Source organism: Pelophylax lessonae (genome assembly GCF_965119305.1).
Source record: "Pelophylax lessonae genome assembly, chromosome: 1".
Taxonomy (NCBI): domain Eukaryota; kingdom Metazoa; phylum Chordata; class Amphibia; order Anura; family Ranidae; genus Pelophylax; species Pelophylax lessonae.
Window position 1 is genome coordinate 269,752,271 of NC_138768.1, and position 72,089 is coordinate 269,824,359.

General features: G+C 41.2%; 1 protein-coding gene across 1 annotated transcript; it reads left to right on the forward strand.

Moving 5' to 3' along the window:
• Window positions 1-4,348: 4,348 nt before the first annotated feature.
• Window positions 4,349-50,199, forward strand: LOC309551790 (solute carrier family 2, facilitated glucose transporter member 9-like). The gene is made up of 12 exons (XM_082252481.1): window positions 4,349-4,487; window positions 8,199-8,297; window positions 8,463-8,623; window positions 19,267-19,391; window positions 27,409-27,538; window positions 32,173-32,321; window positions 33,789-33,976; window positions 36,212-36,322; window positions 42,099-42,200; window positions 46,470-46,545; window positions 48,170-48,297; window positions 49,521-50,199. The coding sequence occupies exons 1-12, from the start codon at window positions 4,464-4,466 to the stop codon at window positions 49,722-49,724; spliced, it is 1,497 nt and encodes a 498-aa protein (XP_082108607.1). The 5' UTR covers window positions 4,349-4,463; the 3' UTR covers window positions 49,725-50,199.
• Window positions 50,200-72,089: the final 21,890 nt, after the last annotated feature.

Genomic DNA, 72,089 nt, shown 5'->3' on the forward strand with positions numbered 1-72,089 from the left:
CATGTGTGGATGATCTCAATTCAGCAAGTAAATACACACACTCAATAAGATGTTCCTAGAGTGACTTATGTATATAGTAACACAGTGATGATAGGCTGAAGAGACAGGTTGGGTAGAGATGGTAGATGACAGACACTTGAAAGGAAATGTTCTTGAAAGTAAGATAGTAGCAGATGGAATGCAGATAGGTTAGCAATCATGTATGGTAGCAGATGATAGAGTAGCAGGTGAACATACAGGAGAGACCAACCCAGTGCAAGAGCAGATGGTAGTAGGCTCAAGAGCTAGCAATCTTAGATAATGCAGATGTAATAATAGTCCTTAGTATGCAGAGCTAGATAGTGTAAGCTTTAGTATGAAGGTTATAGAGGTTTCCCCTGTGGGGTACTTATCACTAGTAGCACTGTAGCAGAGGAGAGGTTCGGCAAGAGCGGATGATCCGGTAGCGGGATACAGGGATCAGCGCAGCGTGGTTCCGACAGCGAGGTATGCTTGCAAGCATGAGAGCTTCAAGACAGGTTAGCATCAAGGCACAAAGCAGGTTGAACGAACACATGTGAGTGAGAGCTGGTGATTTAAATAGCTGTTCAGTCCGGCGCTCAGTGATGACAGCATCAGTCTTAAAGGTGTATGCGCACCTTACCAAAAGAGAATGGTGGGGCGCATACACTTAGGAAAAGAGTAATTAGGGTACCCAAAGGTACCAGAACATTACACTACTCTATTAGCTTTTAAACTATCCCTGAAAACCCTCCTCTTCAGAGAAGCCTATCCTAGCCACTTCTAACAACTGTATTTTTCATTTTCTCTATCAGCTCATCCCCCAAAGTTATATATAAATATATAAGATAATCAATGTTATTTCCCTAACCTGATAGTGCTCATAAAATTATGGCCGATCGGTGTGTATATTGGTCCTTCTTCTTCTTCTTTCTCAAGTTCAACGTCACTCTTCCCTCAATACCATCAGAAGCAGATCTGACCACTGAAAGCTATATAATCTCACCACCAAATTTTTACAGGGGGTGGATCCAGACCAGAGCCATTGGTAGTGGGTGAACAAGATGGGAACCACTTTTTGGACTGTCCCATGATCCCTGAAGATAAAAAGAATGAACTGATCATTGGGTGTGCCATGTCTCAAAGTAGCCAGTTTTGCAATACAGGTGCTCTATCTTTAGTGTGTTCTCTTAGGGTGATGGAAACATCACTAACAAACACACCAGACTATCAGCATTCATAAAATGAATATGGTCTTGGTAACAACATAGTTTTAACCATCTGTCTCTAATGCAACAAAATAGGTTTACCAATAATTTAATTTATGTCATCATACAATGGGGTTAAATATATCAGCGATTCAAAAATATATTTTTTGATATTTTATCATCCATTGCTTCTGCTTCTCTAATGCTAACGGTTTTGGTCACTTCCTCTGACATTACCAGTCATGCAGTGCTCTGCAGCAGATCACAGAAATTTAGACTAACAAATTAAAACTGTGAATTTGTAAAGCCCCGGATCCTGTGAAATGTGATTTTGAATAATAAGTCTTGTTTTAGAGGCTCACTCCAAGAACAAATAGAAAGCACAGCGAATAGGAATTGCAAAGTCTTTGTCCTTTTCTACCTCCTTGTCATCCCTTCCTAGTTACTGCTCTTTGGGAAAAGTATATTAGGAGCACTGTTATTAGACCAATCTGGTCCATGCATTGTGTGCTTCCCTGCTATTTTATGAATACAACTACCTTATGCAGTTGCCAGCCATTGTGGCAATTAATTCCTTTGTGAATTATTATTGAAAAACACTACATGGGTCATGGGGAGTATCAAAAATAATCCACCTTGGTTGTCAAATTTGGTATAAAAAAGGGGTGGAAGTCTGTATGCTCTTCACACCGGTGAGAGTCTCTGGGATCACTTGGGTGCTGAAACACTGGAAGCTCTAGTGGAGTATATGGGACATGCTAGAAGATTGGAAGCTCACACTGGAGCTCACAGATGAACACAGCTGCATGCTATGTGGAAAGGCAGAAATCACAGGGGTATGTGAGGACCTTTAGGAAGCGAGATGCAAACTCTGGAGATACAGGGGAGTTAGCAGCTAGCATATGGATGCATTGCTTAAACTGATTCACTTGAGATCTGTTTTTCTGTGGCGCCAGCAGTCTCTAATTTACTGAATGCTAATGGCCTTGCACAAAGGGGAAGACCTGGTGCTGGAACAGAACAAAGGTGAGTGTGACATATCCCCCCCCCACCAGTTTTACTGGGCATCCCCACTCACTGAGGTCAAGGTTTCAACAGGAAGCAAAGATGTTGCCAGAAGAGAGACTACATCTGAAGGAGGAACACAGGCAGGGCCAGCACTAGACTATTTTGCACTCTAGGCAAGACAAGCTGCTTGCACCCCCCTGAGGTATCGTGCAAGCCGTGCTGTGTGCAATATCACTTCCTCCCAGCTCCCCAATCAGTCTCCACACAAAGCTAATGTTGGCAAGGAGATGAGAAAGCATCACTGCACGGGTTGCATTTTCAGCCTTTACTTTTTGTGGAGGGGTGGCTGGATACCTCTTATTCACAGATTAGCTGAAGTGTGCAGAAGACGGCTTTGATTCCAGCTAATATCATCCAATCCTAAAGCAGTATGTGGAATGCCGGTGCAGTGTGTGGGGAAAACGGCAGCCATTAGAAATTTTGGGGCCCCCTACACCACTTTAGGCCTGGGTCCCCAGGCTTGACCCCCTTACATCAGAGCTTACCCCATACATCAGGGACCGCAGCGCCCCCCCCTCCTTTCATCAGTGTCCCCAGAGTCATCTTCTCTTTACATCAGGGTCCCATGGGCCCCTCTTCTTAAATCAGGGTCCACAGAGTTCCCCCCTTACATCAGGGTCCCCAGAGTTCTTCCTCCTTAAACCAGGGTCCCAAGAGTTCACCCTTATATCAGACCCCACTTTCATCAGGGTCTCCAAAGTTTCCCCTTACATTAGGATCCCAAAGTCACCCCCCTTACATCAGGGTCCCCAGATCCCTTTTTACTGTAGTAATGGTGTTATTTGGATGAGCTGTATTGGATTTCTGCCAGACATATCGTTTGGTGTTGATGAGGCAAAAAAATTTATTTTAGTTTCATCTGACCATAACGCCTTTTCCATGTGGCCTCAGAATCTTCAAGTGCATTTAAGGTGGTCTGATGAGACAAAAATTGTATTATTTGGTCTCAAAACCAAACGATAGGACTGTCGGAAATAAATACAGCTCACCATCCAAATAACACCATTCCTACAGTAAAGCATGGAGGTGGTGAAATCCTGTTATGGGGTTGTTTCTCTGCAGCAGGGACTGGAGCACTTGTCAGGATAGAAAGAAAATGGATGGGGGAAAATACAATCCAATTCTTGACGAAAATCTGCTGCCCTCTGCCAGAAAGTTGTCAATGGGAAGAAGGTTTACCTTTCAACATGACAATAACCCAAAGCACACAGCAAAACTTACCACATAGTGGTTGAAGGATAGGAAGGTTGAATGTCCTTGAAAATCTGTGGAATGACTTGAAGAGTGCAGTCCACAAACAGTCACCAACAAATTTAACTGAACTTGAACAGTTCTGCAAAGAAGAGTGGGCAAATATTGCAAAGTCTAGAAGTCTAGAAGGCTGTAATTAAAGCAAAATGTGGTCCAACATAATACTGATATAAGGGGGTGGTCTTTTTTTATAACTCAGTGATTCTTTTTTTTAATTTTTTGATTTTTTTCTGACAGGTTGGTGTTATATCTTTCACTTGGATTTTATAAGTTGCACTAGTAAATACAGCTGTCTTCATTTCGGGCTGCAAAACAACACAATGTGATTGTTTTATAGCGGGGTGATTCTTTTCTATACCCACTGTATATGACCGCTCCAAGGAAAAACCTGGAGCTGGAACTAGGCACAGGTTAGTGTGACAGTATTTTTATTCTATAACATACTGATCTTATGAATATATCATGAACTGTAGACATATTTTTTCTTGAAAGTCTACCCAAGACCTAGGAGTTATTTCAACGGTACTTCCAGATTAAAAAGGTTGGGAAAAGGCTGTCTTAGCACAAATAGACAGCGCTTTACCCCTTCTAGTAAAAAATAAAGTTGCCTCCCATTTAAGCATAGTGGATTTGCGTTTCTTCATCACTGTACTTACTCTGCAGACTTTCAGGTTCACTGATCTTGTGACGTTGTCTATGTAAGCGCCGTTAATATTTTGTCATACACCAAGCCTCTCTCTGTATCTCCACCCTCAGTGTGGTCATTAGCTGCATAAATATTTGTCTTTAGAGTGTCTTCAACACTGTGATTTATAGTTTTCAGGTAGCAGGATCTTCCATCCCTTTCCCATTGGTTGATAATACATTTAGGCTGTACCTAGAGGGAATAAACTGCTGGCTTTCTCATAAGAGAAACATTCCTAGAGCATAGATTCAATGATGACCACATCTTCAGAGCTGGTGAGTTCTTTCTTTTAATACCAATATTAAATCTATATTCTCATCATTATAGAAACATGCACCACAACAATTTACAACGTAGATATAATATGGGTGAAGAATCATTATCATTTTCTGCACGAAATTAGCAACTGAAAGCTTTTATTTCTCTGTATTTACATTTGTGGTTTATTTCTTTATCATCGCATGAAACAAGCTAATTTTCCGGCTCTATTGAATAAACCCCTCATAGAAACTACCTATTATACCAGCTAGAAGGTATTTGTACAAAATAAAAAAACCTTCTGAAAATGATTTTTACATACAAAATATATTAAGGTCCACAAAGATACTTTTGATAAAGTTTGCAGATAAAAAAAACTTTTTTTAAATACCACAAAATTGACAGTTAGTAATGAAAATCCCACAATTGTTATGCTCTTTTAAACAACACTGTAAAAAAAACTCTGTGAAAGGCCACCAGGTTAAGGTGAAAACAAGACATGCATGAAAAAAGGTTTTCAGACAGAAACATTAACATTACCTGACAATCACTAGAAAACAAGGTGCATGGGATTCTATGGTTTCATCATCAATACCCTCATGTGACAACTAAAAAATAAATTTTTGGAGGCCTGGGTATAAGTAGAAATACAATTTAAAGTTTCTGCACATTATTGCAGCAGACTCCAAAACCCAAACGCTGTAAGGGGAGGTAGGTGGGTAGGTGGGTTGGTCATCACGTCCTCCATGTTTCCCTCTTAGTTGGGCACCAAGCATGGGTCACATGAGAGGCCTACCTTGGCGTGGGTTCTTCTGGGCTATGCTAGGCACTTGTACATGGTCACTACCCTACACATGGTGCACTTTTACTTAAGCAACGACCCTGACAGATGACTAAACATGAACAAACTTTGGTAAACTCTCTTGATGTATTTTTTTATTACTATGGTCACTTGTGCATTTGGGAGGCGCACAACGAGCCCTTGCCCTATCCACCTGTCCACCGTATCACCACTACCTCACTCCCAATAATGGTATAGGGTCCCGCTGTGCACCTAGCGTGGACTCAGTGTGTGCACTTCACCTAACTCTTTGTCTCCTGTACCTGTGTGCAGAATGAGGGCCTCGGCAGGGCAGATCTGCTCCCGATGCTTTGGGAGATGTATCACTGCCAAAGGAGTGCTGACAACATCTCCCTTGCTGCAAAAGGATATTTCACCTGCCACATGTATATGCTTACAACAGGCTGCTAGAGAAACCTTAGATAAACTTGGTAACCACTTTATCTTCACAATGTATGAACTCTTGTACCACTGTTTTCATATTCAGTGTTTCTAGTGACCAGAGCTGTAGACTATATGTGCTGGTTACTTGCATTATAACCCTTTTAGTAAATTCAGACCAGGTAAAGGCAATGTTTCAAAATCTTTACTTGAATACATTTACATGATGACATTCACAGATGACAGTTCAACATAAAGTGCAATATTTTCCCTTATGTTCCTAATCCCTAACTCAAACTTGTGGCTGCCCCAGCAAACCTGTGTAAAAAAGAGTCCATTCTTGGCAAAGTCCATAGTTGCTGTGTTCAGGGGGGACTACGAGCCCTAGCAATCTTCCGGGGCAGTGGAAACTCTGACTTCAGCACATCACTGGATTTCCAGACTCCGTCAGAACAGCAGCAAGAACCCCATATGCCCTCCAGACCGCTCCCCAGTATCTGGGCCTCCCTTTTATAGCATACAGGACCAGGGGGTTGGTCCCAGGAAAAACCCGGCAAAAAGACCCGGGAAACACAATTATCTCTCAGGTTCCCAGCTGGGGCAGTGTTACCTATTACCTGCCTACAACCATGATAGTGATAACAGCTTGCTGTCCTTTTCTGTAACCCACAAATGACTTTTAGCCAGTTCGAAGCTCATAATAGTGACTGACCACTAGGAATACGTGTGGGTTGGGAGGTAGCAGCAAACATTTACGCTACTTGTATGTTGGAGTTTTTTCTGTGTGAACAACCCAGGTCAGCCACAACATTTATCTAGGCTTGTGTGGCTGCCCAGGCGAGGGGGAAAAGGTAATTCTACTTTGCGTTCCCTGCTCATGTTCACAGGGGTTTTGGGGTCCAGCCTCCTATCCTGTGACATATAAAAGGCAGAGGTTCGGGTCCCAAGAGAGCGCAGGGTAGCAGGCTAAAGAAAAGGAACCTTGCAGGACTTGCTGAGACTTGTAGTTATTCTATGGAGCCCTGGCCTCTCAGAATCCACCCAAACCATAGACTTCAGTAGACTCATACCAGTCATGGACTTCACCTATAAGAACATTACTTATGCAGGTATGCTGGGGCAGCCGCTGCTGTTAGTTAGAGAAAGGATTTTTTGCCATGCTAAACTCTCAGTAAAAGTTGTTTAACCACGCAAAGCCTGGTCTGAATAAAAGGTTAACCTGAAACTCTAGGGAGAGAAAGGAGTTATCATGAGTAACAGAAAGAAAAACTGCAACCAGTCACTGGCATGGTATCTGGTTAGGTGACAGGTCCTCCAGTAGCAAGAGGGTCCAGCTCCCTCCCTAACTGTCTGTCTCTATCGGTCACTGGAAGTGGATTATCATTACGGTGATCTGATACCTGGTCACTTGGTACGGAACAAGAAGGATTAAGTGGAGCATGCATGAGGTCCGCACTATGTGTTCGCCCAAACCCCATTCTTTTACTGTGAGTGAGGTAATGGAGGTACGTTGACTGGTGGAGTGGGCAAAGGCTCTGAATGTCCCTCCTAATGCAAATCATACACAACTTTTCTTTGGTAGAATTCTACATACTCAACTAAACATCTCTGAGTTGGAAGACTACTTTAATGTTTGACTTTCCCATGACAGTGGCCCTTGCCTGGTCCCGGACATTTTTGAGCATGCCTTCGGGCAAGGTGTAACCCCTGTGCTAAAATGAGTGACCTAGTCATCACCTAGTGTAGCCCAGAAGAACTACCCCTAGGTAGGCCTCCTGTGTGACCAACACTTAGCTCCCAACAGCACATTAGCTCCCAACAGCACATGGAGGAGGCGTCATCCACCTACTGCAACATGTACTTTACCCGAACAAACTTGCGGACTGCTGCAGGTATTTGCAAATAATGTTTTTAAACATGACAGATTCTTCAAACTTCCAACTTTTTAAATGTTATTAACTAAACATCATTTTTGTTAAACTAAATTCCAGGTCTCTGAAAATTAAATTTCTAATGATCATTAAATCAATTTATCAAAATTGGAGCAGAAAGCAATCTGGAGCAGCTGTGCATGACAACTAGTTTCTATCTGCAGCTTATCTAGTTAGGCTTTGATGCTGGTTGGTTGCAATGTACAGCTGCTCCAGATTAGGAGTGATCCAGTTTTCATGAATTCTCCAAGTTGTTTTCTCGTGGCTTTTATCCCACTAGATACTGATGAGGTTTCAATGTGAAGACCTTAAATCATATTATGAATATCCTACATTTACCTGGACCTGGTAAAAACCACACAGAAAAGGCTTCTTCACATGCTGGTGATGCAATAACTATAGACCTGCTGGTTAACTTAACGCAATGGAATCTATTAAACACTAAAATATTAGTTTGGGGCTAATTGACCATTCATTTTATTATCAGTCTATAAAATATTTATATGGAATAATTAAACTGTGCTAATGTGTACCAGTTTAGATTCATGATTCCAGTCTTTTTTTTACTATGCCAGGTGCACTATAGGGGCCTGTTCCTGATGGTCTTTGTTCTAGGAATTGGAAGTACATTTCAGTATGGCTACCATATGTCTGTGCTGAATTCTCCATCGCCAGTAAGTATGACGCAAACCACTACAGATTAAAACTAATTTTAGATACTTTATGCTCGTATTTATCTGAATTTAAAAATACATTTTAAGAGCACTTTCATTATTTACATCTAGTCGTACTAAGAGCAATGTACTTCTACTAACATTATATATTTTCAATGTCTCCAGTTCATCAAGCAGTACATAAATGAAACATGGGTGAGACGTTTCAAGACTGAGATTAGTGATGGGACGCTTACATTGATTTGGTCTTTTGTGGTATCCATATTCAGTATTGGGGGTCTCATAGGTTCCACTGCATCTTCATACCCGATTGGGAGGTTCGGAAAGTAAGTATTAGAAGAAAAATTTGTCAAAAAATAGCCTTTGGGGTCGACATGACATGAATTTTCATAATTAAATAGAAAATGTATGAAAATTATGAAAATTTATGTCATTTATTGATTTGTATATGGTCATTGTTTTTTATAGTTATTAATTAACAACTCTATTGTACTATATTTGCTCATTTGCACATTTATATTTATTTATTGATTTTAGTTAATATAAATTATCTACACAGTTATTTAACTCCACCAATTGCACATAGCACATTAATTACTAGCAAGCGCTGTAGGTAGCCCTGACCCCAAAGGCTATTTTTTGACACATTAACATTTTCTATACTGCTGCTATTTCCAATTTTGATATAAAATTCACTACTGCATACTATTAGGTGCAGGGGATACACTATAAGTGTTATCTTTTTCCATATTAGAAGAAAAATGCACTAATTTAGTTAGAAGGGACTGTGTCCACTTCAAACAGGTTTTATATCACCCACACAAGCCTAAATAAATTCAAAAGCAAGTCAAATGGAGATATATAAAGGGCCAACTGTAGGTCAAATGTGTCTGTCAAAGAATTCTGAATGATCTCAGAAGTGTCCCAAACTGATGTCAAACGGATGCAATCAACACAAGTCTAAAGCACACTGAAAAAGACACTGTACTAAAAAGCCCAAATTCTTTAAACCTCTTAAAGTGGAGTTCCACCCAAAAGTGGAACTTCCCCTTATCTGTCTCCTCCCCCTCTCCAGTGCCACACTTGGCACCTTTCGGGGGGAGCAGGTAGCTGTTTTTGATAGGTACCCTGTCCCCACTTCTGTCAGGCCTCGCCGCGGCGAGGTACATCAGAAGTTCGGCCCCCTCTTTTCCCTGCTGAAAGGCCAGTAAGATAACGCAGCGCGCTTTGCAGCTGGCCGGGTTCCCTTACTGGCAATGGCAGCAGAAGCACCCGACAGCCGATGGAATCATTGGCTGCGGTGCCAACATCGCTGGATTCCAGGACAGGTAAGTGTCCTAAAATTAAAAGTCAGCAGCTACAGTATTCAGTATATGTAGCTGCTGACTTCTTTTTGGAGGGGGAGGCTGGAACACTGCTTTAACCTCCCTGGCGGTATGATTATGTCTGGAATTACATACCAAAAGCGGTACAATTCTTTTCATGGAAATTTGGCGTTATGTATTATAGGCCTATAATTCTTAGTAATTACTGACTTAAACCTGACCAAAACAAGACTCTAGTAGACATCCCAGATGTGATAAATTTGAAACACAAACGCATGAATTATAATCGAATCAATAATATTATTTTATTATTTAATATATAATATATATAATAAAATTATATTATTGATTAGATTATAATTCATGCATTATATATTATATATAGATATATGTGTGTATATATATATATATATATATATATATATATATACATATATATATATATATATACACACACATATATATATATATATATAATATATAACGCATGAATTATAATTGAATCAATAATATAATTTTATATATATATATATATATATATATATATATATATATATATATATATATATATATATATATATATGTGTGTGTGTGCATATTATATATATATATATATATATATATATATATATATATATATATATATATATGCATATATATATATATATATATATATATATATATGCATATATATATATATATATATATATATATACCGGTGTATATATATATATATATATATATATATATATATATGTATATATATATATGCATATATATATATATATATATATATATAATATAATATAAAGTGTGTTTTGTGTAACGTTTTTTTTTTTTTTTTTTTTTGAATTTCCCTCCCTAGTTCCGCTCCCATGCAGCATTGCTGCTGCAGGGAACGGAACTAGGAAGTGATCGTACCGACAGAGGGACGGAGGAGCGGCGGGACTCTCGGCTGGCGGTCGCAGCAATGAGAGATCATCGCTGGATCGCCAGGATAAGGTAAGAGAAGCTCCGCTGCGCTCTCTGCAATCCACCCCGAGCGTGACTCGGGGTTACCGCTCCTGCAATGAAAAATCAACCCCGAGTCACGCTCGGGATTACCGCTAAGGTGGTTAATGCGGCATAAAACCCAAAACCAAAGATGTTATATATTTTAGTTTACCAATCATTAGATGTGGTGTCTGTGTCTGTATTGGTTTTCTTTTTTTAGGCTTTGATCCCTCTGCTTTCCTTGGCGATCTGGCCAGTAACCCACCTCTTGTATTATACTCTGAATGAGAACAGGGGGTAGATTTGGACAGCAGCATTGTCTGGGGAGGGGAGTATTAGTTTTACAAGCAGATTTAAATACACTAACAAATTGAACCTGAACTCCAGCTAATACTTTATAATCAGTTACAGAATACATTTTTTTTTCTTTTGGGATAAAGGTTTTACATAAATAAATAAAAGCAGATCATTGTAAGAACTCCTGCCAGTGTTATATGCCCTGTCTCATCCCTGTAACTGCGCAAGAGAGCTTTTCTGTTAAATAGCAATGTAGTGCCCCCCCCTCAACCTCCAGAGGCCTGATGGTGACCCCCAGAGACAAGGAGAGCCGGCATTCCTTCTCAGGGTGCAGGGTACTAGGAATGGTGTGTGGTGTACAAGATAGAAAGATGGGCACCAGTAACTTTTATGCTTGAGCAAAGAGAAAATCACAACAGGAACAAAATGGGAGAGAGGGGTAGGGCACAGGACACCCTTAGTCAAAAACAGCAGATTGGCAGACTCCAACTGCTGTCTGCCTATTCTACAAAATGTAGAATAGGCAGACAGCAATACAGAAAAAGAGTCTTTAAGATGTGGACTGACCTGGGAGGCAATTCCTCTCCCCTGGGTCCAGTTTCCTGTAGCAATCTGTACTTTCTAGCATAAGCTATTGACTGACCTGGGAGGCAACACCTCTCCCCTGCATCCAGTCTCCTATAACAACAGTATGTAACTCACGGAAGGTGCAGGAACTCTGTGGATGGTTCCATCTTGACGCTTTCCCAGGCTCTCCATGGTTCCCCAGTTCATGGCAGAGTCACCTCTGATACTTCATCTCAGGTCTCTATCTTTCCTTCATGCTTCCAAGCAGTGTGCAGGCTCTCCCTTCCAGAGCCATGAGCACATAGTTAGGCCTCAGGCTTAAGGCCAACCCAGCAGCACCTGTTCCTCACACACCCAACCGGACCCCTGGGTGGAAAGGACAAAGATCATCTGATTTCCTCCAAATACATAGCTTCTCCCAGCATGCTCAGTGACCAGTGTGATTGGCTGAGAGAAACATACATATTCGTAACCTGACTCACTGTAAATTCATCACACTAAAGCCAAAAGGTAACAGTGCCACCTATTGACAGAAGGGAGAAATACAGCCAAACCAGGATTAGGAGAAAATCCAATGACCACAAAGACTACAAATCAGCCAGGCTAGCTACCACCTTGCAGAACTAAATTTACTAGCAATCCTGCTTAGGACAAGGGTGCTACAGCAACAGACCTACTGGCTGGATAACCAGATGAAAATAGATGAAAGAAAGCCTAAAAAAGGAAACAAATACAGTTGCCACATCTAAAAATTGGTAAGCTGCAATATAATTAATGTTTTCTTTTAGATTTAATACTGCTTAAATACCAATTTGAAAACACCCCTTTTTTATTATGCATTTTTTTAATATTGGACAAAATGAGGATGGTTAGATTCTCTATCTGGCTTATATTGGTGTTTCTGTAGTCATTGGGGACATTTTTCACCACTTCCAGTATAGTCACCAAGATACCAAGGAAGTGAGCAAAATCTGTCCAACAGGTTTACAAACAGAGGATAGGATCCCCACTAATTCTGACCAGCCCAAGTAAATAAAGGATAAGAAGCAGCCTCAGCCTATATGGCTCCACCACACACTGATTCATTTCGCCCCACCCACCAGAGCTTAAAGTTCGTATACACGATAAGAAAATTGGAACTCGTGAAAGGCACGGGAACAGTGCCAGATGCAAGCAGAGGCTGAGGACTGACTGATAGGAGAGGAGACAGCAGAAACCACGAGTGTGCTGGGCTGATCGGCTGTTCGGCTGATTGGGGGGGGGGGCGGTTGGGGATCACACAGACAGGCACAGATGGAGTAAAGAGAGACTGACAGGGGGAGGCTGCAGGCTGCAGGGTTTGACATCAGACAAGGGCGGCCAGGCAGTTGGACTGAGAGTACTTTAGTACCTGCAAGTACCTTGGTACTGGGAGTACCGGGAGTAATATCTTAGCAACTGGGAGTAGTACCTGAACGACTGTGAGTAATATCTTAGCAACTGGGAGTAATACCTTAGCGACTGGGAGTAATACCTTAGCGTCTGGGAGTAGTACCTTAGCGACTGGGAGTAATACCTTAACGACTGGGAGTAGTACCTTAGCGACTGGGAGTAATACCTTAGCGAATGGGAGTGGTACCTTAGCGACTGGGAGTAGTACCTTAGCAGCTGGGAGTAATACCTTAGCAACTGGGAGTAGTACTTTAGTGACTGGGAGTAGTGCCTTAACGACTGGGAGTAGTACCTTAGCGACTGGGAGTAGTACCTTAGCGACTGGAAGTAACACTTTAGCGACTGGGAGTAGTACCTTAGCGACTGGAAGTAGTACCTTAGGGACTGGGACTAGTACCTGAGCGACTGGGAGTAGTACCTTAGCGACTGGGAGTAGTAACTTAGTGACTGGGTGTGCCGTAGCGACTGGGAGTACCTTAGCGACTGGGAATACCTTAGCAACTGGGAGTAGTACCTTAGCGACTGGGAGTAGTACCTTAGCAACTGGGAGTGCCATAGCAACTGGAGGTGCCATAGCAGGCGGGAGTGCCGTAGCGGGCGGGAGTGCCGTAGCAGGTGGGAGTGCCCTAGTGGGCGGGAGTGCCCTAGCGACTGGTAGTACCATAGCGAACTGGGAGTACCGTAGCGGGCGGGAAGTACCATAGGGGGCGGAATTACCGCAGCACCCGGTGACTTGGAGTAACCGGAGAGTGGGAGAGTCCGGGGACTTAAAGTCAGGTGAGAGGAGTGACTGGGAGGTAACTGAAGTAGGTTTAGTATCAGGGGAGCTAGATTAGGGTAGGTAACAAATTAGCAGGATATTACTATTCCCATAGAATAGAGGGTAATAATGTCCAACAGGATTGGGGATGCCACTCATGAACCAATCGAGGGCGAATACTGCTGTGCGAGATGTGAGCGACTTGTTTCTCTGGAAGTGCTGATCCTAGATCTAGAAAACAAGGTCGCAACACTGCGCCGCATTAACAACCTGGAAAGGAGCTTGGACATTACCCAGCAGGTGCTGGCGGGGGCCAACATAGAGGAGGGTGGAGAGGTGGAGACACAGGCAACAGAGGTAGGCAGTTGGGTGACAGTTAGAAGGAGGGGTAGAGGGAAGAGCGCTAGGGAGGCCAGTCCTGAGCTGGTACACCCCAATAAATATGTCAGGTTGCATGATGTTGGGGATATCGGCTCAGGGGTCGCAGTACTGGAGCAGTCGCCCTCCCCTAGCTGCCAGGGGAGAGACAGCACCGGCAAGGAGGGGAGCAGTGACTTAGGGAAGGTTAGACAGGTAGTGGTAGTAGAGGACTTAATTATTAAGAGGTCACAGTTGTTTACCGGGCGCTCGGGTTTGGCACATTGCGGATTGGGTAGACTGTTGGGGTGGGCTGGGGAGGACCCAGCGGTCATGGTGCATGTAGGCACTAATGACCTAGTAAGAGGAAGGTGGAGGATCCTAAAAAATGATTTCAGGGACTTAGAAAATAGATTGAGGAAAAGGACCTCCAGGGTGGTTTTCTCTGAAATACTGCCTGTACCTCGAGCAACACCAGAGAGGCAGAAGGAGCTTAGGGAGCTGAACAAGTGGCTGAGGAACTGGTGTAGGAAGGAGGGGTTCGGGTTCCTGGAGAACTGGGCTGACTTTCTCAGTTGGTTATCTACTCTTTAGTAAGGACGGGCTGCACCTTAATGGGAACGGTACTGCGCTTTTGGGAAGAAAGATGGCCACAAAGTTGGAGGGGCTGTTAAACAAGGTGTTGGGGGGGGGGGGGGGGCTCAAAAGTAGTGCCAGTTATTAGAGAACAAAGTGCAGCACTAAAAAGTGAGGCACTTTTATTTTCATTCCATTTGCATCAACCTATTTGTCAGTTGTTTGTGTCAGCAGCTTATACACTTGGTTGGTTAGCGCAGTTTATGCACCCTTATTAGAGAACAAAGGACAAAAGCTACTATGGGGGGCAGCAGTGACTATAAAACCGCAACAACAACTACTGGGGGGAATGAGCGGACAAACCACAAACCAAGTAGGAATAAATGTAATAATAAATCAAGATCAACTCCAACATCACTAACAGGGGTATACACAAATGCCAGGAGCCTAGCAAATAAAATGGAGGAATTGGAACTGTTATTACACGAGGAGGACATAGACCTGGTAGGAATAACAGAAACTTGGTTTGACCCGTCACACGACTGGCTGGCAAATATTGAAGGGTATTCTGTGTATAAGAAGGACAGGGAAGGCAAAAGAGGGGGAGGGGTATGTCTCTATATCAAAAATAATGTAAGGGTGGTAGAGAGGAGTGTCATTATGGGAGGGATGAGGGCGGAGGTGGAATCCGTGTGGGTAGAACTCCATAACGAAGAAGGAAGGGGGAAAGTAATAGTGGGGGTATGTTATAGGCCCCCCAACCAAAGCGAGGAGGTAGAGCTGGAATTTCTTTCACAATTGGGAATAGCAACTAATCAGGGACAAGTCATTGTAACGGGGGACTTCAATTATCTCGACATTAACTGGGAAGAGGGGACAACTCACTCTGTAAAGGCCGTCATTGACTACATGTCACAGATGGTAGATTCTCCTACTAGAAAGAATGCATTGCTAGATCTATTAATTAAGAACGGTTCAGGCCTAATCTCAGATGTAGAAGTACAGGACAACTTGGGCTCTAGTGATCACAGGATGAATACTTTTAAAGTCATAGAACAATAAGACACGGGGGGGGGGGATATAAGGACTCTAAGCTTCAAAAAGGCAAACTTTCCTAAATTGTGCATAGACTGAGACCAAACCCTAGGAACACTAAACACAGAAGAAAAATGGGAATGCTTTAGGGACATAGTAAACAAAAGTATCGCACAGTCCATTTCCAATGGGAAATACATTTAGAAGAGCCAAGGCCAAACCAGGGTGGCTAAACTGTAATGTAAAAATGCTTATTAGAGCGAAAAAAAAAAAAAAAAATACAAATCGAAGGGGACATTATCAGCTTTTCACCAATACAAGGAATCTAACAAGAAATGTAAAAACGGAATCAGGATGGCTAAAAATGATTTTGAAAGACACATAGCAGAGGAGAGTAAAAAAAAAACCCTAAGAAATTCTTTAAATACATTATTAGTAAGAAAGCAAGGTCAAAACACGTTGCACACATAATTAACAATGATGGGAGGATGGTTACAGAGGACACAGAGAAGGCAACTGTGCTAAATACTTTCTTCTCCTCGGTTTTTACACACAAAAAGGAGGGGTATACAGACCAGGACTTTCTGGTTAGCATAACACCGCAAGACTTGCCGCAGTGGCTATCAGAGGGCGAAATCAAGGAAAGACCTGATAGTATTAATACTAATAAATCGCCTGGACCGGATGGCTTGCACCCGAGAGTACTCTAGGAACTTAGTAGGGTTATATCTAGACCGTTCCTAATTTTCACAGACAGTATATTGACAGGAACTGTACCGCGTGACTGGAGGAAAGCTAATGTGATACCAATATTCAAAAAAGGGAGGAGGGATATTCCGGGAAACTATAGACCGGTCAGCCTGACATCAATTGTATGTCAATTATTGGAAGGGCTGATAAGGGACTACATCCAAGAATTTGCTAAGGACAACAGTATCATCAGCAATAATCAGCACAGGTTCACAAAAGGACATTCTTGCCAAACCAATCTGCTAACATTTTACGAGGAGGTGAGCTGTGAGCTAAATAAGGGGAGACCTGTGGATGTGGTGTATCTGGATTTCGCTAGGGCATTCGACACTGTTCCCCACAAACGCTTAATCTACAAACCAAGGTCTGCAGCCATTGACCTCAAGGTTTGTTCTTGGATAGAAAACTGGTTACATGGGCGTGTCCAAAGGTTGGTGATAAATAACACGTACTCAGACTGGTCTGGAATGGTAAGTGGGGTCCCCCAGGGCTCAGTCCTGGGACCAATTTTGTGTAATTTTTCTCATCAATAACATAAAGGACAGAATCAGTAGCTCAATCTCCATTTTCGCGGATGACACAAAGATATGTAGGGCAATAACTTCTCATCACGGTATAGAAATTTTACAGAATGACCTGAACAAATTAACAGAGTGGGCAACTATGTGGCAAATTAGATTTAATGTAGAGAAGTGTAAGGTATTACACTTGGGGGCAAAAAACATAAACGTGAATTATTCTCTAGGGGGGGGAACCTCTGGGGGGAATCCAGAATGGAGAAGGATTTGGGGGTTCAAGTGGAAGATAGAGTAATAGCATGCAATGTCAAGCTACAGCTGTCAAAGCTGGCAGAAAATTAGCATGCATAAGGAAGGGGATATATTCCAGAGATAAAGCTATAATACTACCACTTTATAAAACCCTGGTCCGGTCACACCTGGAGTATTCTGTCCAGTTCTGGTCGCCAATCCTCAGAAAGGATGTGCTGGAACTGGAAGAGTCCAAAGAAGGGCAACTAAACTAATTAGGGGATTGGAGGACCTAATTATGAGGAGCGATTACAAGCACTTAATTTATTCTCCTTGGAGAGGAGACGCCTGAGAGGGGACATGATAGCGATTTGCTAATACATCAATGGTGATCCTATCATAGGCAGAAAACTATTTAGTCCCAAGGAGTGCAAGAAGACAAGTGGCCACACAATTAGATTAGAGGAGAGGTGGTTTAACCTTAAGCTGCGTAATGGGTTCTTCACTGTAAGGGCCGTGAGAATGTGGAACTCTCTTGCACAATTGGTGGTAGCTGCGGGGAGTATGGCTACTTTTAAAAGACTCTTGGACGTGCATCTCACAGATCACAACATTCAGGGTTATGGGAAACGAGCAGGCCACTGACACACACAGAAACACACCTGTACAGCTTGAACTGGATGGACTGATGTCTTTATTCAACCTCAACTACTATGTAAATAAAATTTCCGACTAACAATCTGCCGATTTTCAGATCATTAGTATGGTGCTTTCGACAGCCGAGTAGGAATTTTTGGACGACAAAAACCGAAGGTGCATCCTATAAAATTTTTATCATAAGTGAACATAACGTCTGATTTTCCTTTATAGAGTACAGTTTTCGTCCCAAAAAAATTGTGAGAGCAAGACTATGCAGGCTTGAAAATGAAAGAATACATACAAACAATTCAACACATTACATCCCTTCTGAAGTTGAATTCTGTCATAGGCGAATTTTCGTATGAAAGTAACCTCTTCACTTTCCATATGAGACTAGCATGCAACAAAAAACAGACAAAAATTTGTCTGATAATATGATCATGTGTTCGAGGCTTGAGGCAGCCTATAGACAGTGCAAATTTCTTTCCTGCACGATTCCCCCAGCAACACAGTCAGTGCTGACAGGGGAATCCCTCTCGCCAATTAATTGTCTGCTCCCAGGTGGGGGGTAAAGAAAGCCACCCCTGCCAGGAGAAGACAGTGATTATTTTTGCCTGCTAAAGCAGCTGTTAGCGATAATCGCACCTGAATCCGGCAGGCTGGTTGTACCCAAGTTGATTCATCAATCAATTTGGTACATTCAGCCTGCCTACACATGGTTTGAATCTTGACTGGTTCAGCAGGATGCCTTTTGCCCTGCCCACCGGAGCTTAGGCCAGCCATAGACCAATGGTTGCAGGAAAGAAATTCACATGAAACCCCCATCAACACAGTCAGTGCTGGCAGGGGAATACCTCCTGCTGAGCAATTTTCTGCTCCCAGCAGGGGAAACCGTCCCCACAGGGAGAAGACAGTATTATTGCTTGTAGCTGTAGCAGCCACTAGGGATAATCAAAACTGAATCTTACAGGTTGCTTGTACCCAAATTTATTGATTGATCAAATTGGTACATTCAGCCTGCCCACACCCAATTTGAATCTTGGGCAGTTTGTGGGCCTTAGTCTAAGCAGGGTGTGTAGGTGGTGGACACATGTAGACTGAGGCTGCTCCTTATCGTTTGTTTACCTGGGCCGGTCATGGATAGTGGCGATCCTTTCCTCTTTACATTTACTACATTTACTAACCTTCTGGATTGGTATTAGGATAAACATGCACCCATGCACTGGGGCACAGGGACATGCTTTCACCTTTCACAAGGGTACTTAAACAAGTATAGTGGTAGAGAGTTAGAATTTAAGTAGTAGTAGTAGTAATAAAATGTTACTGCTGTTACTGCCACTGGAATAGGAAATCTACCCAACACAGACAATGAAAACCTGATATTTTAACCGATTTCACCTCTGACATTTGGTAGCTAATGTTTGAAACATGTTTTAGCCATTCATGTGAGTGTATCTGTGGTTGTTTTATATTGCCTATGTGTTTTACAGGAAGAGGTGTCAGCTGGTCAATTCAATTCTGCCAATTGTCAGTGCTCTGCTTGTAGGCCTCAGCAAAGTAACAGGTTACTTTGAAATGCTTTTGGTTGGTCGTTTCCTTTGTGGCTTTTGTTCAGGTCTGTATAAAACATGTCACATGCTGTAACAGAGTAAAGTTATAATAAACAAATATCCTGACTCAATAGAGTTCTTAATTGCTAAAGGGTATATTGGATAGCACAAGTCCTCCAGTACTAGGCCCAGAACTGTAAATTCAGCAGGGGGCCGGGAGGGAGAGGGGGGACTCTGAACTTCTGGGCACCCTGCTGTGCAGCAATTATATTAAAGTCTCTGCCTCTTCTATGTCAATCTGTTCCAACAGGCCAGGACTGGAACTGTGGTAGATTGCTGCACCTGCATTCAAAAGTCATTAAATGGTCCACTTTCTGCTCCTTGCCCCCAGCTAAATAAAAGCGGCCTGGGGTCTTTTTTTTTAAATTGCTGTAGACTTGGCTCTTTTGGTTCCCTCTGCAGAGTGTATGTATTCTGCCCTGTCTGGCTGTATTGTGACAGTTCTGGTGGGCCACTGGGGGACACTGCGTCTCGGCCAACCTTTTTACCACCCCTGGCTGCCCATCTAAATAAGCCCAAAGTGCCCAGAACCTTTGAAATTGCTACACATTTGTTTCACCCTCTGATGAGCGATCCACGGCGAAGTGCCTTTCAGAAGGTGTTTGACAGACAGTGAAGAAGTGTTATATTGCTTCCTCACCGCTTGATTTAACCCATAAAATCCTGCACTACCGTGCTGTAACTGCGTGCACTGTATGAAGTTTTGGGAGGCTCTATTAAGTGGAATGGGTGGCATTTGGCCACCAAGGTTTAATGACCCCTGCACTCTATGTTTTACCCACTTCTGAACTATGTATATTAACAACTCTGTTCCCATGCACTCTGTACATTACATACTCCTGACACATGTTTTTTTGTACTTTATATACACCCAATACATTACCTGTATGTTACATACTCTGGATTCCTGCACTGTGTATGTTACAGAATTTTGACTCCTGTTCTGTGATTTTTTTTAACTATTTTGTAAGTTTTATTATAAACCCCTCCCACTGTTAATTTTGCCACACCCAAATTTCTCCACTATGCACACTGCCTGCAGGCTAGGTGGAGGCATGGTCAGGCACTGGCCCTGTCAGATGGTGGAACTAGTAAGGTAGGCAGTTTGGGGCCCCATGATTTCTAATGGTAGAACAGTAGAAGGTGATTTCTGAGGTTACCTCTATAGGTCACCTAAAAATAACTTTAGAACATAGGATAAGGTCAAAGGTATAGGTCTTTCTCCAGACAGTGATAACATTTATAAAATTGTCCACCCCCAATCAGTTTTTCTAGAGGATGATCTAACAAAGTCCCATGACAAACAGTGGCCCAATAGGATGCAGCCGCTGGTCCTGAAATGTACGTGTTGATACCTGTGAGAGGGGTGGTAACAAGACCAGTTGGAGACCAACAAGAAGAGGGGTCTCATCAGAACTGAAAGAAGGGCGGACTGCGAGACCATGAAGGGAGGTAGATCCTCTAGATCACATGTGTAAAACACAAGGCCCTCAGGCCGAATCAGGCTCTCCAGGCCATTTCATGTGACCTTTACAAATCTCTTGCAGATGTGGCACTCCCTCATCTCCACCCCCACATTGACTCAGCAGTTGACAGCAGAGGGGAGAACAGAACTCCTCCTACAGATCCTGTGCCTCTCTGTGCAGCCACAGCACCCCCTCATCTCTGCCTCCCCTGGTCTCAGCATTCAGCAGACTCCAACAGCTGACTCCAGCCCTCCTCTGGTTCTCCTCCACATCCTGCATTGTGATGTAGGGGAGGGTTGGGGGACTTTATACTTCTGATGCTGGGGGAGCTCTTGACATCTGAGGTAAGGGGGGGTGCTCAGGACAGCTGCTTATAATTATTATGTGAATAATACAATTATTTGCTAGTTTAAAAGGAAGGTCACACACTGCTGGTGTCATCAACAAGAAACCTTACTGGAGACTGCTCAGACGGAATACCATTGCAGAACCATGTTCTGTCTGAGCAGTCTTCCAAAAAGTTTGTTGTGGATGATACCAATGGTGTGAGACCATCCTTTTCCACACTTGCATCATCTGCAACAGGAGTGTGAGTGGGCTCTGTGCCAGTCTGCACTTGCCGTTCACAGCTTAAGTCTTAAGTTATTGCTAAAACCAGTCATAATCGAATGCAGAGGAAATTATTTAATATGATAAAGAGTAGATACATTTATATAGTCTTACAGATACAATTGGCCCTTTGGGGGCAACCATAATTTTGAGGCGGCCCACAATGAAATTGAGTTTGACACCCCTGCTCTAGATTATCCCCTAGAAAAACAAGCTATACATTTTTTATTACTTTGGTTGGGAAAGATTTTGTTATTTTTACCACAGACCTACAGTTCAATTTTTATCCAACTAATCTAACAATATGATCAAAAGCAATGATATTCCGAGTGGTTTCTGAATGGCTCCATTTGCACACCACTGATTGTCAAACTGCACCGGCAGATTCAATAGACAAGACCTTTTTATGAAACATTGTAATGCGGTATTCCACAAAGCTTAATCAATACCTTCTATTAACCTAGAACTAATAGTAGTGTAATACACATTCTACAATATTAAAGAGGTTTTCTAGTTTCTTCAATCAACATTTGGATGATAGGTAAAAGTTTTACTTGATGCAGTATACAACATTTTGTGTCCTTTGTACTGCTGTAACTGGTCCCTACTGCAGTGTTTTATTGGTTCTGTATCCCTTCTACCTCACCAATCATTATATTATCTTCCACACATACAATCAACAAATCAGTATAGAACCTCCATTCAAATATTCATTTCAAGGGACAGATTAGATGGATTCAAGACTATGATGGCAGTATAAAAGCCCCTGGAGTGTAATTAAAAATATATCTTAATTCAGCTATTTAAAAGTGTATCCTTCACAAAGAGGTTGCTTTTCCACTTTTATAGTATTTGAAAATACCGTAAAATAAAATCAATCTGTCCTTTAACTGTCTTCTGAGAATGTCTTAAATGAAAGCGTTTGTTACCCCAACAATTCTTATTCCTGATATGTGCCTGCTGTATTATGTACTTATATGAGAAAGTATCCTGTTCTCTTTGCATTGCTTTCTTTGTGTGAAATCCCTGGTGTTCCTGCCAGTCCCTATGCTTTCCTATTAAAACTGACCACACTAAGCAGGAAAGCATAACGTGGTCAGTTCTCTAGCTATGCTGGGAACTCAGTGTAATCTCCTCCAATGATCAGACACGCCCCTGCTGTACAGGCATTCACTGGAAAGCTCAGTGTGCTGCTGCTTCTCCTCCCTGCAGCCCTTATGCAGCTGAAAACAGAGGTAATGTCTCTTACGATCTTATTGGTCCGAGGTCTTGGAGCTTACCCAGATATTCACGGATCATAAGCTCACTTTTGATCCCGCACTCTTCTTGCTGCACCATCACCGGTTTCAGAGGACATCCTACAGGAGATCCATCCTGCCTGTGCTGATTACAGCGGCAAAGAGCTGTATCCCCCTATTCTGGAAGCAGACTCAGCCCCCCTCAGTGGCCGTATGGTTGAAAAAAGTGGCCTACATTAATGAAATGGAAGATCTCGTGGCCACAGAAAAGGGTAACCAGGAACTGTTTCTTAATCGGTGGTTTTACTGGCATGAATTCGGCTCCCACTGCACATAGCGGCATTTATACACATATTACAACCCCCTTTTTTTCTTTATTCCCCCCTCTTACCCTCTCCCTCCCCTTTCTATCTTTCTTCTCTGGTTGTTTTCCTGCTTTATTTTTATCTTTCTTTATTTCTGATATACTATTGGTGCTCTCTTTTCTTTCTGAACATGATTAAAATTACTTTTCGGTATGCTTGCATTCTGAGTTTAAGTGCCGTACCTGTGCATGTGTTCGCCCCTGGGGCCGAGTGCAGGGCCGTCTTTACCAAGGGGCAAACCGGGGCAACTGCCCAGGGCCCAATCTTTATCGAGGGGCCCAAAGCAGGCCAGGTCCACTAACACCGCTATTTTCTGTCACTTGTAGCACAGAAGCACAAGTGACAGGGCGCTGCTCAGTGGCGTCAGCAAGGGGGGGGGCTGACAGGGGCTATAGCTCAGAGTGTTCCTCCAAAAAGCCCCGGGTCTCCTTTTCATGTTATATAACTATTAGCCCGGACTCTGTTCCTCTCCCTCCCTTCTCCGATGGCCGCCCCGTCCTCTGCTCTGTGTATACAGTGCAGGTGACGGCTCGGGAGGTGTAGCTGTGTCCTATCCATGTCCCGCCCACACTGCTCCGTCCACTCCAGCATGTCTGCAGCCCGACCTCATACCCTAAGCTTCACACACATTCCTCTCCCCCTCCCCCTCCTGTCTGCTCCGTCTGTGAGGGAAAGGTGGGCGGGAAGATTAAAAAGAAGCAGCCGAGCCGACAGCCTGGAACTGCTGAATGAATGGGACAGTGAGCCCCCAGGATTATTCCAAGTGAGTGATCACTTTCACTGACCATACCTTGCTCTCCCCTCTCTCCAGTTACCCTCTCTGTCTCTCTGATCCCCCCCTCTCTGTCTCTCTGATCCCCCCTCTCTCTGTCTCTCTGATACCCCCCCTCTCTGTCTCTCTGATCCCGCCCTCTCTGTCTCTCTGATACCCCCCTCTGTCTCTCTGATCCCCCCCTCTCTGTCTCTCTGATCCCCCCTCTCTGTCTCTCTGATCCCCCCCCTCTCTGTCTCTCTGATCCCCCCCTCTGTCTCTCTGATCCCCTCCCTATCTGTCTCTCTGATCCCCCCCCTCTGTCTCTCTGATCCCCCCTCTCTGTCTCTCTGATCCCCCCCCTCTCTGTCTCTCTGATCCCCCCCTCTCTGTCTCTCTGATCCCCCTCCCTCTCTGTCTCTCTGATCCCCCCTCTCTGTCTCTCTGATCCCCCCTCTCTGTCTCTCTGACCCCCCCCTCTCTGTCTCTCTGATCCCCCCCTCTCTGTCTCTCTGATCCCCCCTCTCTGTCTCTCTGATCCCCCCCCTCTCTGTCTCTCTGATCCCCCCCCTCTGTCTCTCTGATACCCCCCTCTCTGTCTCTCTGATCCCCCCCTCTCTGTCTCTCTGATACCCCCCCCTCTCTGTCTCTCTGATCCCCCCTCTCTGATCCCCCCTCTCTGTCTCTCTGACCCCCCCCTCTGTCTCTCTGACCCCCCCCCCCTCTGTCTCTCTGACCCCCCCCCCTCTCTGTCTCTCTGATCCCCCCCCCCTCTCTGTCTCTCTGATCCCCCCCTCTCTGTCTCTCTGATCCCCCCTCTCTGTCTCTCTGACCCCCCCTCTCTGTCTCTCTGATCCCCCCTCTCTGTCTCTCTGATCCCCCCCCTCTCTGTCTCTCTGATCCCCCCCTCTCTGTCTCTCTGATCCCCCCCTCTTTGTCTCTCTGATCCCCCCTCTCTGTCTCTCTGATCCCTCTCTGTCTCTCTGATCCCCCCTCTCTGTCTCTCTGATACCCCCCCTCTCTGTCTCTCTGATCCCCCCTCTCTGTCTCTCTGACACCCCCCTCTCTGACCCCCCTCTCTGTCTCTCTAACCCCCCCCTCTCTGTCTCTCTGATCCCCCCTCTCTGTCTCTCTAACCCCCCTCTCTTTCTCTCTGATCCCCCCTCTCTGTCTCTCTAACCCCCCCTCTCTGTCTCTCTGATCCCCCCCTCTCTGTCTCTCTGATCCCCCCTCTCTGTCTCTCTGATCCCCCCCCCTCTCTGTCTCTCTGACCCCCCCTCTCTGTCTCTCTGACCCCCCTCTCTGTCTCTCTGATACCCCCCCTCTCTGTCTCTCTGACCCCCCCCTCTCTGTCTCTCTGACCCCCCCCCCTGTCTCTCTGACCCCCCCCTCGCTGTCTCTCTGACCCCCCCTCTCTGTCTCTCTGATACCCCCTCTCTGTCTCTCTGATCCCCCCTCTCTGTCTCTCTGATCCCCCCCTCTCTGTCTCTCTGATTCCCCCCCCCCCTCTGTCTCTCTGACCCCCCCTCTCTCTGTCTCTCTGATCCCCCCCTCTCCGTCTCTCTGATACCCCCCTCTCTGTCTCTCTGATTCCCCCCCCCTCTCTGTCTCTCTGATCCCCCCTCTCTGTCTCTCTGATACCCCCCCTCTCTGTCTCTCTGATACCCCCCTCTCTGTCTCTCTGATTCCCCCCCTCTCTGTCTCTCTGATCCCCCCTCTCTCTGTCTCTCTGATCCCCCCCTCTCTGTCTCTCTGATACCCCCCTCTCTGTCTCTCTGATTCCCCCCCTCTCTGTCTCTCTGATCCCCCCTCTCTGTCTCTCTAACCCCCCCTCTCTGTCTCTCTGATCCCCCCCCTCTCTGATCCCCCCCTCTCTGTCTCTCTGATCCCCCCCTCTCTGTCTCTCTGACCCCCCCCTCTGTCTCTCTGACCCCCCCCTCCTCTCTGTCTCTCTGATACTCCCCCTCTCTGTCTCTCTGATCCCCCCCTCTCTGTCTCTCTGACCCCCCCCCCTCTCTGTCTCTCTGACCCCCTCTCTCTGTCTCTCTGACCCCCCCCCCTCTCTGTCTCTCTGACCCCCCCTCTCTGTGTCTCTGATACCCCCCCTCTCTGTCTCTCTGATCCATCCCTCTCTGTCTCTCTGATCCCGCCCTCTCTGTCTCTCTGATACCCCCCTTTCTGTCTCTCTGATACCCCCCCTCTCTGTCTCTCTGATTCCCCCCCTCTCTGTCTCTCTGATCCCCCCTCTCTCTGTCTCTCTGATACCCCCCCTCTCTGTCTCTCTGATACCCCCCTCTCTGTCTCTCTGATTCCCCCCCTCTCAGTCTCTCTGATTTCCCCCCTCTCTGTCTCTCTGATCCCCCCCTCTCTCTGTCTCTCTGATCCCCCCCTCTCTGTCTCTCTGATACCCCCCCTCTCTGTCTCTCTGATCCCCCCCCCTCTCTCTGTCTCTCTGATCCCCCCTCTCTGTCTCTCTGATCCCCCCCTCTCTCTGTCTCTCTGATCCCCCCTCTCTCTGTCTCTCTGATACCCCCCTCTCTGTTTTTGCCACTTTCTGTTAATAAACTCCATCCTTCCCATCATCTCCCCATACATTGACGTACTGTATCACAGAATTACTTTATTAACTTTATCCATTTAGTCCCTATTCATACTGGTGTAATGCAGGAAACCCTGCGATTCAGTGTCGGTTCTCACATCACACCAGAATTGCACAATGGTTCACACTGAGATCTGCAAATCACTGGGGGTGTCAATGTAAAGTTAATGACACCCCCAGATTGGTTCAAAGATCACAGTGCGAACTGTGTAATGGTGCAGGAATTGGATCGCATGGGTTTTAACACCCATGCGATACAATTCCAATGAAAACCAAAAATAGGGATCTGCACCATTTTGGTGCGAATGCGATGCGATTTGTATGGCTGAAATCACATTGCACAGACATTCTATTTTTATGTATGTCCCAAGAATGGAGGTGGGGGGGGCCCAAGAAAATGTTTGCCCAGGGCCCAATCAGTATTAAAGACGGCCCTGGCCGGGGGCCATTGCCTTCGTATGCCGACCAGTAGACAGATGCCGGTGGAGGCTTTGGCTGCGCCTGGGGTCCCCCACGTGTTTGGGTTTTCTTTTTTTTTTCTAATTGTGACATGGCAAGATGTGATTCTCTATATATTAGTTGTTTGGGCTATCCTGTATGTTATACACGTGATCTGACTGTTGGAATGCTTTGAGCCAATTGCCCCTCTGACCATGTTGGTCCCTGTTTAGTTTTGTACCACGGATAGCAACCATGATGCTATTTATTGTTGCTATGTCTGTTTGTTTTGCATACCATTAAATAAAGAATTTAAAAAAAAAAAAAAAAAAAAACAGAGGGAATGTGATCACCTATAAAAAAGGAAAAAAGGTATTTATAATATTTTTTTTTTTTTAATATCTATACACAAATTTTCTGCCTTTCATTTCTATTTTAAATAAAATGTGTTGTTTTACAAGGTGATCGTTTACAATAACTTAAACTGTTTAGAATTCTGTCATAGCAATAATGTCTGCCAAAATTTCACTTGCAGTCTCTTGTATGTCCCACTTAGGTCTGGGAATTAATATTCACGCTCAGTACGCGGGAGAGACTGCCCCCCGCAAACTGCGTGGTTTCATCAATGCCATGGGGCCCATGTTCGTAACTCTGGGCAAATTATGTGGCCAGATTGTTGGACTCAGGTAATGCTTCTTTATTGTGACTGGTATAGTTAAGTTTATCTATTAATGTAGCTAAAACATACATTGTCAAAAAATCAGGAATGTGAGGTTTTAAGACAAGTGCCTTAATTCAATGTATTATTATATGAATTTTTTTTATATTAAAATATATGTTAAAAATACCTTAGTGCTTCAGCGGATCCTCAACATCATATTCCCATTTAACTTACATGTGCTTGCTACACCTTATTTGATTTTGATTTTTTAAAAATAAAGTAAAGTAAAAATCTCTGCATTGTCATTATCAAAAAGGTTCCAGAAATAGGAAATGCAGTAATTTTTCTTTCCTTCAGCTGTAAAAAACTGCCTAAAAATTATTTATTATGAGGTTTTTAAAAAAGAAACTGAATAAAATGAATACACGTATAAGGGGTTGTGGAGAGAGCACACAGGAAAGACTGGAAGGTGAAAATATTATAAATGGTAGTCTACCCAGTTGCATTGCCTTATCACATTGTGTTATTTATTTTTCTATGTAAATCTTTAATAATACAAAAAAAAAACAATATATTAAAATATATGTTAAAAATACCTTAGTGCTTCAGCGGATCCTCAACATCATATTCCCATTTAACTTACATGTGCTTGCTACACCTTATTTGATTTTGATTTTTTAAAAATAAAGTAAAGTAAAAATCTCTGCATTGTCATTATCAAAAAGGTTCCAGAAATAGGAAATGCAGTAATTTTTCTTTCCTTCAGCTGTAAAAAACTGCCTAAAAATTATTTATTATGAGGTTTTTAAAAAAGAAACTGAATAAAATGAATACACGTATAAGGGGTTGTGGAGAGAGCACACAGGAAAGACTGGAAGGTGAAAATATTATAAATGGTAGTCTACCCAGTTGCATTGCCTTATCACATTGTGTTATTTATTTTTCTATGTAAATCTTTAATAATACAAAAAAAAAACAAGAAGTTAAAATAAACCTGTACTGTATCTACATCTACTAAACCAAGGTCATACTAAATACTAGACATGTGCATGACAAAAAAAAATGTTTAGTTTTGTTTAGTTTAGGTTTGATAATCTAGTTATTTAGTTTAGTTAAATTCGGTTGATTCGTTCAATTTGTATTCGTGATTCGTATTCGGAATTCGTTCTATGTATTTTTCGAACTTTCTTCAAATTTACAGATTTTTCCTCGATCCAAAACGTTAGAATCTATACATTTTGAATCAATTAAATCGAAAATGTTAGATTGTTATTTATACACATTGATCCTGTTTGTAGTAATAATACGTTTATTCAAAATATGTGAAGTGTTCCAATTATTAAAAGTAATATCTTACTTTCAACATTTTACTATGTGCAATACTGTGCAGACGTTTTAGCCAGCTGAGAAAAAAAAAAATGTCAAGTACAAATGCTTTAAATATTTATATTTTAACTACCTCAATACTGGGCACTTAAACCCCCTTCCTTCCCAGACCAATTTTCATCTTTTAGCGCTGTTGCATTTTGAATGACAATTGCGCGGTCATGCAACATTGTACCTAAACCAAATTTGTGTGTATAAATAACAATCTAACATTTTCGATTTAATTGATTCAAAATGTATAGATTCTAACGTTTTGGATCGAGGAAAAATCTGTAAATTTGAAGAAAGTTCGAAAAATACATAGAAGGTAAGGTGCTCCTTACCTTCTGCCCACTCACCACACCCTGGGCATAGAGAAAAGAGCACCTTAACCACCATATATGGACTATATATATATATATAGGACTTGATTGGACCTATCAATCCACCGTGATTGCACACGTTTTGGGATTAATTTGTATGATATTTTAAAGAGACACCCCATTTTTTGCTGCCGGCTTTGCACAGTTATATATAATAATTTTTTCACCTTTGCACTATTGCATGTATTTATTGGCAGCTATATATTTTTCACTTATATTTATTACAGTTATATTTATTGCTTGTGAATTGATGGTTGCTATTATATAGGAGATATTTATTTATTTATCACTCCACTCCCAATATCCATGATTGCACTTTTGCACTTTATATTTATTAATTGCACACATTGTATTTATTTGCTGTATCCAACTGTAACAGTTCCTCATTTTATGTTTATATCTTCTTGTTTTTGCACATAGACCACCACTTGTGACCCCTGATTTTACATAGCTTATTGGTTTTTATGTTATGGTTTTACAAGGATACACATAGGTCTTAATACAGTTTTTATTACACAATTTTTTTATTATAGTTCCATTTGCACATATTTCATATACAATTCAATCCAGGAGTGACGCAACCACAAATTGATCTCCCGAATACCCCACTAGGCAGCGCCAATCACTTCTTCCATTTCTCCTTATATATCCAATGCTCCCCTTTTAGGGCTGCATTTCTTGAAGTGGGCAGCAGCCGTGTGCGGTGTTACTTTCCATATATACTCCCTATCCTAAGCGCGGAATTTTACACACTCTTAGTTTGTACTGTAATTTGGGGATTCGGATATATATCCGAATCTCCGAATAATGAAAAATGTGTCCAAATATTTATTTGGAACGAAACGAACTGCACATGTCTACAAAATACCATCTTCCAGAGTGTAGGATGAGTAATACGGTCCCTCCATATACTGTACCTGGGCTTAGTGTGTCTGAGCAACCAATAGCCAGGCCTACTGCAAGGGTCCATCTTTACAAATACAGAGGTTCGTAAAGGCAGCATTTGTATAGGAACCTTAATGGGGTACATCAGCGTAATTAACATTTTAGGATACCATGTTGCAGCATATGTAGCCTTGTATCCTAGTTTAATTTAGCAGCTGTGAGCGCAGTAAATATTGTTATCCATTTTATGTAGAAAAACTATTGTAGGAAGCTTTTATGCTGAGAAAAATTTAAATCTAGTCCTACATGTAGATTATATACTGTAAATATTTTTCTTGCTATTTTTTCTATGTTACTTTATACTCTTTCTGGCTACATTTTGCCCATTTTATATGTACAGTATACTCCTCTTAATCACTTAAGCCCCGGAAGATTTTACCCCCTTCCTGACCAGGCCCTATTTTGCGATTCGGCACTGCGTGACTTTAATGGACAATTGCGCGGTCGTGCGATGCTGTACCTAAACAAATTTGATGTCCTTTTTTTTCCCCACAAATAGAGCTTTCTTTTGGTGGTATTTGATCACCTGTGCGATTTTTTGATCATGTGCTATAAACAAATGAAGAGCGACAATTTTGCCAAAATAACAATATTTTTCACATTTTCTTATATGAAATCCCCCCCCCCAAAAAAAAAATGTAAAAGTCTAAATTTTGATTGGTTTGTGCAAAAGTTATTGCGTTTACTAACTAAGGGAAAGATTTTTGCGATTTTTGTTGTTTTTTTTAACGAGTAATGGCGGCGATCTGCGATTTATTTTGCGGGACTGCGACATTGCGGCGGACAAATTGGACCCTTGACTGACATTTTTGACACTTTTGGGGGTACCAGTGACATTCCTAGAGTAATCAGTGCTATACATATGCACTGTTACTGTAAAAATGACACTGGCAGGGAAGGGGTTAACTTTATTGGAGAAGGAGGGGTTAAGTGTGTCCCTAGGGGTGTGTTTCTAACTGTGCAGGGATGTGGCTTTACATGTAACAGGAGAGATCTACGGTCCTACATAGCAGGACCGTTAGATCTCTGCTGTTACACAGGCAAGAATGAAAGGCGGCTTTGTTTACATTAGCCACCTGCCTTTCTCCCTTCGCAGCATACGTCACTTTGCCTGGCCGGGGCTGACCGCCGCAGTATATGTACTTGCAGCGGTCGGCAAGCGGTTAATAAATAATAGTTGTGTACTCCGTGCTATGACAAATTAAATTGTGTATATGTAAACTGTGAATTCCTGTGAAGAAAAAAAAAACAATTATATGTATATATAATGTGCATGCAATACACTCAATGCACAAAAAAAAAACAGACAAAGTTGGGAGTGACGAAACGCGTTGGGACGTGGTTAAACAGTGGCACAGACACCGGGATGTGCAGCATTCATCCATCGGTGGTGAGATTAGGACTTGATATTCATACCACATCATGATTCAGAGTGCCTAAACGCCAATTTTTATATGTGTTAAATGTGAGCAGCTCTTTTATAAGTATTTTTTATTATAATTTGATTGATTGCCATTGGAGGTTTCCCCTTTTTTGTCTTACATAATATTTGAGCAAAGGATTTGATCTTTATCTTGGAATTGTCCAATCAATTACCAGGCAATTATGCCGACTATGCGAATGGAAGGCAACATTAGCTGGTGAGTTTGTTATCCATTGGGAGCGGGACCACTTGCACCTGATTTGGTGGTTTGAAACTAGCTCTTGGAATAAGAAGGATATCGCTACATTTTTAAAGAGCCTTCACCAATCTTTCTCACGAAGATTAACACTGGGTGTTTATGTTTATGGACTTTTTGTTTTTTTCACAACTGTATTTTTTCTTGAATTTTATGGACTATTATTGCATTTCATTAGGATATTAGTAACCCTCATTTTGGTGTTCACAGCGCTATCTTTAAAGTATTACACTGATACTCCTCTTAATAATTAATTTAAAATCCACATTTTGCTATATTTCATGCAGAGAGATATTTGGGACAGAGTTTCTGTGGCCTCAGGTTCTACTCTTGAGTGGCATTACATCCTTTGTTCAGCTGGTTACCCTTCCCTTCTTCCCAGAATCTCCAATCTACCTACTACTTGAGAAGGGTGACAAGGAAGCCTGTCAGAAAGGTAACATCCAGCTGTAGGTACTAGTTCAGGGGTATAACTGTAGGAATACAAGCACAAAGTGTGTCTATGTTACAGCAAATAAACATATAGGCAGGAAACAGTGTAGGGGATATACACTATATTACCAAAAGTATTCGGACACCTGCCTTTACAAGCAATGATGTTGGAGAGAAGGCCTGGTTCTCAGTATTTTCCTACATGACTGTGCACCAGTGCACAAATAAGGTCCATACAGATGCGGATGAGCAAGTTTGACGTGGAGGATCTTGACTGGTCTGCACAGAGTCCTGACCTCAACCCGATAGAAAACCTTTGGGATGAATTAGAGTGCAGACTGTGAGCCAGGCCATCTCTCCTACATCAGGGCCTAACCTCACAAAGAAGATTGGTCAAACATGCCCATAGACACACGCCTAAACCTTGTGGACAGCCTTCTCAGAAGAGTTAAAGCTGTTATAGCTGTAAAGGGTGGGCCGAATTAATATTGAACCCTACAGACTGGGATGCCATTAAAGTTCATTTGTGTGTAAAGGCAGGCATCCCAATACTTTTGGTAATATAGTTATATCTGCATCCATAGTAACCCTTAGACTGTTTCCTCCTACATGTGTATTTGCTGTAACATACACACACTTTGTTCTTGTATTCTAACATAATATAATAATATACAATAATATAGTGTATAAAATAATATATAATAATATATTGTATATAATAATATATAATAATATAGTGTATATAATATTATAATATATATAATAATATAGTGTATATAATATTATAATATATATAATAATATAGTGTAGCATTGATCTCTTGCTGCTCTACATACTCTATACTTTGTAAAATATATTATTCTTAGCCTAGTGAATGAGGCGAAGCTCTGCTGACTTGCATCATCCATCCAAACTGTTTTTTTTTCCTTGCACATGACTGAGTATTTTCTGCAAATCTAATTTTTATCACATTCACTAAGCCAAGGGAAAATTTCTTGCAAAGTACAAATTCTCCTGCAAAGTGGACAGCCTATATGCCTTTACTACATTAACTTCTATATGTTCCTCTTCACTTATACAGTACATCAGTTGTGAAGTGATAGGTAATAGATAGGAGAAGGTAATGGCATTGCTTACCACATTTAGTTCCCAATCAAGTAAGCTGGAAGGAAATAATTTCATACAGGATGCCATTAATTTTTAAATTCAATTAGGCAACCACTGAATATTGGATTGATTGGACTGATGCATATCTGAAACATTTTGTGCTTTTGGAGAGTATCACATATTGGAATTTCAGGCTTCTTTGCCCACATATGGCTTTTGTTGGACCTCTCCAAATAGCACAACTGGTCATTTGGAGGTAGCATATTCCCATATGGTTTTATTAGACTAATGTATTCAGTATATTATAGTTGAATCAGTTTAGTCCCTAGCAAACTGTAAGTTTTTATTTTCCTTGTTTCTTTAGCACTTAAGCAGTTATGGGGAGACAGAGACCATCAAGCAGCCATTGAAGAAATGTTAAAGGAAAAAACTACCAGAGGGAAAGGTGGAAGGATGGGTGTCCTGGAGCTGTTACGTGACCCATCTCATCGCTGGCAACTGTGTGCTATGATTGGCATGATCCTTAGCTTGCAACTTAGTGGAGCCAGTGCAGTTGAGTATCGTTATAATGAAATCTTGGGATTACAATTTCAGTGAAAGTAATATATTTTAACACAATGGAAATCCTAACAAATTTTTTCTAAAGTTTTGGATAGAGTGGAGAACAATCTCCCAGCAATATCTGTATCATTTATAAGGAAAGTGAAGAAAGTATCTCCGGCAGGGACACAGACAGAAATCTAAACCTGACAAAGATTCTAACTTTTTCCACTTCCTGTTCATGACCTCATATGGAGTGAGGATAAAGTATATACACACTATAAGAAAATCAGGCGAATGATTGCCCGATTTTCCTCGTTGTTTCACAGCAAATCGGAACCAAGGAACGAAAATTCTTAAGAAAATTTGTATGAAAATTCTCATACGACAAAGGCTTTTTTTTGTTGTTTATTGTTTCTGATCATGCGCAGTCTTTCTTTTCTGATTTTTCTTGTACAAAAATTGTACGAATACGGTACACATTAAACAAAAATTGTTCGTTTTTTTCCCATACGAGAAAACATTTTGGAGTTTGTCCCTTTGGGAATTTTCGTAAGAAAATTATGAATCGTGTGTAGAAAGTTCTGTACACACTATACGAAAATCGTATGAAAATGTTCGCCTGATTTTCTTATAGTGTGTACGAGCCTTTAGTCTATCTGAAGGAGAACACAGACGTCAATGGAAACCTGACTAAGCCCTGGTTCACATTGATGCTACTTGGAATTTGTGCTACTTCGCTTGAAGTAGCACAATTTCAAAGTAGCAGGTCAGCACAATTTCAGGTGCTACATGAAAGACATCTGTGAGGCTTCATGCACAGATGTCTATTGAAGTCACACCCAAAATTGGCAAAAGTAGTGCAGGAACTACAAATTGGTCTGGCACCGCAAAGTCTGCGTCACACCGATTTGAACGGTGTCATTGCAATCGCATGACAAATCGCTCCACTGTGAACGAGGGCTTAGAGTTTAAACCTCACAATGCTACCCAAAACTAAAATAAAAGGTTTTGGCTAAAGTTTTGTTTAATTGCATCCTCTAAAGCCAAATCTTTATCTTAGTTTTAGATTGTCAGTTTACTTTCACTTTCTGTTCTGGATAAGCAACAGAAAAAGAGAGAAAATCTCTACAAAGTGAATGGAATTCCCTCTTAGACAGATGTCACTAGAACATACAACATTGTATATCCTCACTGGAAGATAAAAGCGGTTGTAAACTGCTGCATTTTTTTTTTTCTTACCTGTAAAGCAAAGGCATAATGTGCTAGTATGCATTGCATACTAGCATAATATGTTAAACTTATCTCAAAAGGAAGCATTCCAGCAATGCGATGTCATTACTGGAGATGGCGTCCATCTTCACCCGGTCTTCCTTCCTGGTTCATGGACTCTGGCTCTGTGACTGGCCAGAGCTGCAATAACATCACTCCCACGCATATGGGAGGGAGTCGCCAGTTATGGCCCAGAGCTCTGATGAAACGGTACGGGCGGCCGTTGCTTCAGAGCCCATGCACCATTGATTTCACTGCCTGCATGTACAGTAAATATCTCCTAAATGGTGCATGTTTTGGAGACATTTACAATACCTATAGGTAAGCCTTATCATAGGGTTACCTATAGGTAAAATTTAAAGATGGAAGCTTACTTCCTCTTTAAGCTGTACCTTTTGTTCTGTTGACATATGTAGAATTTTGGATTTTCCATCACTTTATTGTCTTTATAGCAGTAGTCACCAGGACAAATAATCTGGCTATACATACAATTTAAAACTCACCATACTGCCTCTCCCCTATACCAGTTACACTTAAAAAGACACACTTAAAAATGAGACCCTCCACATTTACATTGTTACAGACACTTTGTGTGATTAAGTCATTTGACTTGACAAACTGCAGGTCAGTGCCCCCAAAAAACAACATGAAACTTTCTTTTCTATGCATTGGAGGAAAAATGATTAATGGTTTTTCAAAACAGTGAATTTAATTAATTTAATGTCTATGAAATTTGCCTTGGCTGAAAAAAAGGCATGAAAATGAATCTAGTGACAACAAGGCCTAAAGTTAAGGCAATGTAGAATTCTACATTTTACTATCACCTGTAAAATCATGGGCATAAAGGCAAATTTACTTTATTCTCTTGTAGAAAGAATATAATACAGGTCTTTTTTGAGACTCTATAGATTGACACTACTAAAGAAATCATGGAGGTATGCCTGTAACTTATTTATACTTCTCATTATCCAACAGATTTATTTCTACTCATATGATGTATTTCTTAACGCTGGTTTTCCAGAAGACCAAATTGCTTACGTCTCTTTGGGAGTTGGTAGCTTTGAGTTTGTCTCAGCCATGATCTGTGTAAGTTTTTTGCTAAAAGCCACCACTGATTATGTCAGAATGGTTAGATTGTATTAATTTATTTAACCACTTGCGGGCTGCCCCCTGGCTATGTACTGCAGACGGGTGAAAGCAATAATCACAAACCAGGTGCTTCTGTGATGCCTGTAGGGTGGAGGAATAGAAGTAAGCCTGGCTGTGAGGCTCCCCAGCGGTTGTTCTGCTGTTAGCCGACTAATGGCTCAGTAAAGAGATTTGCACTTAGGGCAGCCATAGGAAAAAATCAAGTCCAGAAGTCAAAGCAATAATCACAAATCTGGCGCTCCTGGGGTGCCTTTAGGGTGGAGGGATAGAAATAAGCCTGTGAGGCTCCCCAGCGGTTTTTCTGCTGCTAGCCAACGAGCATAGGAAGGGTGCTGATACGGACAAAAGTATATGAGGAAGTCAGTGCATGAACCACACCGGGATGCAATGGATAAGGAAGTCAGGTAAACATCCAGTATAGAAAGGGTTAACAGTTTATTGGTATTGATAACCGAAAAACAAAGTACATAAAATGCTTACCTCCCCCTGGGCTGGAGTTGAGAAGGACAAGATGACTTGATAAAGCGCATAGCGTGAAACATGTAGTCATGGCAACCATATAGCTTGTGTTCCACCCTGGTTCCCCGGAACTACAGCAGAGTCCTTTCATCCTCGTGTTGGCTGGTTTCCGGCTTTGTGCACACACTGCTCAGCAGTCCTGGGAGATTGACCTCCTCGCACTCGTGTTGCTTGCTGCCAGGTGCCCTTGTTCACTCCAGCCCAGGGGGATGTAAGCATTTTATGTACTTTGTTTTTCGGGTTATCAATACCAATAAACTGTTAACCCTTTCTATACTGGATGTTCACCTGACTTTCTTATCCATTGCATCCCGGTGTGGTTCATGCGCTGCCTTCTTCATATACTTTTGTCCGACTGCAGACGGGTGGCCGTGCAGGTACAGTGTGCAGGTACCCGTACATCGCTGCCTGCTTCTGGGTTTAGGGCACAGGGATAAGAAACAAAGAGATCTATAGTAAAAAGCAGCACATAATACATACATTACACATTGTTAGGCACACATTTAATCCCTTGATTGCCCTAGATGTTAACTCCTTCCCAGCCAGTGTCATTAGTACAGTGACAGTGTATAGTATTATCCCTGATCACTGTATTAGTGTCACTGGTGATGTCAGTGGCAGTTAGTCAGTTACCGCCCCATCGTCAGTTAGTGTCAGATTTCCCACTACACTATTGCAGTCCCATTATAAGACACTGATCACCGCCATTAGTAGTATAAAAAAAAAAATACATAAAAATTCCAATCTATATACCATCATTTGTAGACGATATAACTTTCGTGCAAAACAATCAATATACAAGTATAACTTACTTTATTTTGATTTTTTTTTTTTTTACCAAAGATGTGTAGCAAAACACAAAGAAGTTTGATTTTATTTTATTTTTTTTAATTGGATATGTTTTATAGTAGAAAGTAAAAAATATTTTTTTTCAAAATTTTCGGCCTTTTTTTGTTTATATAATAAAAAATAAAAAATCTAGTGGTGATCAAATACCACCAAAAATAAACTCTATGTGTGTGAAAAAAAATTGTTATAAATTTTGTTTGGTTAAAGTGTTGTATGACCGCACAACTACCAGTTAAAGTAGTGCACTGCTGAATAGAAAAAAATGGCTTGGTCATGAAGGTGGTTAAACCTTCCAGTGTCTAAAGTTTTTATCCTAAAATAATTTTTTTTTCCTGTAACAGCTTAAAAATTGTTAGCTGTTAGCAATAGTTTGTTAAACAAGTCTACAGTATCTAAATCTGCTAGTCCATCTAACAATACCCTTGCCACAGATTGACAATACTGCTGTCTAAGGGTGTCTGTTTTGCTCTTCCATCCAGAGTGGAGACACCCTAAGACAGCAAGTGTGTTACTGGCCTGATCAACAGGTGAAAATACATATTCACATCCACATTTAAGGATTATTAAGCTGCAAAATATTATATTTTTTATTTGGTGGTTTGTACTACTTAAAGTGTTTTCTGCTGTCTTTTAAAATGAAAACAATTTGTTAATGTACAGGAACAGTTTCCTGAATGTTGACAACCCTCGAAGGGACGTTAATTCTCTATTAAGACACACACCCCTGATACGCCCCCTTTAAAGGAGAATTGTACAAGTATATGATTGGTTAAATCCACAAGTGCTTTTTTACCACTGCTATTCTTTTATACTGGCTTTTGGAGTTTACAAATTCAGCAATTTAGAAATTGGATGAAAGGTTTAGCACTGGGGAAACACATTTTGGTAGAAAAGTAGTGCATTTTATATACAACTATAAAGTTCGGACCAAAATGAGGGACACATGAGGAGGAAAGAGGGACAGAGGGACTTTGTTCCAAATGAGAGACAGTCCTTCGAAATCAGAGACAGTTGGGAGCTAGATGCAAATATCAACCAGTTCCTGTGGCTGAGAGTTTGCGCCCATCAAGGCCCTTCTCCAGCTCCTCACAAATGAGCAATAAATCCACCACAGCGGTCAAAGGACGAAGGTCTTTGGTCTGGAACACAGGAACTGGTTAGGATATATCAAAAGCAGCCTGGGTCTAGGTGCTCTTGGGGCATTGGGATGTGAGTATGCATTTATGCAAGCATCTCTGTGTGCTTTCAATATATCCTGCCTGGTTACATTTTCCATAAATTCACTGTAATACCCAAAAGTTGCATTTTTACTATGTACAAAAGCTTGTGAAACCTTTTAGATAAATCACATGATAATATTAAGCTAACACTTTTAGCATTCAGTTTTAAATATGACAGCTTGATGAATCAGGCCATATGCATGCCATGTACATAAAATAGTGAAGGTAATGAAATTGGAGTTGTTGCACATTAAGATTTTATGCATACGGACATTTGTTAGGGTCTCAATTTTTCATTGGAGGGGTGAGGTTAATTTACTAATGTAATAGATCATGTTCATTTTTAAAATGAATATTCACTTATCTTAAGCTGACCATAGGTGGATTGAAAGTCAGCCTATCCAGCAGTGACTGGCTAAATGTTGATCAATGAGTGGCTCTTTCTGTTTGACAAGTCAATCGTTTGATCGGCTTCTGTTAAAGGGACATGTTGTTGAACTGCTGACTGAAAGAAAAAAAACGGCCAGCTTTAATAACAAGGTGAAACAAACTGAAACATGAAAATTCCCTTTGAAAAGAATACCCAATCATGTTAAACAAAGTAAAAAAAAAATATTTATAGTTGCTTATGATTGAAGTTAGCATACCTTCACCTCATTCATTAAAGTGGTGTAAAGTCTCAAGGTTTCTATTCTATGCATTAAGGTGAAAAATCTTCAGTGCTGCAGCTGCCCCCCAGACTCCCCCTTTTTCTTATTGAGCCCGATCCGATCCAGAGATGTGCACGAGCCCAGTGGCTCCAGCCACTCTCTCTCTCATCATTGGACAGACTGATAGCAGCAGGACCATGGGCTCACGCTGTTGTCAATCAAATCTTGTGACACGGGATTGGGGGGCGGACCAAGTCCTGCTGTCTGGGTCAATGGATGCAGCATCGGGACTTGTGAGCAAACCCGCACGGGTGCCCCCATGGAGAGTGGCTTTAAGTGGGGGCATCTGATGAAGGGGAGGAGCTAAGAATGCAGACAGGGCACCCCAAAAGAAGAGGAGGATCTAGGCTGGCCTGTGCAAAACCTTAGCACAGAGCAGGAAAGTATACCATGTTTGTTATATTTATTTAAAAAAAAAAACCCTTTCCAAACACTTTAAGGGAATTTTCTCCTTACACATTTTTACTTAGCATAGTAAATAAGGTGAAGTTGTGCTTACTTTATTCATTCAATCATATGGCAAGGAAAAATCCAGTTTTTCTAATTTTTCTTTTGCAGGATTGGGTGTTCCTTGCAAAGCGAATTTTCACTTTGTTTGAACTCAATTACTAGAAGCAGCTCAGAACCATCCAGAAAAAATAATCTCACAGCATACCTCATTTGACTTTATTGTGATTTTAATATTTGTGTAAAAGAGCCCTAAATCTGGTCGCAAATTAAAATTACAAATATATAATTTACAATACAATGAGCAATGTAACTTTACAGTCAGTTCAGTTCAAAGAGATTACAATATTACATAGGAAATGTGGTCAAACTGTGGAAATACTGTAAATGTGGTCTAACTGATGAAGCAAAGGCTTGCCATTTATTTTTTTTTTTTTAATAGGGTCCTTTTACACGGAGCAGAGTCCGTTCAGCTCAGCAAGGGGATCGATCTGCCGATCCCCGCTAAGCTGGCGGATGACAGCTCCGTCTCTGCTCTGTGCGCGGAGGCAGAGCTGTCAGATCCCGCTGTCCTCTATGGGGGAATCAGATGAGAACGGACCACCTGTCCATGCTCGTCCCATCCGATCCTCCAGACGGATGAAAATTAGGGTTTCCATCCTTCCGAATTTCACGGACAGGATTGGATCGGGTAGCAGGGGGTGTCAGCGGAGATGTCTCCGCTGACATCCGCTGCCCCATAGGGATGCATGAAGCATCCGATTCGGTCCACCTGAAAAACTGACAGGCGGATCGTATCGAATCCCCTGTGTGAAAGGGGCCTTCATCTTTTTATTAAGTTTAGTCATTTACAGAAACAGGACGAAAGTTGCCCATGTAGGGGGCGATGCCGATCGGCCAAAAATACAAAAAAAATATACAAGAGGGAAAAATATGCATTCATTTTAACCATATGCTGACTGATGGCTACAGTGTGGGAAGTTAGTTCTGGGACGCCGTCATATGATGGCTCTATTTTTGTGAAAAATACTATAAACTTTTGTTTGGGTACAGTGTTGCATGGCCGCTCAATTTTCATTCAAAGCGCAACAGCACTGAAAGCTGAAAATTGGCCTGGGCAGGAAGGGGGTAAAAGTGCCCAGCAAGTGGTTAAAGTGCATGGCTTGAGTGAACCCAGTAATTATACATGTAAGGTATACTACCCATTAGGAAAAAATCATCCTAAGGAGTTGGCAGACCTACAGAGGTCAAATAGAAGCATCAATCACTGTCACCGCAGTGGAAGGGTTTTCCAACCAGCAAGACCATACTTGCATATGTAGCCTGATATAGGAGCAAGCTAGAGTTAACCAAATTCATCCAGAAATTCACTGTGGAAGGGAAAGTTTTTTTCCAGTTTAATGTAATTGCCTTGCGGGCATATAATAGAATAGCAATAAGCTGAGCAGGATTCATCCTGTGACCTTGTGCGCTAGAGGTTTAACTAGACCAAGCAAGCAATATCTAGGTTCAGAATGGATTACTATTTGAGTTGTAGTAGCAATAAGTTGTAACTTTTTCAGTACATAGCTATAGCAGGGCAAGTCCAGAAAATATGGAAAAAGTCACCTGTCTGTTGTGTGCAGTGCCAACAGGCCGGGGAAGTAAGGGGTTGATCTTGTGGAGCCTATGAGGGGTGAAATAGGCCCGGTGCAGGATTTTGAAATGAACCAACTTGCCCCTGGTAGATACTAAATGGAAGAAGGGAAAATCCAAAATCTCAGAACAGTCCTCTTCATCTACTTCATAACTTAGGGATGTCAGACCTCCATTTCTGTTTTAAGGAATTCAGTTCAGGATTAGCTGCCACAAGAAGGTTCCGATATAGCTCTGAAGTGGGGCTTGCTATTTATGTATAGTTGAAAAAAAGCATAGCAAATTCATTGTATTATTTGTATTATTTTCTATTTTATAAACTTTACTCCCCAGAGCCTACTTATTGATCGCTTTGGAAGGAAAGTTTTAATACTTGGAGGCTTTAGCCTTATGGCTTTGACTTTGACACTCCTAACAGTGACTCTCTCTATGCAGGTAAGAAAAATAATTGTAATATTTCCTTTTATATGTAGATTTTGATGAATGCTAATTGTCATGTTGACTTCATGCTAATTAATATGCCTTTTATTTATTTTATTTTATTAATAGGTTGTTTGGCAGAGGAATCCACTTATTCTCACTTTTCTGAGCTAGTAAAACTATTATGATGTGTGTCTTGGATATTTAGAAACTGCCACAGTTAAATCAAAGGTCATACACTAATCGACATTTGCCCCGGTTCAGCAAAGACTAGCCAAATTGCAATCAGTGTGTGGCAGTGGTTATTCTTTTTCAAAACATAATTCACTTCCCCCTCAACTAAAAGGTCTCTCTTAAGCTTCATAACGTCCATGATAGCTGAAAGCATTGAAAAACATACTGCAACTAGTTACACAGAACTAATTAGAGTTTAAAAGGTATACATGGGCTGTCCACTGTCCAAAAAAGATTGTTTTAGACTTTATTTACTACTAGGCAACTAATTATAGGGCATTTATCTAACCCCCCAGACTGACCAGTAACCATAGGGATATTTATTTTAGATTTTTCCAACAACTATGAATGATCCTGCAGGATGCCATATTTTCCCAGATAGAGCGACTCTGAAGACAATTTGTTATTTAGCAACAGCAATACTCTATTCTATTTGGGTTCATTATTTTAAATCAAACTAAAGAGGTTTTAAATGAATTATTTTTAATTGGGAAGCACTAGTGTGCTGCTATGGCTGGCTAACTGGTGGTTAAAACACAAAGATTGGAAAGTATGTAGGTGAACTGCTGCTACCACCAAATCAAGTGCTAAAAATACTTAAAAGCATAAGGTTACTATTGGTGTTGGGGTGGTGCACTATTCTATAAATATAACTGTGTATAATTTTCATAGACTCCATAGACTCGTAATCATGTTAGAATAAAATGTGAATTAACCACTTTACCACCGGAGGATTTTGCTGTCTTATGTCCAGGCCACTTTTTGCGATTCGGCACTATGCAACTTTAACTGACAATTGTGCGGTCGTGCGATGCCGTACCCAAACGAAACTTACGTCCTTTTTTTCCCACAAGCAGAGCTTTCTTTTGGTGGTATTTGATCACCTGTGCAATTTTTACTTTTTGCGCTATAAACAAAAAAAGAGCATTTATTTTGAAAAAATAATATTTTTAACATTTTTTTTATATGAAATTCCCCCCCAAAAAAATGTAAAAATCAAAATTGTTTTAAATTTTTGGCCAATTTGTTTTCTGCTACCTATGTTTGGTAAAAAAAATCACAATAAGCGTATTTTGATTGGTTTGCGCAAAAGTTATTGCGTTTACTAACTAAGGGAAAGATTTCTGTAATTTTTGGTGTTTTTTTTTTTTAACGCGTAATGGCGGCGATCTGCGATTTTTTTTTTTTTTGCGGGACTGCAACATTGCGGCGGACAGATCGGACCCTTGACTGACATTTTTGACACTTTTGGGGGTACCAGTGACATTACTGCAGTAATCAGTGCTATATATATGCACTGTTACCGTAAAAATGACACTGGCAGGGAAGGGGTTAATTTTATTGGAGAGGGAGGGGTTAATGTATGCCTGGTGCTTACTAACGTGTGGGGGGGGGAGGTGACTGAGTGACACAAGGACAGATTGCATGTTCAGCTATGCTGAACACTGCAATCTGTCACTCCTTGTCACTGAGGAGATCCGCCCGCTCTGTTTACACAAGCGGGCGGATCTCCAAACTAGATTCCCCGACGATCGGGGAAGAGCAGCGGCGATTGTCGCCGCTCCTCCCCTGGCCCGACTCCCGCTGTGACTGAAAACAGCGGGAGCGAGCCTCCGGCGGCGCGCGTGCGCCGCCCACAAGGGGCGGAGTCCAGCGACGTAGGTCTACGTCGCTGGACGATAACGAGCCACATTGCTGCAGTAGCAGCAATGTGAGCAGTGGTAAAGAGGTTAATGAACAAATAAAAATCCAAAGTGAAAGTTCATACAAAATGAACTTACAAAGAATCAACATATAATATATATATATATATATATATAAAGAAAATGTTCTGTCCATGAACCAGTGACGTAACGCGTAGGAGGAGCCAGTGATGTCAGACCCGTTGTTACCATGACCCATATCAGTGAGCCAGGGAGCCAAAGCCTCTCTCGGCATTAGAGTGAATAAACATCTATATTTGATTCCATGCGATCCTTAGCATCTATAAATGTGAGTGCACTGGGTGAAGTTGCTTTTAGTTTTTAAAAAATGTGGTTTTTAAACATACTGCACAATGAAATCACTTTGTTTGTCTACATATACCATGGAGTTTGTCCCTCTGAATAGAGGAGGATTCAAGGGAAGTTTTTGGACTCCCCCAGGTGGATTGACTATTTGTATATTGCAAGATATCATTGTGGTGCAGGTGAGCGCACATTGCACTCAGAGGTGGATAGCAGGTGAATGGATCTGGCACATTGAGGACTGAAGTTTTTTACTAAGAAAGCACTGCATGAATGTGTGGTTCACGAATGTATTACCATTCATCACAAACATTTAATTGTTATTTTATTTACATATATATGCTTTTATGAGAATTTTTTCATTTTGTTTTTTATTTTTGTACTCACGGTGCACGGTTGGCATTGACTTTTTTCTGAACTGAACATTTTCTATACACATTATATGTTGATTCTTTGTAAGTTTTTTTGTATGAACTTTCCCTTTGGATTTTTATTTGTTTATGAATTCACATTTTATTCTAACACGATTATGGGTCTATGAAAATTATACACAGTTATATTTATAGAATAGTGCACCACCCCAACACTAACAGTAACCCTTCCATATATTTGTGTGTGCAGTGGATGCTAGGCTGTTTAATAAGAAAGCCCAGCACTAGCTATTTACTTTTTTAATGTTTTTATTGAGTATCTGTAACATCTTTATAAACAGTAGTATAATAAACAAAAGTACATCCAGGTATAAAAAGTAGAAATGCAAAATGGCCCAGAGTCATTTGTAAAAGACAGTCTGCAGTAACAAAGAAATATATTAGTATGGTGGATTAATTCAGGGAAACACAAGAAAGGAAAAGGAAATGGAGAAGACCGCGTAAAGATAAAAGAAGAAAAAAGCGGGGGTGAGGAGGGAAGGAAGGGGGAGAAAACTGAAAAGGGGTTATAGGACTGGAGCAAGTGATGGAGGAGATAGATGGGGTGATTACCCACGGAATCACTCCTGAGTGTGCACTCAATAAGTTGTCCTCTCCCAGATGGCACACCAAAAGATAATTGATAACATTATTTATGCAAGACATTATTACCAAAATATAGCATTGTTTGTCCCCTATGTTTGCTATAGTCCAAAAGGGACATATAGGTGTGAGAACTTAAAGCCCAACCCCAAGTATAACAAAAAAAATCCCTGAAGTGCTACATCCCCCTTTTAAGATTATTTCTAACTTAATTTCCCTCCGCAGCAGGCTTTCACCCGTGGTGACACACTCACCCCCACAATGTACAAAACAGAGTTGAGAGCTCTGTACCAGACCAAGCCTTGGGAGAGAAGAGAGAACCCCAGAGCCTGCTGGAGTGGGATGTTAGGTTCCCAAATAGCAAGCAATTGTCCTGCAAGTTTGAGAATGACTTTCTAAGCTATTGCTAGACTTGCCAGGCTTCACGTATTTGTTGCACAATTGCAGCAAGCCTGAATTGCATGACTCCAGATCAACTTTCTTTGAAAACGTTCTGCAAGTCTGCTGCAAGTTCTGGTTCACTTATCTTGTGCAATAGTCATCCCACCACAGAGGTCACTGTGACTCGCAGAGCTCTTGATGTAGACTCACCATTACAAAAAGACTTGCTACGAAAATTTACTACAGATTGGAAAAGTGTCAACTAGAACTTGTACTTCAAGTGTTCTGCAAGTATACAACTTGCCAGTGAAAATGTGCAGCAATTTAACAGACTTACAATTCAACACTGCCACAAGTTTGTGGCAAGTTATCCTTGCTTTCTGGTTAGTAACAAAGCATCTTCAACCTCCTAGACTAGGTCCCACTGCAAGGAGTTTTTCTTTGTGCCCAGAGTTGGGCTTTAAGTAGTTAAACATTTACAGTATATGTAGTATTTTATATTTGTTTGACTAAAGTTAAATGTAAAAAGAATCTATTCTTTTCTCATTTAGCACCAAAAGACAATTGTGAAAAAAAAAATATTGTTCCATTCAAGCCTGTATTTCACTGTGCCTCACTTTATATTCCTGTATTTCTATTGTGACTTTTAGGAAGCATATTTTTGGATGCCATACTGCAGTGTTGGATTAACCTTTACATTTATTTTCCTCTATGGAGCTGGACCAGGTAAGTCCACATTGCATTCTTTATCAATTTTTTTTTTCATCTAAATCTTCAATGTAACTTACATAGGCTAATGCAGTTTGAATGAGCTGATTTATTTTTAATTTAGTGACTGCTATACCATTTTTGTAATGTTATTAACCTACGTAAATGTTGGTAGTGTAATTATTATTGTGGAAGTTCAACCTAGAATTGCACCTTGATAAATGCATAGCACTATGTTTGACTTCTGTCCAGTTGTCCAACAAATCAGCACTTAGGAACTGCTGGCCATTGGCCATTTACCAACATGAACACCAACCCATGTTGTCCCTCAGCTCCCTATGTTATATACATTTTGTGATTATAAAGCCTGGCTGAAAAAGGCATCCTCTGTGCCAGGGGAGGGCTGGCAGCCTTAGGCCTGGGGGGCAAGTCCAGTCAAGTGGGCCCATTGAACCATCGAATCAGCTCACCATCCATGCCCACCTGGTTTTATAATGGATATTGATGTTATGAAGCAAGAGAAACACGATGCAATGTGGTAACATGATTTAATGTTAATAGCAACAAAGGAGGTTTAACATGACATCACGCCTGGCGGAGCATAGGAAGCTCCTGTCGGGCAGAGATCACTCTGCCTGACAGGGAAGTGACTGTGTTAGTATTGTGCTGGCGGGGTGCAGGAGCATACTCCTACTGCTCCACTGCAGCTCTGCAAATATAATATTGTGTAGCAGCGACTGGTAGCTGTATATAGTGTCGGGCCACTACATTATTCCAGCTTTGAGTGCGGCCTTTTTACCCAGCTTTAGGGTGGCCCGGGGGGCGATTTCCCCCCTGCCCCCCTTCCCAGTCCTCCCCTGCTCTGTGCTCTGATGCTGTCAAATATGTGGTTAGCATGGGGAAGGAAGGGAGAAGTGGAGGATGGTGCAAAACTAGACCATGAGTTGTGTGCTAGGAGTCACCTTGGTTGGAGGGGGGGGGGGGCGTGGAACCCAGCTTATATTAGGGAGGTTGAGTTGAGAAATCCCTCTCTCAGCCCCCTAGGCCCCTCTTATGTGTAAGTCACCCTGTCTCTATTAGGGGCACAGGGTGACCGAGAATCCTGTCATAAGTTGCAACATTGTTATATTGTTCATTTTGCTACTGGAAAAATTGTTATTTCACCTGGCCTCAGTTCACAATTTCACACTTCTCTATACTTAAATCAAAATTCTCTTAAAAAATATTTGATGTTTTAATTATATTCTAGGCTTTTATTTGTTACTATATTACTGTAAGATGTGGGGGACCCTAGAGGACCCCCAATTCTGTACATAATTTTGGAGGTGGTACTTGAATAGTGCCTTAGCTTCCCATCATGTTCTGAGGCAACGAATGCTGAGCTGACTTCCCTTTTAAACCTTTCCACCTAAGCTAGTTTTGCCTGAAGTCTGAAGGAGGAGACAAAGAATAGGTAGGACATGATAGATAATTTGTGTAAAGTGGTGTGAACAGCATGCTGTCTTAATAGATATAACAAATGTGTTTTCTTGGCTCTACTAAGGTAAAACAATGCATACCCACTGTTTGTGATCTTAGAGCATTTTCTCCATATTTTGTTATATAATACATGTTTTGATTACAATCACATTTTCTTTGACAGCTGGAGCTACCATAGCTACCTGTGTAGAAATCTTCGGACAGGCTCCCCGGGTTCCGGCCTTTGTTGTCTCAGGAGTTTTTAGTTGGGTTGGGCTCTACATCCTAGGGATGGTTTTCCCTTATATTGTGGTAAGCGTCAATGCTGAGGTATTTTGAGTATTATTTTGAAAAAGCCATTTACATTCCGTGCACTTTTATATATGCATTATAGAACCTCTTACTTTAGGCTTCTGATAGGGTGGTCATTAATGACAAAGCAGCATTTTCCTTGGATTTTAAGGTGAACAGGGTGGCAATACATGGGTGGAGATGACCTGCTAATTAAAATAATTTATTATCTTTGAGTGTCAGTTTTTACAGTTGACCCATGTACAGGGTAAAGTGGCTGTAAAGGATAACTTGTTTTTAAAATTATAAACGTTATACTAATCTGCTCTGTGCAGTGGAATTGCACAGAGCGGCTCTGAACCTACTCTTCTAGGGTTCCCAACCGGTGCCCTTGGCCCCTCTTCCTTTCTGTGCACCACCAGGTGCACCTTTTTCTATGGGGGCGCACCTACGGACTCGCTCCAAAAGCCGCGTGGTGTGTCTATAGACACACACAGCGTGACTTGATCCTGCCCCAATTACTATGAACTGTACTTGATTGACATCGGCAGGAGCTAGTGGCTTCTGCTACTGCCTCTGTCCACTGAATACAGGGAGAGAGAGGAGAAAGCCACTACAGACAGGCACAGTGCTCTGGGTCAAGTGAGGTAAGTATTTGGGGGTGGAAAGACATACAAATACTGGGACATATTTTTATCCTAATGCAGGGAATGCCTTAAGATAAAAAAAACATTTCTTGCCTTTACAACCAATTTAAAGATGGTAAGATGCCTAACACTTTTGAATTTTGAAAGCCCTAATCATGCATAGAAATTCTATGACATCCTACAGAATCTCTACATGAACAATCAGTAATCTTTCCCTTCTCTTTGGACTAAAAGGAAACCCACTTTCCTTGCACATTTACCACATATGTTTTTTGTTGAAGCCAGCAGAACGTTCAAAACAAGTCTGATTGGTGTTCATCATAAGCAAGGGCAGGAAGATTTCTGCAAACATGTCATTGTCAATGAAATATCTATCTGCTTGCAGCCATCCTAACACAATTTCTGTATCTGATTTATTTAACTCCTTTTTCTCTTCTTTTTCTATTTTTCACTTTCTCTTATTCTTCTTTATATTCTATCCTTCCTTTCCCTCTGGGTTGCCAAAACTTTCCTTACAATACTAACCAGTGAACTGGGTGGGGAACTCACAGTATTTGCTTTGTTATATTCATTTGGACCTTAATTTATGTTTTCCAGGAGAGTCTCCAACATTTCTGCTTCATCATCTTCATATTCATTATCCTTCTTTTTGGAACTCTAATATACTTTGTCATTCCTGAAACAAAGGGAAAAACAATTACTGAAATTTCACAGGAGTTCAACAAGCTGAACTTCAGAAGGCAACACAAAGAGGACAAGGCAAGAATGAGCCCCGAGGATGTCCAATGTACCAGACTGTGAGCAACCAAATTCAGCAAGATTGGTGCTAAACACACAGCAGAAGCAACACTCAAGTGTATGTAAGGAAAATATAGAGTGAAAAGTCAGAGCTTAGGACAGGCAGAAGATATAGGCATGGTACAGGTTAAAGAACTTGAGGATGTTTATTTTCTACTGTATTATTATATGTGCTTGACATCTGGAGAGGACATAGCATACATGTTTGTTGCATCAAAACTGTATATTCAATTGTAGCAGATCTAAGCTGATTTTAGGTACATCCTAAAAAAGTATTAACATAACATAAATGTAACATACAGCATAAATGCATTGAACTGTTATAGTGCCACCATGGGTACCCAACATTATGTTTCACCTACTTTGTCTAAACAAAATTACAGTAAGTAATATTATAACCATAGCCATTGTGCTAATTTATAAATGCAGACGGTGAGATGACTTCACTGCTTGACCAGATTTTGTAAGCCTTTTGCTGTTTTTTGGAGTCACTTTTAAAAATTTTCTTTTTTATTTTGTAGTTTCTTAGGGCCCATCTGTTGATATGGCCTATCCTCTGGATTGGCTTTATAAAAGCAGTGATATGTGTGTTGTAATGTAAAAGTTTTGCACAAATTGTAACTTATAACAGTACAGATAAGTGTGTTACTGTTCTTTAAAAACATGTCACAAACCTGGGTTTAAGAAATCAAGCATATGATGAAAAAAAGGCATAAGCACAGGTTCAAAACTATAACATTACAATAAAACTCCTATTTTTCAAAAACAAAGAAAAAAATGTCTATATTAAGGAGTGACAAACCTCAAGCCAAAACAGCTGGGTTTGTGTTCAGTCTGTTTGATCGTCTTCATTTTGATGAAGACTCGAAGCCTAATACATCATTCATCCAAAGTATGATCTTGGAGCAAGTGTGATATTTGAATTTTTTTGTGCATTGCATGCAGGACCATATACAGTCCAATAATCAGAAACATCTTGAAAAGGCAAAACTTTTTTTTTCTTACTTTTGGATAAAGTGGAGAGGGGAACACCTGACAGATTTTTATTGCTTTTTGAGCCCTTGTTAGAGAGACTCACCCTAACTATTATTTCTGTATACCTTTAACACCAAATGTGAAAGAAACTCCACATTTTTGGTTGTCACAAAAATAGGAATGGAGGGGACATCTTCTAATGAAGGCCCTGGTGACAACGAGGGATTTCCTTACTTCAGAGGGATTTACTCTCACTTCGTGTTTTGTTTATGAAACAGGTAGTAAAGGGAAATCTCCTCAAAGGGACACAGATGGCAAAAAAAAAAACCTGATGTGGGTTTTAATCCTCCCTTACGCTATCAAAAATGAAAAAAACATTTTGCTTGTTTCTTCTTTAATTAAACTTCAGGTTTAGCACTAAGCTTGTCCACGTGCCAAGGGTAAAACCACACAAAAAGTGGTTAAGAATAATTTTTTTTATTTTTGTCTGTCACTATAACTACCAAATTGACCATATAGTATATACCATATGTTGAATTTCACACATCATCCACAAGCTTCAGTGGTATTACTATTCTCACAGCATCTTTTGTTGAAATGAAAATTTGTTCTAGAAAGAGCTGCTGTATGAACAGTTATATACATTGTATTCAAAAATAACCATAGAGCACATATGGCAAACACAAGGCCCGCAGACTGAATCCGGCCCCTCAGGCCATGTCGTGTGGCCCTTGCAGCTCTTCAGATGGCATTAGCCCTGGGCTCTAACCCTCTGCTTCCTGCTCCCACTATCACTGTAAACAAAGGTTGAAAACTGTGGTAGTATGGAGGAAGATGTTTGCAGAGGCCAAGGAGGAGGGGTGGAAATCTGATATTGCACACTGTACTTAGCGCACCTCTAATCCCTGCACTCTGTATACAGTGCACTCCTGAACTCCGCACTCTGTATGCAGCACACCCCTGAATTCTGCACTTTGTATGTAGCGCACCCCTAAACTTTGCACTCTGTACATAGCGCAACCCTAAACCCTGCGCTCTGTATACAATGCACCCCTGAACTCTGCACTTTGTACATAGCGCAACCTTAAATTCTGCACTCTGTACGTAGCAAACTTTTAATCCCTGCACTCTGCATCCAGCACACCCCTGAAATCTGTATGCAGCATACCTCTGAACTCTGCACTCTGTATGCAGCGTACCCCTGAACTCTGCACTCTATATGTAGTGTAACCCTAAACCCTGCATTTTGTATATAGCCCACCCCTGAACCCTGCACTTTGTACATAACGCACAAGCGTATGTAGTGTAATCCTGTACTCTGCACTCTGTTCATCACGCACTCCTGAACCCTGCATTCTGTCTGTAGCACACCCCAGATACAACTGGCTCTTTAAGGGCAACCATACTGTTGATGTGGCCCACAATGAAATTGAGTTTGACACCCCTGTCCTAGTGAGATAGTTACGAAAAGCCATCTGCCATTATTACAGAGGACCGAACAGATGACAGACAAGAACAGAATCCTATTTAAACAAGTGTATTTTTAGACAAGTGCTAAGCTGTTTTATATGTATAAAATTGTTAAATTAGTTTGTAATGAGACTGTGATTTGAAATAGGTTATTTACTGTGAGAAAAATTGTGAGAAGCAGTAATAATTAAAACAGAGTTTTTTTTTACAAATCTTGTTATTATTTGATATTTGACCATTAAAAAAAGGATGTGTGTAATTTGTGACAGGGGATGTGCTCAGATGTTAGCTACAGTATGTGACAGGAAGGCACTGTAGAATATGGCCTCTAGTCTTACATTTATTTCCATGTATCCAGTAAAAAGAAAATAATGCTTCACTTTAGAAGTAAAAGGCTAAGAAAGTTCTGCCTACTTCAGCAAGTACCTCAAAGTCCATGCAGTAGTCTTTTGCTCGGACTCAACAACAACCCCTACAGGTGCTCTCAGACAGCAAACAGTCTGCCAGTTCACTATACATATGGTTTTTCGAAGTCCCATAGCACAGCCTCTTCCTTTGAGGCTTATCAGCCCTTCTAAAATAAGCCAAGAATTCTGGCAGGTGGACTTGTGGACCGGGGTGGCCAGTCTGCAGACTCACCCAATCTCTTCCACAGCCCGAATGCAAGACCCAACACAGGAATTCTCCCTCTTAAAAGGAGACTGATATATAATCTTCACCAGGCTTACCTGAAGCCCACTATGGTCCCAACCCAAATATTTGGCAAGAATTATCTCTCATCCACCACCTTTTTCCCTTTCTTTCCCCAGATTCTGTCACAGTACATGCACGAGCAGTAAGTAGCTTAATAATACCTGCAGATGCCCTGCAATGATAAAGACATAAGACATTTTAAGGTAATGGGATCACAGGGTATATTAACTTTTTCCTTGCCAGCTCTGGGCAATGCATGGGCAGATAGAGGCTCCTTAGCATGGGCTCCTTAGAATTCCTTCCAAAAACAGCATGGAACTACTCCCTGGAGAGCAACCCAGCCTAGACTAACCTTAACCTGGGCCCTCCATCCAGTCAATTCGTATACCACCCTTTAATGCCCAAGATTATTCTCCCAGAGGCCAAGAATAAACAGAGTCCACAGTTGGCTTTTATTACATATGAGCTGACTATGTCAGTCCCTTCTGAAGTAGACAGCATCATTGGATTGAAGCTAAGGTTGCTGTCCTGGTAATGAAAAAGTGAACAAATGCTTTAATTACAAAAAGAAATGAAAACAAAAAAGTGCTCAAATTGGTCCTAATTTTCCATGATGACTTAGAATAAGCTAGAAAAATCTATTAGGACAGGAGGTCATTAGTTATGGTTGGGCTGATTTACTAAAGAAGTAGACCACATTCATTTTTTCAAAGTAAAGTGAATTTACATGTATTATAGGGAATACTCTGAAACAAAGTGACAATTTACTTTGTAAAGACCACCCAATCATCTGCACTATAAAAATAACAAACAGAATTTTTGCCTGCACTTAATTGGGTGGTTGAAGTCAGCACAGATTTGGCTCATTCATTCAACTTAGTTAATTTTCTTTTTGCAAAGTGATCATTCACTTAGCTTAGTGAATAAGGTGTAGCCATGCTGATTTAAATCATGAAGCCATGTGTGAGCAAAAATCCTGTTTTTTTTAAATGATTCTTGCACATGACTGGATATCCATTGCAAATTAAGATTTTTACTTTGTTTCATCGTATTCTGTAAGATATTGAAAAGGCACTTTGAAAGTTAAAATATTCAGCTCCATTAGTTAATTAAGGTTCATATGTGTTGCTAAAAACGAGCCCCCACCAAATAGGATCAGCCATACTTCTGCTCTTATTGTCCCCTATACATTTTTTTTTTAAATAAAGTGCTTCCCACACAGTACACTATATATAATTTCCATTTTGTCTTCCAAAAAAGGTAGTCCGCCCATTAAAGTTGCAACTCCCCCACCTTTGGGTAGTGCCCGGAGCCATCTTTGGGTACAAGTAACCCGTGATTACAATGATGCTTGTGTTAGGAGAAAAAGAAAGGACATTTATGCGGGACATAAATTAAGAATACTAAAAATTGTTTTGCTTAAACAACTTAGTAATGTCTCATAGAGATTTATGGTTAATATAGATGTGATGCACCATGAAAAGTTATCTGTAGTTTCTCATAACTGCAAGGCACACCCATGATTATGACTTTTCATGTTTGACAAACGTTTTCCATTACTCTGTTTGATAAATATACCTCTACTATATATGCTTTTCAGCCTACCTTAACCTCCCTGGCCGTAATCCCGAGCGTGACTCGGGGTGGATTTTTTAGGTTAGGATCGGTATCCCCGAGTCACGCACGGGGTGGATGTGCAGAGAGCGCAGCGGTGTCTCTTACCTTCTCCTGGCGATCCAGCGATGATCTCTCATTGCTGTGACCGCCAGCCGAGATCCGTCGGTCCGTCGGTCAGATGACTTCCTAGTTCCGTTCCCTGCAGCAGCAATGCTGCATGGGAGCGGAACTAGGGAGGGAAATTAAAAAAAAAAAAAAAAAAAAAACGTTGCACAAAACACAAACACATAACACATTTTATATTATATATATATATGCATATATATATATGTATATATATATATATATATATATATATATATATATATATATATATATATATATATATGTATATATATATATATACATATATGCACACACACACATATATATATATATATATATATATATATACCTATATACACACGTATATATATATATATAAATTTATATTATTGATTCGATTATAATTCATGCGTTATATAATATATAATATATATATATATGTGTGTGTATATATATATATATATATATATATATATATACACACACACACACACACACACACACATATATATATATATATATATATAATATATAACGCATGAATTATAATCTGATCAATAATATAATTTTATTATATATATTATATATTATATAATAGAATTATATTATTGATTCGATTATAATTCATGCGTTTGTGTTTCAAATTTATCACATCTGGGATGTCTACTAGACTCTTGTTTTGGTCAGGTTTAAGTCAGTAATTACTAAGAATTGTAGGCCTATAATACATAACGCCAAATTTCCATGAAAAAAATTGTACCGCTTTTGGTACATAATTCCTGACATAATCATATCGCCAGGGAGGTTAAAGTGGTTGTAAAGTCAGAAGGTTTTTTCATCTTAATGCATTTTATGCATTAAGATAAAAACCCTTCTCTGTGAAGCAGCCCCCCTCAGCCCACCTAATACTTACCTGAGCCCATCTCAATCCAGCTATGTTGTGTGAAGGTGGTTCCTGAGGAGCCATAAAAGTGAAATGTACGTCAGAGTGGGGATCCAATACTTTCGGGTCCCGTGTGAGATCATTTCTGGGCTGGTTAGTCAGAACGAGGCTTGGACCGCACACCAGCCCTGGAGAAGCCATTTGATATCTGCACAAGTGGTACACACTACTGTCAGTGCAGGGGCACTAATACATGTGAGTGCAATTTCTATTTGTTATGTTTTTAACACCAAATACAAATAAAATACTACACTATCATACTTTCTAGTCTTTCTTCCTGTGGAGTCATTTTCTCTATGAGCTTTCTACTCTAATGGAGGAATGAAGTGGAGCTTCTCATCAGTGGGATCCCAGCTATTTTGTGTTTTCACAAGCTTATTTTGACCTACCTATAAATAGAGGTCAAACACCTCTGGTGAGTGTACATCAACCATTTGAGCAATAGTGGTGAAGATTAAGATTATCTAATTACTGAAGGAACCATTGGTGTTGGGACAGTCACACTGGACTTTATCTTCTAAATTTTTGTTTATGTTTTATATACAGTGTCTTACAAAAGTGACTGCACCCCTCACATCTTTATAAATATTTTATTATATCTTTTCACGTGGAAACACTGAAGAAATGACACTTTGCTACAATGTAGAGTAGTGAGTGTACAGCTTGTATAACAGTGTAAATTTGCTGTCACTTCAAAACAACTCAACACAAAGCCATTAATGTCTAAACTGCTGGCAAGAAAAGCGAGTATACTCTTAAGTGAACATGTCCAAATTGGGCTCAATTAGCCATTTTCCCTCCCCGATGTCATGTGACTCTTAAGTGTTACAAGGTCTCAGGTGTGAATGGGGAGCAGGTTTGTTAAATTTGGTGTTATCGCTCTCACTCTCTCATACTGGTCACTGAAAGTTCAAAATGGCACCTCATGGCAAAGAACTCTCTGAGGATCTGAAAAAAAGAATTGTTGCTCTTCATAAAGATAGCCTAGGCTATAAGAAGATTGCCAAGACCCTGAAACTGGGCTTCAGCATGGTGGCAAAGACCATACAGCGGTTTAACAGGACAGATTTCACTCAGAACAGGCCTCGCCATGGTCTACCAAAGAAGTTGAGTGCGCGTGCTAAGCGTCACATCCAGAGGTTGTCTTTGGGAAATAGACGCATGAGTGCTGCCAGCATTGCTGCAGGGGTTGAAGGGGTGGGGGCCTGTCAGTGCTCAGACCATATGCCGCACACTGCATCAAATTGGTCTGCATGGCTGTTGTCCCAGAAGGAAGCCTCTTCTAAAGATGATGCACAAGAAAGCCCGCAAACAGTTTGCTGAATACAAGCAGACTAAGGACATGGATTACTGGAGCCATGCTATGTGGTCTGATGAGACCAAGATAAACTTGTTTGCTTCAGATGGTGTCAAGCATGTGTGGCGGCAACCAGATGAGGAGTACAAAGACAAGTGTGTCTTGCCTACAGTCAAGCATGGTGGTGGGAGTGTCATGGTCTGGGGCTGCATGAGTGCTGCCGACAGTAGGGAGCTACAGTTCATTGAAGGAACCATGAATGCCAACATGTACTGTGACATACTGAAGCAGAGCATGATCACTTCCCTTCAGAGACTGGGCCACAGGGCAGTAATTCCAACATGATAACGACCCCAAACGCACCTCCAAGACGACCACTGCCTTGCTAAAGAAGCTGAGGGTAAAGGCGATAGCCTGGCCAAGCATGTCTCCAGACCTAAACCCTATTGAGCATCTGTGGGGCATCCTCACAGATGGAGGAACGCAAGGTCTCTAACATCCACCAGTTCCATAATGTAGTCATGGAGAAGTGGAAGAGGACTCCAGTGACAACCTGTGAAGCGCTGGTGAACTCCATGCCCAAGAGGGATAAGGCAGTGCTAGAAAATAATGGTGGCCACTTTCACTTAGTGGTGTACTCACTTTTGTTTCCAGTGGTTTAGACATTAATGGCTGTGTGTTGAGTTATTTTGAGAGGACAGCAAATTTACACTGTTATACAAACTGTACACTCACTACTTTACATTGTAGCAAAGTGCAATTTCTTCAGTGTTGGTACATGAAAAGATTTAATAAAATATTTACAAAAATGTGAAGGGTGCATTCACTTTTGTGAGATACTGTATATATATATATATATATGTATATACAGTATCTCACAAAAGTGAGTACATTCCCTCCCATTTTTAGTGAGTGTACAGCTTGTATAACAGTGTAAACTTGCTGTCCCCTTAAAATAACTCAACACACAGCCATTATTGTCTAAACCCCTGTCAACAAAAGTGATTACACCCCTAAGTTAAAATGTCCAAATTTGCCCCTAAGTGTCCATATTTTGTGTGGCCACCATTATTTTCCAGCACTGCCTTAACCCTCTTGGGCATGGAGTTCACCAGAGCTTCACAGGTTGCCAATGGAGCCCTCTTCCACTCCTTCCAGATGACATCATGGAGCTGGTGGATGTTAGAGACCTTGCGCTCCTTCACCTTCCTTTTGAGGATGCCCCACAGATGCTCAATAGGGTTTAGGTCTGGAGACATGCTTGGCCAGTCCATCACCTTTACCCTCAGCTTCTTTAGCAAGGCAGTGTTTGGGGCCTTTATCATGTTGGAATATTGCCCTGCGGCCCAGTCTCCGATCTGCGTCAGTATGTCAAAGTACATGTTGGTATTCATGGTTCCCTCTATGAACTGTAGCTCCCCAGTGCTGGCAGCACTCATGCAACCCGCAGACCATGACACTCCCACCACCATGCTTGACTGTAGGCTAGAGACACCTTACCTTTTTACTCCTCACCTAGTTGCCGCCACACACGCTTGACACTATCTGAACCAAATAGGTTTATCTTGGTCCCATCAGACCACAGGACATGGTTCCAGTAATCCATGTCCTTAGTCTGCTTGTCTTCAGCAAACTGTTTGTGGGCTTTCATCTTTAGAAGAGGCTTCCTTCTGGGACGACAGCCATGCAGACCAATTTGATGCAGTGTGCCGTGTATGGTCTGAGCACTGACAGGCTGACCCCCCACCCCTTCAACCTCTGCAGCAAATGCTGGCAGCACATCTATTTCCCAAAGACAACCTCTGCATATGATGCTGAGCACGTGCACTCAACTTCTTTGGTCGACCATAGTGGGACCTGTACTGTTAAGCCGCTGTATGGTCTTGGCCACCGTGCTGCAGCTCATTTTCAGGGTCTTGGCAATCTTCTTATAGTCTAGGCCATCTTTATGTAGAGCAACAATACTTTTTTTTTCCAGATCCTTAGAGAGTTCTTTGCCGTGTTGAACTTCCAGTGACCAGTATGAGAGAGTGAGAGCGATAACACAAAATTTAACACTCCTGCTCCCCATTCACACCTGAGACCTTGCAACACTAACGAGTCACATGACACTGGGGAGGGAAAATTTCTAATTAGGCCCAATTTGGACATTTTAACTTAGGGGTGTACTCACTTTTGTTGCCATCGGTTTCGACATTAATGGCTGTGTGTTGAGGAGGACAGCAAATTTACACTGTTATACAAGCTGTACACTCACTACTTTACATTGTAGCAAAGTGTAATTTCTTCAGTGTTGTCACATGAAAAGATATAATAAAATATTTAGAAAAATGTGAGGGGTGTACTCACTTTTGTGAGATACTGTATATATATATATATATATATATATATATATATATATATATTGCCTAATCACATTGCCTTCTCATTTATGCTATTCATGAGTTACAGGGTATGTATGTGAGCATAATCCACTGTTTTTGTTTATTGTGAGGTGCTGCTTTTCACATTTTAATTATATATGTGAACGCCATCTTTACATCTTTTATTTTGCATAATTAGGGCTTTCTAGTTCACCTATAAAGGGGCAGCCACATCTTTTTCAAATTAGTTTTTTCATAATTTTAGGGCACCACACACTGGTATTGTATTTGTATTATATAGGACATTTTAGGGACTGACCTGGTCCCTTTTCTTCCTTCCCTCCACAACTCCTGGAGATGAAGGTACGGACCATTGGGCAATTTCCCCTACTTTTTCTGCATTTGCACCCACGGTTGTGGGGTTTATGCCATAGAATACCCCACGTAAAATAAATCTTTTGAGCGAGTACGGATTCAAATTGAATATTTTTTCTTAACTGTAAGTATCTTTGTACTTTGCGTGTCCATCAAAGTATGCGGCTTTTCTTGTTTCCCCCCCCCCCCCCCATTTATTTTAGCTTCTAACAGCCCATTCTCTGTTTTCATATATCTAAATATATTTCTCCCGAGAAATCGAATGCTATCTTGTGAAATGCTTAGAGATTCAGAGATTTCATTTACAGACTTTTTTTTTTTGCTGGATCACCAGTTATGTCATGATTCATGTAACTATAGTTTCCTTATGTGCATCCATTAAACTTTTTAATGTGACTTAAAAATGTTTTATACTTTTTATTTGAATATTAACCAGTTCCTGACCGCTTACGTTATATTTACTGCGGCAGGCTGGCTCGTACAGGCAAAACATCGTAGGTCTACGTCACTTGCCTGGAAAGAGCTAGGGGGCGAGCGCACCCCGCCGGTGGCGCGCTCCCGCCTCAGATCATCAGTGGGGAAGCCGAAGCGTGTGTCAGGTGGCTCTGATTGCCACTTGACACCCGCGATCACTCCCCGCAGAGAGAGAAGGACGGTTGGCTGTTGTAAACACAACCGACCGTCCTTCTCCCTGAAATGATCACAGAGCTCATGTGATCCTTCTATATAGGATCACATGTCTCTATGGTCATCTCAGAAGCCACGCTCCCCCACAGTTAGAATCACTCCCCTAGGGTCACATTCAACCCCTTGATCATCTATACTGTTAACCCCTTCCCTGCCAGTGTCATTATTACAGTAAAAGTGCATATTTTTAGCACTGATTACTGTAGTAATGTCACTGGTACCCCCAAAAGTGTAAAAAATGTCAGTTAGGGGTCCGATCTGTCCACCGCAATGTCGCAGTCCCGCTAAAAATTGCAGATCGCCGCCATTACTAGTAAAAGAAAAAAACAATAAAAATTACATAAATATTTCCCGTAGTTAGTACACGCGATAACTTTTGCGCAAACCAATCAAAATACGCTTATTGTGATTTTTTTTTACCAAAAAAATGTAGCAGAAAACAAATTGGCCTAAAATGTTAAAAAATTTTGATTTTTTTTTAAATTTTGGGGAATGTTATATAGCAGAAAATGAAAAATATTGTTTTTTTTTTTTTTTTTTTCAAAATTGTTGCTATTTTTTTGTTTATAACGCAAAAAATGAAAATTGCACAGGGGATCAAATACCACCAAAAGAATGCTCTATTTGTGGGAAAAAAGGGACCTAAATTTAGTTTGGGTACAGCATCGCACAACCGCGCATTTGTCCGTTAAAGTAACGCAGTGCCAAATCGAAAAATAGGGCCTGGTCATTAAGGGGGCAAATCCTTCCGGTCTTAAAGTGGTTAAACTATTCCCTTTGTTTGAAAAATATGGTTTGTGTCTCCTAAAGTCCCATTGGCACTTTTGAATTGTATTTGAGTATACATGTAGGAACTGAGACACATTCTTGCCTGACACATACAGCCAGTATATTTATAACTAATCGTGTACTGAGCTGAGCTAATGGGCCCTGGACAGGGTTGAATTCCCAAGCGAGGGTACAGATCATGTGTGGAGAAGCTGTAGTCACCCTGTCTCCCCTGACATTCTTCTACAGGTCCTGTAGGGGGGTGCATAAGACATTGGAGGCATGGACAGAGTTCTTTTATGTGAATAATGGTGGATGCCTGGGAATGAGTATGTCATTTGGGAGCATGCGTGGCTGGGCAGAGCTATAGAAGAGGCAATGGGAAAAGATTGGTAAACTAACAGAAGCACCGTGTTCCTTCTAACCCTGAGCTGTGGGTCCTGTAACTTGGTGATGAAAGTTTAATGTTGTGGCAGGAAAGTGGTCCCTGTATTGTGATACTCCCAAGAACAGAGGGAAGACAGCTTAACTAAAAGATGTATATTTGTGCTCTTCACTTAAATAACTTTTACAGAATGTCTAACCTCACATGTGGGGTTCTGCACCAAAGATTCTGCTAGTATGTCCCATGTGATATATCATGGAAAGTTATGTGAAGATGTGAAGTTGCAGTAAAGTGCTGGAAATGTATTTGTGTGTGTGGACATCTCTTTATTCTTCAGTATTAAGGATTCTGGCTGGGGATGTCGTGAGCGGGGCCTCTGGCTGGTGGTGTGACACAATATGGTGGAGAATTTCTCTTAACAAGAGGTGGGTGGCTGTCCTATTCATGAAGAAGCAGGGCATGGACTGTACAATTTGATGCCAACATCTGCCCAGTCACAGGCCCCCTTACACACACTGTCATTGTAAATACAGAAGCCGGCACAGAAAGCTAGTACTGGCTCCTATATTTACAATGAACAAGTTGCTGAGCACAGGACCAGAGGTGGAGTTGGTAGAACAGATTACTGACATGTTCCGGGAAAAAAAAAAGAAGCCCTGCTGTAAACTATAAATTTCAAGAATTTTAGTAAACACTTTACAAATTCATACTTTTTACTTTTCTAAGGAAATAACTGCTTGTTTCAGTCAGCTAAGTGAGGCAAACGACAACAACCAACACACAAGCACACTCAAATTGAACTGGATGGACTGGTGTCTTTATTCAAACTTACCATCTATGTAACTATATGTTTACTGAATGATCACAGGGTAATGACAATAGAGAAAAAATGGTAGAAAAGTATGCAACAGTGTTGTACAACAAACAGCAATGAGCTATCTCAGAAAAAGTGATGCTTAGGAATAGTTCCCACATCTGACCACAAGGTGGCAGCACAATACAGCATAGCAGAGAATAAAGAGCTTTCACTTCCAAAACAAATGGCATAGCACACAAGTTGACCACTAAGGGATTGTGGGGATTGGCGAGTAAAGGGGCACTCTGCTACACGTTTACAAACTACTTTCTGAATGGAAGGGTCAGTAAAATTACCACCTGAGCAATCTAAGTGTTGTAATGCGAAGACTTGCAGTGGCTACATCTGGACCCATAGTGACGAAGGCTTGGGAGTCGGATAGTGTCACTCAGTAGCGGGAGAATCGAGTAGTGGGCGGAAAGAGGACCCATTGGGGAGCCAAGAGAAGAGGCAGACAGAAGAAGGTGCAGGCTGCAGAGGACAGAGATCTACTGGAGCACCAGGGAGAGGAGTGAAGTCTAAATGTCAGAAAGGGGCCAGAGAACAGGGTGGTCGGACCATTGAATTACATCTGCACAATAAATGTTTACATAACAATCCCAGGATGCCAAAGGAATTGATATTTGAATTCATAACTGTACTATATCATAGGATCTGCAGGCTGATCCTATATATATATACAGTAAAACCTTGGTTTGAGAGTAACTTGGTTTAAGAGCGCTTTGCAAGACAAGCAAAATTTTCAAATACATTTTGACTTGATATACAAGCGATGTCTTGATATACAAGTAGCTTCAAGTCAGAGCTAAGTATAAAAGAGAAGAGAGGCGCCTCTAAGTGTAGCAATATGGTTACATTTAATGAAGGTACAACATTTAGCAACTCACATGGTTGATGATTGGAACAGGCACATCTAAGGATGCAGGCATCCGGGGTAAAGCTGTCCACATAGACCATCCTCCACACCGACATCTACGTCATCCCTTCCATGCTGCCCCTCGCTTTCAGATCGCTTTACTGCAGGGTGGTCTTCCCGGTCAGGATTACAGACTGGCAGCTGGCGGTGAGGAGGATGGTCTATGTGGACAGCTTTACCCGGATGCCTGTATACTTAGATGTGCCTGTTTTATTCATCAACCATGTGAGTTGCTAAATGTTGTACCTTCATTAAATGGAACCATATTGCTACACTTAGAGGCGTCTCTCTTCTCTTTGATACTCTGTAGCTCCTGCTGGATTTTGCTTCTAATCCCCTTATGGAAGCGGCTATTTGTGGATGGACATTTTATGCAACCTATCGCAATGCTAAAATCTTTTTATATGGACTATAAACTGAAGGACTTATGAATAAATGGTTGTGGAACGAATCATCTGAGTTTCCATTATTTCTTATGGGGAAATTTGCTTTGATATAAGAGTGCTTTGGATTACAAGCATGGTTCGGGAACGAATTATGCTCGCAATCCAAGGTTTTACTGTATATATATATATATATATATATTTAGCAAGGAAGTCGTTTTCTCTTAATTACTGTATATATGGTCTAGTCTAAGAGCTCATGGCAGCTTAAAAAAAAAAAAAACTGCTTTCACAGGCATTTGAGCTTTTATTTCTCTGCCTAAAAGCTTGAAGAAGCTTGTGCATTTTGTGCTCTTTTGCATTTTTATTGAGCTTCTTTAAACCTTTTTGAGCACAAGCATTTTGTTTCACAAAACCTCCCCTCAGATCATGTTATCTTTTTTTTTTGTGTGTGCTTTTTTGAGCTTCTTTGAGCTTTTTCACACTTTTTTCATGCTTTTTCAGGCGTTTTTAGGCATGAGTTGGGTGGGGGTTTTTCTGCCTGTAAGAGAATATGCCTGAAAAAGCCATAGTGTGCATAGACATTAGCTATCATGGAGGGGAGTTTCCAGGGAGAAAAAAATGAGAGCTCAAAAAAGCTCAAAAGCCTGTAGGAACAGCTTCTTTGAGCTTTTTCGAGCTGCAGTGTGCATAATACAGTGCCTTGCGAAAGTATTCGGCCCCCTTGAACTTTGCGACCTTTTGCCACATTTCAGGCTTCAAACATAAAGATATAAAACAACAAGTGGGACACAATCATGAAGTGGAACGAAATTTATTGGATATTTCAAACTTTGTTAACAATAAAAAACTGAAAAATTGGGTGTGCAAAATTATTCAGCCCCTTTACTTTCAGTGCAGCAAACTCTCTCCAGAAGTTCAGTGAGGATCTCTGAATGATCCAATGTTGACCTAAATGACTAATGATGATGAATAGAATCCACCTGTGTGTAATCAAGTCTCTGTATAAATGCACCTGCACTGTGATAGTCTCAGAGGTCGGTTTAAAGCGCAGAGAGCATCATGAAGAACAAGGAACACACCAGGCAGGTCCGAGATACTGTTGTGGAGAAGTTTAAAGCCAGATTTGGATACAAAAAGATTTCCCAAGCTTTAAACATCCCAAGGAGCACTGTGCAAGCGATAATATTGAAATAGAAGGAGTATCAGACCACTGAAAATCTACGAAGACCTGGCCGTCCCTCTAAACTTTCAGCTCATACAAGGAGAAGACTGATCAGAGATGCAGCCAAGAGGCCCATGATCACTCTGGATGAACTGCAGAGATCTACAGCTGAGGTGGGAGACTCTGTTCATAGGACAACAATCAGTCATATACTGCACAAATCTGGCCTTTATGGAAGAGTGGCAAGAAGAAAGCCATTTCTTAAAGATATCCATAAAAAGTGTTGTTTAAAGTTTGCCACAAGCCACCTGGGAGACAAACCAAGCATGTGGAAGAAGATGCTCTGGTGAGATGAAACCAAAATCAAACTTTTTGGCAACAATGCAAAACGTTATGTTTGGCATAAAAGCAACACAGCTCATCACTCTGAACACACCATTCCCACTGTCAACATGGTGGTGGCAGCATCATGGTTTGGGCCTGCTTTTCATCAGCAGGGACAGGGAAGATGGTTAAAATTGATGGGAAGATGGATGGAGCCAAATACAGGACCATTCTGGAAGAAAACCTGATGGAGTCTGCAAAAGACCTGAGACTGGGACGGAGATTTGTCTTCCAACAAGACAATGATCCAAAACATAAAGCAAAATCTACAATGGAATGGTTCACAAATAAACATATCCAGGTGTTGGAATGGCCAAGTCAAAGTCCAGACCTGAATCCAATCGAGAATCTGTGGAAAGAACTGAAAACTGCTGTTCACAAAAGCTCTCCATCCAACCTCACTGAGCTTGAGCTGTTTTGCAAGGAGGAATGGGCAAAAATTTCAGTCTCTCGATGTGCAAAATTGATAGAGACATACCCCAAGTGACTTACAGCTGTAATCGCAGCAAAAGGGGGCACTACAAAGTATTAACTCAAGGGGGCTGAATAATTTTGCACGCCCAATTTTTCCGTTTTTTATTTGTTAACAAAGTTTGAAATATCCAATAAATTTCGTTCCACTTCATGATTGTGTCCCACTTGTAGTTTATTCTTCACAAAAAATTACAGTTTTATATCTTTATGTTTGAAGCCTAAAATGTGGCAAAAGGTTGCAAAGTTCAAGGGGGCCGAATACCTTCACAAGGCACTGTATATCATAAATTTAGGTAGTACTACTCCCTTAGGTTATGCCAGTAAATTATGCGTTCTCCCAGTTTCCAGTGATGGCCCTTCCTACACCTGGACACTGACACACCAATTGTGGTTTGCTAAAACAAATGGAAGCAAGCCCTGCTGAGAAGTATTGGTAAGACAGATTTAGTAGTAGTAAAAGCAAAAGAATGTTAAGAGAGGTAACAATCAATAACAAAAGAAAAAAAAAATATTAAGTTGGTATTTGTTCCATTTATGTCTGTAAGAGGCCTTGTTCAAATGAGCTATAGGTGAGTGGGGGATGACACAACATGCAGTAATAAATAACAATCAAATCAATCAATCAAATATCTCCAAACCAGACTGAGAGGGATGTACTTAAGTATTGGGGCCTAGTGACAACCTACTATCCCTAACCAGTAAATCCTTCACAAACTCTGGTGAAGTCAATTAGTCTCAATGATGGAGCACTCACACTTCTAGGTGGGGTAGGTATTTGTATTCCACAAGGGTAAGCATATTTCCACAAATTGTCCCAAAAAAACTGACAGTAAAAGGATGGGGAGATCCCCCTTTAAGAATCTCTGCAATAGGCAGTGCTCTCCCCAAATTCCAAGGAGATGTCCACCTGGATGTAGTCTGTCCTCTGATAGTTGGCTGGGTAGGTCACAACACCTCTGACAAGTTTCCACCTTATCCAGGGGGCCAGTGTGGCTAACTAGGGTGAGCTTTACAGTGGCTGTCCTAATTCAGGAGTCTGACCAACTTGCTCTCTTGACCCATTCTGGCTTTCAGACTGCACTTCATAGTGCTCCAGTGGATCTCTGCCCTCTGCAGCCTGTACCTTCCACCACCCACCTTTTCTCTTGGCTTCCCAAGGGGTTCTCTTTTGGCTCCCTGCACGATTCTCTCTGTACTGCGTGTCACTATCTGACTCCCCAGCCTTCCTTACCGCGGGTCCAGTAGGCAGGACTTAGTCAAGTAAAGGATGTAGCCATTCTGTGTTCCTTCCCTCTTTCTGCATCTTTCATCAAGCCTTTCTATCAACAATCCTAAGGTACAGGGACAAACTGTGGCACTAACATGATACCCAGGCTGTGCAGCTCCTCTGCCTCAATTACTTGATCATCCATTACTGTATCAAATTAATTTTATATAATTTTTTGGAGACAGATACATCTTTCTTTTGGTGGTCTTTTTTAACCTCTAGGTTTTTATTTTTTACTATATAAATGGAAAAAGTACAGAAATAAAATAAAAATCCCCTTACTTTCTGTTATAAAATTTAAAAAAAAAATGACTCAGGACAGTGCATACACCCTTCAAATATGAACCAAAGAGACACTGGACATAATTATATTGAACTGTTCTAATATTGTTATTATTCATGTTATTAATATTATTATTATTATTATTATTATTTTTGTTATTATTATTATTAGGTGATGATCCTGTGCTGTGAATCTTAGATGAAATCAATAGCCATTATGAGAGAAATGTGAGGGCTGGCTGTATGTAAACATAAATTAAGGGTTTATTCCTTATTTTAGGATAATTTCCAGAGCCATGGAAATAATTCCATTATGCCCCTTTGTGGTCAACTGCACATCCACAACCGCTGGTTTAGAGTACAGATATAGAAATATATTTTTTTAATCGGTGATGGAAGTGAGACTGGCAAATACCTTCTGCCCAGATCAGCAGAAAATATAAACTCAATATGATGTTTGTTGTTCTTTAACTTTTCTGCGTATCTGAAAGATTAACTTACTATTACCGTTTAAATATATTATCAGTTTTCCACATTATTAATCCCTTGCCTTCCTACACTAAGCAATACAAATTGGATACATTTTAGAGATATCAAGAGAAAATCAGGCTTGAACATACTGTATGTGCAACTTCCTGAGGTGTTTGCACAATATCATTAAAGTATAACTAAAGGCAAAACTTTTTTTTTTCGTTTTTGACAGAGTGGCGATGGATTAGAATACTTATTAGGTTTTTGTTGCTGTCTGTGCCCCCCAGTCTGCGCTCTAATTCATCCCAAAGGTGTTCTATTGGGTTGAGGTCAGGACTTTGTGCAGGCCAGTCAAGTTCCTCCACCCCAAAGAATGGTCAAAGAATGGTCAAACATTCCCATAGACACACTCCTAAATCTTGTGGATAGCTTTCCTAGAGGAGTTAAAGCTGTTATAGTTGCAAAGGGTGGGCCAACTCAATATTGAATCCTACGGACTAAGACTGTTATGCCATTAAAGTTCATGTGTGTCAAAAAAAACAGGCTTCCCAATATGTTTGACAATATAATGTATCTCTACTGCTGAGATTCCCTGAGTGGAAATTCCTGTTTGTGGGTTACACATGTAGTCCGGTGCTGGACTACAGAAACGTGGAAAGAGATGTTGTCTCCTTTACAATTTGTTTACTTTCACTTTCTATTGTTATCCTGAATGTTGTGTTGCACTAACCCTCCAGTCAAGAGTGGGAGAACTATAGCCAGAAAAGCCTAAGGATTCCTTTGCATAACACTGAGGATCATGGGATTTAAAGTCAAGAAAGTAAGCCATGTTGTGGGGATTTGGACCCTTTGCAATATAATTCCCAAGAGACACTGGGGCAAGGAGCTTTTTGAGACTGTCCAGTTAGGTTCTTCCTCTTTGCACCAAGGGAACCAATTAGATCACATCTGCTGCACACTGACCAGACTGCTAAGAGGGCAGACCAGTGGAGAGGCAGCGAAGCACAGATTGCAGAGATCCCATCTGCTCCATTGCCACATGAAGAACAGAGCATCCTCTCCCCTTTTATGTCCCGCCACTAAATCTCCAGATGCATTCTGTGGAGAGACCAAGGGGCCCTCACAACCACACCACAGGGACTGGTGAGAGGGCTCACTACCTCTTGTTCCCACCACTCGCTAGAAATTAATTACTGGAGGAAGGGTATTAGGTATACAGCACGTTTACTGCATCATCACCGCACTTGTATCAGACCTATACCACACAATTGCTGCATGCTGGTCTACTAAAAACAGCCGTTAGGTGCACTAACGCTTCTTAAAGGGCCCCAATGATAGCCAGCAGAAGAATATGAGCACTGCCCCTCTCGTAAAACAATCCTACAAGCCCTTTTGTTCCCTTTTCCCTTTTACTTCATTTCTGTGGCCAGTGGACATCCGGACGGTCTAGGCCTCGCATAATCACCATCAATGTACTTTGGCAATATAATTCCTGTGTTTAGGTGACCCTGTTACTATTTATGCTAATATAGATGCCAAGTGTCACTTTATGCTGAGTCCTTCGTCATAATCACCCTGCATGATAAATTGCGTTATTACCATTGTTAACCTAGTGCAGTGATGGAGAACCTTGGCACCCCAGATGTTTTGGAACTACATTTCCCATGATGCTCCAATACACTGCAGAGTGCATGAGCATCATGGGAAATGTAGTTCCAAAACACCTGGAGTGCCAAGGTTTGCCATCACTGAGCTACTGCGTCAGAGGGGCTGAAGTTCTTTAAGAGGTTGAAGGCAAAGGACAGAGGACTCATTCTAACCAGCAGCTCCTACAGGGCTAGCGCTACACAAAATTCTGTTTAATATTCTTTGCTAAGCATTGTGTACAAATGGCGATTAAAGCAACTCTGTCACCAAAGGTCTTCCTGTATAGAAGACAGTAAAAAATGATATTTACGGATGAAAGCGGCTTTAATAATGGGCACTCACTGCCTGAAGAGTCGTCAGAAACCAATAATTCCTAAAGTTCTAGATTCTGATCCACACTGTACTTAGTATTACCCAGGGCTGGGACAAGGGGTGGGCAGGAGGGTTGGCTGGCCTGGGCGCAAGGGTCTATTGCAGGGATGTGGGCTCCCCGACCCTAACCCTGAGGGAAGGAGGGATGTAGTTTTGCATCTTTGCCCCGGGAGCTGGATGGCCTTGTCCCGGCACTGGTGGTACCTTCCACCAACCTATCAGTCTGATACTTTGCTGTCCAAAGGTGTTTCTGTTGCTCCTTCATCCATAATGTATGCACTGTAATACAGGAGGTGTGTGACTGGCCACGGAAACCCCTAAAAAAGAAAACGAATGCAGCCACCACATCTAAGGATTGGTAAGCTGTAATATATTACATTTTTTGGTTTGGGTTTAATGGGAATGAAAACACAGTATGAGGAAGAGCTGCACCTGCAATTAAACTATACTAATTTATTAGAAAAAATTTGTAAATATGCTACATAAAATATATAAAAATGAACTGAAGAATAGTCCATATAGAGGTAATGGCCCTTTGAGGTACCTCATCATATCTGAAATTCATTCTATAACAAATAGGGAGGGTGGATACAGGAAAACTTTTCTACAACCTGTGAGGTGTCAGCTCCCATTTTATCTAAAAGATTGAATCGATGAGTATATTTCAAATGGGACAGCTTCAATGGGAGTCAGTAATGTTTGTTTATACCATGGCCATCATGTGATTTCATACAATTATTTTTCAGGAAAAGAAAAGAAAATTATTGGGGATTTTTTAGGTTTGGGATATAGAGTTATATGTTTCACAGATGGTAGTTTTTTTTTACCAATTTTTAAAATTTGCATTATCTGGAAATAACTTTTGGTTTCATCATTCATACTACAGGTAAACCACAGGATGGGTAATGGGTGCCAAGTATATATCCAGCTTTGCAAATTTAATCACAGCTAAGTAAGTGAACATTTTTTATACAACATGGAGTTGACGGTAAGTTTTCAATTTGGAAAATGTACATGAACAATTCCCTTTAAAAGTGCACAGAGGATGCTGTGGGAGATTTTGCTATTTATACTAAAGAAGATCTTACTTTATCATTTTTTTTTTTATATTCCCAACAGTGTGTGCCATTTCCACTATGGCTGAAAGACATTTTGCAGTGGTAATTCAAGGGTGTGTAGCAGGGAAGTTCTTAACGGATTATAAGAAGAAGAAGAGAATATCTCTTTGGATAAAAGGATTCCCCTGGAAAAAGATGAAAAAACAGAGCCCAGGTCGGGATTTTGTTTAAGGCATGCTGGTTGATCTAATCCCCTTTGTGAGTATAATAAATTGAGCTTTAATATCCATTTAATTGCATCTGCACCATCTGTCACTGCTTGTAGTTTGTATTTCTACCTGATCACTTTGGAGACACAGAGGAAAAAGTTGGACTGTACAGATATAGTGGCAAAGAGGATTGTTTGGCAATCGGTGGGGTTGCTTTATGCACTTTGCAGCACAGGGATTTAGGAGGTCCAGACTAAAATGGCTTTTGGAAGCAGCTGGTATTTAAGGTGTGCTTAGTTACAGGAGGTACAACTTCAGAAGGCTGCAAGTGGTGAGACGGGATTGGTTATATTTCAAAGTACAATGGTGTATGTTTAACCACTTCTGGACCAAGCCCATTTCTGACACATGTTGTTTACAAGTTAAAAATCTGTATTTTTTGCTAGAAAATTAATTAGAACCCCCAAACATTATATATCTATATATATATATATTTATATATATATATATATATATATATATATATATATATATATTTTTTTTTAGCAAAGACTCTGGAGAATAAAATGGCGGTCGTTGCAATATTTTTTGTCACGTGGTATTGCGCAGCGGTCTTTCAAACGCCATTTTTTTGGGGGAAAATACATTTCACTGCATTTTAAAAAAACTAAACAGTAAAGTCAGCCCATTTTTTGCATATTGTAAGATGATGTCACGCCGAGTAAATAGATGGGGGAGCTTTAGAACTTTTTTTTTTTCCTATTGATTTTATTTATTTTTTAATTTTAGCACAGGTTTTAAAAAAAAAAAATCTGATCACTTTTATTGCTTTCACAAGCAATGTAAACATCCCGGGTGACAGCAATAGGCAGTGACAGGTACTCTTTATGGAGGGAACGGGGTCTAAAAGACCCCAGACCCCTCCACTGCACTTTAATGTATTCAAAATGGCAAAAACTGCATTTTTGAATACTTTCACTTTTTTAAATTCGGCGCCTTTAGCCTCCGAGTAACCCGGACGTGATTTCATGAACGCTGCTTCGGGGTTACATCATCGGAGACCCGATCGAAGCCAAATCCGGCTTCATTCGGGACTCCAACCAGCCGGCGGAGGTGTCGGCTGGTTGCTCCGGTCTCCCAGTGGGATGGGAGACCCGGGCAAAACCGTGGAAGGCGGCGGGAGGGGGGTGTCCCCTCCAGCTCGCT

Bases quoted from the DNA above. Each gene is read 5' to 3' on its own strand.
- LOC309551790 (XM_082252481.1), top strand. From the start codon at position 4,464: ATGATGACCACATCTTCAGAGCTG. The intron at 8,624-19,266 runs GTAAGTATTAGA...TGTGTTTTACAG, and splicing joins CCGATTGGGAGGTTCGGAAA to GAAGAGGTGTCAGCTGGTCA. The intron at 42,201-46,469 runs GTAAGAAAAATA...TGTGACTTTTAG, and splicing joins CAGTGACTCTCTCTATGCAG to GAAGCATATTTTTGGATGCC.